The 72,089-nt window shown below is 35.9% G+C and overlaps 1 pseudogene; it reads left to right on the forward strand.

Annotated features, from left to right (window-relative positions):
• The first annotated feature begins 3,287 nt into the window (after positions 1 to 3,287).
• On the forward strand, positions 3,288 to 55,321 carry LOC101130678 (large ribosomal subunit protein uL30-like; annotated as a pseudogene).
• Positions 55,322 to 72,089: the final 16,768 nt, after the last annotated feature.

Consider the following 72,089-nt stretch of genomic DNA (forward strand, 5'->3'; position numbering starts at 1 on the left):
GGCGAGAGGTCAGGTCAATATGGCAGATGAGGAAAAACTTCATAGCCCAGTTTGTTCAACTTTTGAAGCGTTTGTTGTGTGACATGCAGCTGGGCTTTGTTGGAGAAGAATTGGGCCCTGTCTGTTGACCAAGGCTGGCTGAAGGTGTTGCAGTTTTAGGTGCATCGCATCGATTTGCTGAGCATACTTCTCAGATGTGATGGTTTTACTGGGAGTCAGAAAGCTTTAGTGGATCAGACTGGCAGCAGACCAGTGGCCTTTTATTTTGGTGCAAGTTTGGCTTTGGAAAGTGCTTTGAAGCTTCTTTTTGGTCCAGCCACTGAGCTGGTCGTTGCTGGTTGTCGTATAAGAATCCACTTTTTGTCCCATGTCACAATCCGATTGAGAAATGGTTCGTTGTTGTTGTGTCTTCTTAAGAGAAAACAACACTTCAAAACGATAATTATTTCGATTTATGGTTGGTCAGCTCATGAGGCACCCACTTATAGAGTTTTTTCACCTTTCCAATTTGCTTCAAATGCTGAACGATGGTACAATGGTCTTTGGCCACTTCATGTGTAGTTGTAAGAGGATCAGCTTCAATGAATGCTCTCTATTGGTCGTTGTCAGCATCCAATGGCCGGCTGTGATGTCCCTTATCTTCAAGGCTCTCTTCTTCTTTGCAAAACTTCTTGAACCAGCACTGCACTGTACATTCATTAGCAGCTCCTAACCCATATGTGCTATTGATGTTGCAAGTTGTCTCCACTGCTTTACGACCCATTTTGAACTTGAATAAGAAAATTGCTGGAGTTTGCTTTTTGTCTAACATCATTCCCGTGGTCTAAAATAAACATATTATAAACAGCAAGTAATAAGTCATTAGCAGAAAAACATAAAGTGAGAAATGTCCATTAAAATGATGCATAACGTAACCACATTTATTTAAAATTGTATTCCAATATCAAACATCAAATTCCAACAGTGCAAAAACTGCAATTACATTTGCACCAGCCTAATAGAATGCAGGTCAGAGAGCTCAAGCATAAATGTGAACATATAATGGTGGGAAGAATCTGAAGGGACTGGAATTTTGTTTAAAATTGGAACAAAATTTATTTTTTTTAATTCCATTTATTTTGACGCCAGTCCTCTACTATCACAAACATATAAGCTTGCAAATAACTGTTCATCTCAGGAGATGGGTCCTGGAAGCAAGGCCTTTCTCTTGGAATCTTGTTATATTTGCTTCAGCAAAAAGCTTTTTATAATCAAGCCACTGTCAAGACCATAACATCTTAATTCTTTTTGGGTTGTATAGACTAGTAAGTATTTCATCTTTATCTACTGGCAAGATTAATTTAAAATTAACCTTGGCTGGGTATGGTGGCTCACGCTTGTAATCCCAGCACTTTGGGAAGCCGAAGTGGGCAGATCCCTTGTGTCCAGGAGTTCAAGACCAGCCTGGGCAAAATGGCAAAACCCATCCCTACAAAATGTACAAAAATTAGCTGGGTGTAGTGGTGTGTGCCTATAGTCCCAGGTACTTGGGAGGTTGAAGCAGGAGAATCACTTGAGCCCAGGAGGCAGAGGTTGCAGTGAGCCGAGAGTGCACCACTGCACTCCAGCCTGGGCAACAGAGTGAGAGCCTATCCCAAAAATAAATAAAATAAAATAAAATAAAATAAAATAAAATAAAATAAAATAAAATAAAATAAAATAAAATAAAATAAAATAAAATAAAATAAAATAAACTACACTGAAGAGAACTTTGCACCAATAGCTTTTTAATATCCAGAAGTGAGGATACCACACAACTACAGAACTATACATTTTGAATGCCTCTTACACAACTCCTCTATACATTGACTACTGCTGTTTGGATTTCTAGAAGCTTTCTACTAGCATAAAATTATTACTGTAAGAAGATGACAATGGGTGCACAAGTGGTGCCACATTAAATGACAAACATTAAAAGAATCATTCAAGCTTGGAATGGAAGACAGGATAGCTTATCTGTGTGTTAATGCTGCCACTTAATTCAGTTGCTAGTGAGGAAGCTCATAACGTTCTTGCCAGTAGCTGACTCATATTTCAATACTTGATACTCTAGGGAAAAAAGAGGTGCTACCTTATCACTCTATGAAATGTGCAGGGAATAGGAATGCTTGATGTAAAGCCAGTTGAAGAGCCTCTGATTTATGTCACCACAAATACTTTATACACATGTATGGTTAAATTGCAGCTTACATATCATTCACAGCAAAGAGTAGAGTTCCAGTATGAAGAACCAGCAGGCCACCTGTCTTTATTGAAAATGACACATTGGAATGTATCTGCAGTTGTTTAAATTGGGAGAGTGGGCCAAATTGTTTTACCAGAAATCCTCTCCTGGGGATGGAATGTTTGCATGTGTACGTGGTAACATCACTCAGGGATTGATAGAACACTTCACTATTGTTGGAGACCTGTCTCATCATTCAAGGAATGTGTCTAGCTGGCCATACGGGACATCTCATCACTTTATGGAAGACTTATTCCAAAATGAAGAACCAGGTCCGAGTGAGGCCTTGCTTATTCATTTTACTTCTTGCTATCTGTCTTTTTTTGGAGTGGGGAGGGGGATACTTTTCATCTAAGAAGTCAGTAGACAAAATTCTTTGCTGATAAGCTTACAGGAGAGCAACGTTTTGACCTACAGGCTCTTGGTCGTCTACAGTGTGTTATCATAATAAGAATGCCAAGAGATAGACCACAATAGAATGCTATCAAGTGAATCGGAATCATTTGTCTATTAATGGGGAGAAAAATGAAAATGTAGTTATGGTGTTTTTGAGGTGTATCATATGCTTAAGTCCAGTACAATTGTTAAATATTATGTCACAGGTTGACAGCAACTGCATTCTTTTCCTGGTGTGATCCTATGAAAAATACTCTAGATGGTAAAAATTACAATAAAAATTAAAATAGAAACATAACATTTATACATAGGATTTTTGTTTTGTTTTGACTTCTTTTTGCCAAGTTCACTGCCTAATGTTTTATGAGCAGTGTTTCTCAACTGCAGCACTATTGCACTATTGACATTTTTTTATATAAAAGATGGGGCTTCACTGTATTGCCCAGGTTAGACTTAAACTCCTGGGCTCAAGCGAGTTTAAGCGAACCTCCCACTTCAGCCTCCAGAGTGGTGGGACTAGAGATGCATGCCACTGTACCCAGCTTAGCACTATTGACATTTCGAACTTCATATTTCTTTGTTGTGGAGACTACTCCCACAACATTGTACATTTTTGTGCAATTGTAGGATGTTTAGCAGCACACCTGGCCTCTACTCTCTAGATTCTAGTAACACCTGCTCCAGTCTTGAAAGACAAAATGTTCCAGACATTGCCAAGTATCCCCAAGAAGGTAAAGTTGCTCCAAATTGAGAACCATTGTTCTATCAGTATTATGTAGGGATGTATCATCATTAACACACTCAGTATATTTGGCAAGATGTAGTGATAACATTGTAGACGTTTTAATGTGTCACATCCTTTTGAACATTTTCAGAGGCAAGCTGTAGAATTTTGGTTCATTATCAAATGCATTTGATATTTGCCCTATTTAGAAACAGTTTCTACTACCAAGGGATATACTAGCCTAGATTTCCATGGCACATTCATTTAAAAGCAGTTATTCAACATAATCTTAGAAGGTCATATGTGCCATGATAGGTCAAACTGGTTAATCATCTAGCCAGTCTGTGATTTGGCCTCCGACGCTCACCTAGATATATTTTGAAGCTTTTAAAAATGCTTTGCATAACATCACATTCCAAAGGAATCCCAAGCATCTCTCATTTGATTAAAACATCCATTTTAAAATAGTTGCACCACAAATGTATTTAAAACTGTTTTTGAACCCACTTGTACATGAACTCTTTATATTTCTAAATTTTGGGAAGCTGGAAGGCATTTCTGCAACCCAGCCACAGGGCCCGTCTCATACTGGATTCTTCTTCACTTCTTTCTCACTGTAGGCTGGCAAGACTCAGTCAGTTCAGTTTTCCTCTCTTTTTGATAGCCACTGCCGCCCATTCTATCTTTTGGGGTTTCGTTATCCACCAGAAAGGAAGGCAGAAGCTTGTGAAGTCTTGCCAGTTTGACCTTTTATTTACCTACCTCTGACAGAATCGCACAGACCTCTTTTGTTTTAAGGGTTTCACTGCTAATTCCTTTGGGGAAAATACTGAAGAGATAAAAATAACAAACGTGGGAAAGTGATGAAAGTTACAGACGCTTACAAAGTTCTTACAGTCTTATTCCTTTGTTGATGGTTCATGACTCTTTTCTGAAGATAGGAATTGGAAACTTGCCTTTGAATCTTGTCCTGTAATTTTATTTTTAAGACTGGGGCTAATCCAATGTCACTTCTCCTCTGAGGCATCTACGGAGTAGGTGGTATGCAATTTTTCTCCTTGAGGGCTCCTGGCTCACCATTGGAAAGGTTTAAGGCAGATGCAAATTTTCAGGCTCTCTCCCATTAAACTATTCTCTATTCACAAAGGAATTACACCTTTCAGACACTTCTTCACAATGTTAAACTCTGCTGTCTAAAGTCTTGATTTCTTATCCACACCAAATAATGCATGTTATTTTTTTCCAAACATCAAGGTGTATTTCCTTAGTGTTTTATCTTTTAATCATAACCCCTCACAGCCTTACATATTTTCATCTTTTCTCATTTGTAATTATATCTACCTTAATTGTTTCTCTTCTTAGAGACTTTCTTGAATGTGACATCTGGGAATACCAATATAATTTTATTTTGGTAAAAGGTCAGACTCCTCTGTTTAGCAAACATGTATTTATTAGCTAAAGAGTGTCAGGGACTCTTGTAGAAATTAGACAAAAACCTGCCCTCATGAAGGGTACATTCTAGTGATGGAGACAGTCAGGAAACAAAAAAATATAGCACCTAGGATGTTAAATGGTGGTAAGTGCTACAGAGAATACAAGGCAGGAAAGGGGTAGAAATTGCTGGTTTGTAGGGAAGTATTTATAATTTTAAGTGGAGTGGGCAGGGAAAACTTCATAGAAAACAGATATTTGAATAAAGACTTTAGGAAGGTAAAGAAGAAAATTATGTTGATTTTCAGAGAAACAAACTGAGAGAATATCAACCTAATTTTTACTAGATAGAAGCAAAAGCCAACACAAAAGCTCAGAGGTGGGAATGTGCCTGGCATATTTGGAGACGAGCGGTATGTTTAGTTGGGTGGGGTAGAGCAAATGAGAAAATTTAAAGAAGATGGAAAAAATAATAAATAATACCTGTTTGCACCTCTATGTTTACCATTCTTCCTAATTTATGCAGTGTTTTATAGGTCATTTTGACAATATTAGATTTAGTGCAATGTCTTTAAAGATATTTTCAAAGACATTAGTCCAGGTATTTCTTATTATTCAGTCGTTGGTTATCAAAAGTGCTAAATCTGGTTGAACCGTTGCAACAAGTTATAAAGATGCTCTGATATTTGTCAGATTGTTGGATTTCTTTTAGACAATCACACCAAACCAAACCAAACAAAACAAAACAAGCTGAAAACTTTGGCAAATCAACAAATGATTTAATCCTTTGTGGCTCAGTAGCTGAGTACCGGTAAGATCCAGGGAGCTCAAAATGTATGCCAGATACACTTGGTACTAAGGGCAACTCATTTTGCTAGTGCATCTCATGGCTATGTTTCAACCATTGCAACAAGTTATAAAGATGCTCTGATATTTGTCCAATCGTTGGATTTCTTTTAGGCAATCCCACCAAACAAAACAAAACAAGCTAAAAACTTTGGCAAATCAACAAACTATTTGATCCTTTGTGGGTCTGTAGCTGAGTACCAGTAAGATCCAGGGAGCTCAAAATATATGCCAGGTACACTTGGTATGAGAGGCAATTCATTTTGCTAGTGCATCTCAGGGCTATGATTGTCAGGGTTATGAAAAATAGAACTTTAGATTGTATTGACTCTAGGAATTTATAATAATCACAAGTCTGTTTCTTCTAAGAACATAAAATCCACATTCAATTGGCTTAACTAATAAAGGGAATTTATTGGTTCACATATAAATGAAACAACTGGAGGAGTCAAATTTCAGGGGTGGCTTAATACAGCAATTTAATGATAGCATCAAGAACCTGTTTTTATTGTAACTTTTTCCCATCTGAACACTCTGGCATCTGTGGGGTTCACTTCACCTTAAGACTAGCTGTCCTCAAGATGGAAATATGTCTGCTGGAAGCTCCAAGGACTTCATAGTCACATGATGCTGCTGAGTGTGAAGAACCAATGTCTTTGTCTCAAAATTCTCAGCAAACTCTCAAGGTTCCATCAGATTGGATAAGAGTAGTTGAACAAACTATTTTGGCCAGGACTCCATGTAATTGAACCCAGGAGGTGATACCAGATTCTGCCAAAGATCATACACTAAGTTGGGAGTAGGACTTGGTTTCCCCACACTGAACTGGGGTAATGTTGCACTAAGAAGGAAGAGGATACAAAGTAGTAAGAACTGTGAATCTACCAGTGGTGATGCAATACAAACAGATTGCCTTTGTAATCTCAGGGTCTTGTACTGTGTCTGATATACAGTAGATTCTTATGTTGATTGCCTTAATGAAAATGCATTTATTGAATGAGTAAACATTTCTGATGAATATAAACTTAAAAAGGGCATAATAACTTTTGTCATTGTATATTTTGTAGAAAACTCTGTATTCTGAAATCTGTGTTGAAATCTAGGTATGACAGCTATACTATTTCTAAGGAATGACCTTACCTCTGATTTTACCTTTGAAACTCTCAGCAGAAAATTTGGAGGCTAACATGAACCTATTTGGGGAAAAAATTAAGGTTTTCTGAGAGGGAAGAATTTCACACTCAGAGAAGTGCAGTAAAGTTCAAGTAAATGTTCTTTGCATCTCAAAAAAAATAGAGCAACTTTTCATTACCTTTTCCTCTGTTAAGTCACAAGTCAAGTTGTACTTTCAAGTAAACCTTTCTCTTTGAGAAACTTCTCAGGTCATCTGGGAATCAGAGGCTATTACAAGTTATGGCTTTGCACATTGCTAATAGCGGATATCTATTATTTTATTTAATTCTTACAAAAGTCTCATTAGGCAGTGTAGAATAGTGGTTAAGAATTCAGATATTAGATTCGGACTGCCCAGTATCAAATCCTGGCTCCTTCATCTCCTAGCAAGGTGGCCTTGGGCAAGCTATTTAATCCTCTATGCCTCAATTTTATCATTTGTAAATGGGGAGATAATGCTTGCCTCTCAGGTTTGTTATAAGGAATAACTGAGTTAAAATATGCAAAGTACTACAGAGCATGCCTGGAACATGATAATCATTCAATAAGTATTATCCATCATGATAATGATGCTGCTGCTTCTGCTTTTCATACATGGGAACCCAAGCCTCTGAAAATCTCAGTAGCCCTCCTATAGTCCCAGAGTAGCAATGTCATAAAGCTGAATTCAAATGCAAGTATGTTTGACTTTGATTCTGCAGCTTTTCATACTACAGCCTGCCCCTTCCAACCTTTGTCTTTTTACTGACTTCTACACACAATATTTTAGTACTAAATTGCCATCTGGGAAAAATCTGGGACTATGAATATTTCTCGTAAGTGCAGATCCTAGCACAGGGTTTTACACCCTGTGGGAGTTCAATAAACACTGCTAATGTGATCAGAGATATTCTGCAGGGAATCCTAGCTCCAGGTGGCATTAGAAAAGACACTAACACTGGAAGACCTCCTTTAAAATACACATCTTTACCTGGGAGGATGAGACACATAAGCCTTCATTGTTAGTCTTCTCTCATAACTATCATGCCGTAAAGTGTCTGCCAGTTGAATTGCTTGTTAATTTAGGCAAATTGGAAAGGCATAGGAAGATGACTTAACAGAGCAAGACTAGGAAATACATGTAACATGGTGTCATGTGCCATCTTACATATGGGCACCAAAACTCATGCTGAGAGGCCTGAGTTTCCTTATGAAAATGAGCGTTATTACTCTTCTATCCATTATGTGCCCAGAATAGTTGTAAATAAAGACATCCAGAAAAGCTACTTCCAAATGCAATGGTGGGAAAAAAGACATCAAAAAATGCCGACAGTGATGAGCAAAGGATTTTAGCTATTTTTATTTCTTATCTCTTCTCCATATTTTTCTTTTGTGATATAGGTATTAGTCCATAATAAAAGAAATTTGTGTTTTAAAAATATGGTAACACTGAACTTTCTACCCTACTTAAATTGGCCAGAATAAGTTTGAAACATTTCAGCTTAAGAAGTTATGTTTATCTTGGTCTATGTTGAGTTAGTGATGGTTTTGAGGAATTACACTGGCATAAACTGCATAAAAATGATGTTATACATCAAATAGACATAACTCTCAAGAATTCTAAGATGCATATTCACTGGGGAGACAGAACACACACACAGACACACACACACCACAAGCATCAAGCATACTACAAATAAAAAACAAAAATTCAACAAACTCAAATACCCAGGCATTTGACAAATAAACAACTTACATAAATATATCTTGTCAATTATATAGAATTGAAGAACAAATTTTCAAAGCAAATTGAGTCATCTAACAGATGAAAACACAGAACATTAAAAAATATTATATTGTTAGTCTTAAAAGATTTTAATAGAAGAGATTATTCTCTCTCTGTATATATGTGTGTGTATATATATGTATATGTATATCTTTAGGTGATTTATGAGTTATCCAAAGTATATTTAACATTGTGTCACAAGACTTGGAATTAATTATGACAGATAGCTATGAAATTATATTTCATAGAGAGCATTTGATCTCCCAGTCCATGTGTTTTCACTCTCAAATATTTAGAAGAGAGTTTAAAGACAAAGACATATGGAGGATGCTTTTATGTGTGCAGTTTACAGAGAAATCCTGCAATTTCGTAAGACCTAGAACATTTTGCAGTAAATGATCCAAAAGGAGAACAGAAGATTAGTCTGATCTCTCACTGTGCTAAGCATGATCAAATTAAGCTGCATAACTAACTCAAAAATAGCAGCAACAGAGAGGGACAACAGGATAAAATGTCAGAAAGGAGTAAAGAATCTCCATAAGAAAAATAAGTGTGACCCTTTTTGTCTTTGGAAGTAAGTAGGGCTCCTGCCAAAAGAAAAGACTGCTTTTGAATAGAATCTAATTCAGAGGATTGAGCCCCATCCAATCCCTTTGTCAGCGCTTTAGCACTTTACGCATTTTGTCTATAAACAAAAAGAGAATGGAACATCTTAATGCTTTTCCAACACTATTCCAATATGTAAAAATTATTTTTACTTTTGGAAACAATTAATATACTGGAGAAAAATGGTAAAAACGAAAGGCTAATGCAGGTCATGATTTGGTTTAAACCTGTTTTCTTTGGTCTTCCACATACATAGATTTACAATAATTCTATTTTTAATTCTCAGGAACTTTGCTACATAGTGCTCTATTCTTGTAATTCTCATGCTCTAGTTTCTCTTCAGTTTGTATAAATCTTTCTCTAATTCAATTGAAAATGATGAAATATGTTGATATTTATAAATGCTAAATATTCAGCCAGAAGACATGAATGACAGAGGTTATAAGAGGAAAAATCCCACAGGAGTAACTATGAGTACAGGGCTTTCTTATGGCCTTTAGCGCAAACTGTCAGGACACACTCTGTTTTTTTTGTTTCTGGAGCTCTCAGTGAAATGGGTAGCTCGGAGGCACAGAGAGGAAATGGGTCCCATTCTGGGTCAAACCTAATAAATTCTTACTTTGAAGAAATTTTGGAAAACATGATTATTTTGAGCAAAGATTTCATTTCTTGTTTTACTTATTTGAGTTAAATCAGAGCGATGATTTGCCTTGACATGGAATTCCTAGGATGTGGGATTCCTAGAGTGGTCTGCAACTGCCCTGAACTATGAATGTTTTCTGCCATTGAGTAATATGGAAGAACTCTGGTGTACACTGGGGTCATACAAGCTATAAAATTAACCTAGCATTTAGTTATATGGACCCCATTTTGCTTGGTGTGTACTGAATTGGTGAATAAACTCTGTGTCTCTATTGCTCCGAGCTTGGGTTGTCATTATCATGCAACAGGGTTGGCTAGAATGACACAGAAGCAAGTATACAGTAAAATGATAAAGCTTTCATGTAGTCTTGTTTTTTCCCCAGCCTAGTTAAAAATATGAAACAAACAAGTAAGATGGGCAGATAAACTTACTGTGAACTACAGTCTCAATCCATATTCAATGCTTGCAACTCTCTCATCTATTCCGCTTTGTGTCTCTTCTCTGCATTGTTATAGCATTATTTAGTTAGTTGTTTACAGCTACTTTATCTTCACATTTTTCTTATTTAAGACAAATTGTATTTAAATGTACTCAGCTAATCACTAAATGTACTTTATGGAAAAGAAAGACCAAGTAGGTACATCTGAGGCAGTGACAGGAGAACAATCCAATCATTTATTTAAATGAATTAATCTAAATGTTTTATGCACAAAAAGTTCAATAAGTTATAAATCTCAGAAGTTAGCCTGTGTTTATCAGAATTTTAAAAACCTTTTATCCTCTGCAAAATATTTCTATCTAAATCATGGTCATGACATTTCCTTTACAATAAAAAGAAGGTTCTGAAAAATCCCCACAATTTTCCTATTTGTAATCAGGAATATTGATTAACTCAAGTTCAGTTTTCCATTATGGGGCAATAGAGTGATAAGATATAGCTTCAATTTCAAGGTTGAAATAATACTGCTTAATTCTACTGTGTTTTCACCTTGAATATTTTGTTTTTAACTGGAGTAGTTATATTCCATGTAATTAAGATGCCGCAACTCTCTTTGAAGCTCAGAGAATCTAATCACTTATACAGAAAAGGTTTTATTCCCATAAGTTAACTGTTGGCAAGTGCAGATGTTTTTGAGCAATCTTACATTCCAGAGTTCTGCCTCACCTCCTGACTAAAGAATGGGATAAACTTTCCTTCTTAGTGTCCTCTACAATTAAAAAAACCAAACCAAAACAAAAAAGGTTCACTTTTAACTTCACCTAGATTTTAGCCCCTAAAGCATGCTGCATATAATACAATGATTTTTATTAATTATTTTTTTTCATGGAAGGGCAATGCTTTCTGAACATCAAGTTCCACTTTGTGTGTGTGTGTGTGTGTCAGAGAAAAATAAGGATTTGTAGCCATCCCCACTCAGGCCTGTTAGCCTGTGCAATTCTCTGTTCACATTTTTCTTTCAAATAGATTCAACAGACCAATTGCTAAGCTGAAGTTCATGAGCAATCTTTCCTCTAACATTCTGCAATGCCTTCTTGACATTTTTTTTTTATTAAACTAGATTACATTTCTTTAATTTATTTTTTTTTTGAGGGCAGAAAGCTAACATTTTAACCTCCTTGAGTTTGTACAATGGAAATATTTTCATCTGTGACAAATGGATAGTAACAATTAACGACCAAAGAGAACAGAATATGATTAAAAAGCAGCTTTACAAGTGACACCTGAGGGACTTGAGAGTGCGATGGGCAACTTTACAATGTATATGACCATTTCTCACAGATTCCAGAAATAACAGAGGGACACTTTGAGGTAGACCTTGAGGATTGCCTGATATTATACACAAGAGAATTGCCCAGGTCAACAGACTTGGAAATATAATCTCATATCAAAACAGGTATTACTCTCCTAGTCAATGTGTGAAGTATGTTTATATTGATGCTCTGACGTTTGATATTTGGCCGTCGCTTGACACAAGATAATTTGGAGAAGCATTCACTTCTACCATTCAAATAACAGTTAAAGCAGATTGGACAAGACCCTAAACCAAAGCATCTACCTCCTCCTTGGGTACAGTTAACTCATTTATGCCTGAAGTTGCAATTTTTTGAATTTTTGCCATCAGACCTTGGCAATAACCTTCAGCAGTAGGCTATAAACAACTCCCACATGCTTAGCGTTCCAATAATGGAACATTAGCCATAAAAGGGTTTAATATCCTATGCAGGAGTCTCCAACCTCTGGGCCACAGACCAGTAGCAGTGGTTGGCAGGTGAGCATTGCCGCCTGAGCTCTGCCTCCTGGCAGGACAGCAGTGGCATTAAATTCTCATTGGAGCCCAAGCCCTGTTTTGAACTGCACATGTGAGGGATCTGGGTTGCATGCTCCTTATGAGAATCTAATGCCTGATGATCTGAGGTGGAATGGTTCCCCAACTTCCATGGAAAAACTGTCTTCCATGAGACCAGTCCCTGGTGCCAAAAGGTTGGGGACCACTGTTATTGCAATGAATACATTACTAAATACTACTACAAATAATTTTTTGACCTGAAAAACACTGGTGAACTCAAAAGTGAAATAGTGTGTTTTTAGTGGTATCCACTTACAATAGTCTTCCAATATGTCATTATGATGACAAGTTAAAAGAAAGAAAAGAAAAGCACCAGTCAAATCAAATTGAAAGCAATCCTTTGATGGAAATAAGATTTGGGACTGCCAGATACTTACAAAATTATAAAAATTATTAAACTTATAATTTTTTATATGTCAGCTCTGATTGTCTAGATCTAAAGAATTGGACAAAAGAAGAAATTAAACTTTTCACAAAAACTCAATCTCCTGTTGGAACAAAAGTTTCCTTGTTACCAGAATAGATGAATATGCAATGTATTTGTTGAATGCAAATATGTGTTCATTGAGTGCACGAGTGATTCAATGAATGAATGAGATAACTTAACGTGTTCCTATGGACATCATCTGCAGTGTTCAATCAAGTATGTTCTTTTATTCTCAAATGGAACATTGGAACAATGTTGCCTTCAAAGTTCATGCGGCTAAACCCTTATGCAATGGCTATGTATATAATATTATGTTTATTTTACTTGATGAAACCTTGCAAAAGCCTGAGAAAGGTTTCCTGACTCAATTTGAGTGGTGTGAAAGGATTATATTTGAAGAATATTTTTTACTACTTCTGTAACAACGACCGGGTGATATTGAACACTGGAAGCTACCAACCCTTTCATAGGCTATACATTTGACCTGCCATTTAACCATCATCCTTGCATGCATAGCTCAATTATCTGCAGGTCCTTAAAGAAAAAAAGCTTTCAGTGAGTTCGCAGGGCAAAAAGCAAAAGAAACAACAACTGGCAGCTAGGACAATATCTTGGATACTTTTAATAAATATCATCTTACAAAAACCAAAGTGGAGAATGTATAACACAAGAGATAAAAATGGAGGAGGTAGTTGGGAGTTTCACTTTCGAATTCTGGTATTGCTGACACTATAACAAAACTAAATCCACATTTTATCAGAAGAGTTTTGAGAATAAGGAATACTACATTTTCAACACTGTTCTGTGCAAATGTTTGAAAACAGTGCTTCAAAATATATCAGAACTGTTAATTACTCACTGCACTATTGATCATGGACCTCTGATTTTCGACTTGGCAGAAAGGATGAGCAGGCTATTTTTCATGTGATTCTGCTTTAGATAAGGGTCTTCGTGAGAAGTCGAAGTAGAAGTAGAATCATGTAATTTGCTTCTTTTATTATCTTCATGAAGATCTTTGCTTTGACTCTGGAAGACTGCAGAACAGTCCTCAAGTTGCTGGTCTTCTGTATAATAGAAATATCTGCCCGGCCTTGAACATTATGGCAAATAAATTGTTGACAGCAACTGATAGGCCAAATATCACCCGAGCTGCCAAGGAAAGACTCCCTCCAATGTGTGGGTGAGATAAGCATAACAGTTTAAGCTTTCAAATTCTGTACTGACTCCTTTCCAAGGAGCTCAGGGTATGTTATAGACATTATATCACTAATCCTAATATATCCCAATATGGCTCCGGCCGAGTAAAGACAGGAGAAAATCTTCATCATGCATTATGTTGAAATTCTAATATCTCTGTCAGCTCAACTAAGTAACTTTGATCACAGGTGTCATAGAAATAATTAGTTGGATAGGTGGAAAGATAGATTAAGAGCCCACCAAGTTTTATGTCTGTTATTACTGAGGATCCATTAACCACCAGTTTTCCACGTGAAGTGTTTTCATTGTGTTAAAAGCCTCCTTATTTTTTAGTGAATGCCTGATCATTTTCCAGGCACAAGACATCACTATTTCCACTAGAAGACAGTAAAATATTTCTGAACAAAAGAAAGAGTGGAGATTCCCATGTAATGGATTCCTATTTATTTTTAAAGTAATCGATAGTTGTTTGCAAGTAATTGCACCGTGTAATCTGTAAGTAAGGTAAGACTGAAAACACACATCTGAGTAATCACATGGTCTAATCTGTTCAAATGGACTGATTATAGATGATCCTGAGACCTCTAATTTTGGTAAATTGTCACTGTGACCCTTACGTGGCTGACTTTGTACTGTATGTTCCTTGTGAATTTCAAAGGAAGAGTAAACTTCCTTGAACTACTCAACTACTATACTGATTGAAGTTAAGTACTGCATTTTCTATAGAAATCAATGAAGCTAATCACACAAGCACAGCTCAACATATCCCATTCAGCAGTCTTGAAAATACTTGAATATCATAATTGGTCTGCAGCTGAGCACATTTTAGTCTTCAGATCCAAGGAGGATGCAGTATCCATCTCAGTTCACCATACACAAGTGAATAATGAAAGATTTAAAACACAGAGTGTTGTTTTTATTAAAAAGATTACTCTTGAAATAGTTTCATAGGGCTAAAAAGTCTCTTGTTTCTACACCTTTTAAAATGAGCAACTGAACACTGCAAATATACTAATTATTTTCAAGCAAACAATGCATTTATAAGTGGAAATTTATCTCTCAGGAAAAAAGAAATGTCTTTTATCAGCAAAAGGAACTTGTTAAGAATAAAAAGTATTGGTTTCAGAGGACATAAGGGGTTGAAAGTCTGTACTAAACACCTAACCCAGCATGTACTCTGAAAACAGTAGTTATCATATGAAGAAAGTATTATTGCTGTCTCTGTTTTGCAGATGAGAAAACTAAGGCTTAGGTCAGCTATCCAAGTGTACAGCCAGAACTGTCTGAATCCTATAGACTTGAGTTTAGATATGTAATGTCTATATTAAGCTGGTGAAACAGAATTACAGTTGAGCAAGTGTTTTGTTTGTAGGAGGGCAGGAGGGGTATATCTTTTCTCCATTGCTGCTTATGGGAATGGCACGGTCACGAAGTATGCTGGGGAAAGCTGAAAGCATTGATTTTAGGCAGCATCCAGTTCTGGTTTATGCCTCTAATTACAGTAGTCTGCTAGTGTGAGCAAATCTTTTTCCTTCCCTCATTTGTTTTTAATCTACAGAGTCAAGATGATATCTATCTTCCATACATGCTACAAGAATATTGGAAATATTTATTGCACTTAAACAATATATGAATTCATTGCTTTGACTATTTTGAAACAGCTGTTTCTGAAATAGGGAGTCCAATTCTCCTCTCTGGATAATCTTTGCAGTGATATTATTAGGGTGGCCAGAGTCATGAAAAGTGGCCATTCATGCACCTTTTGAGAGAAGATAAAGGGAAGGATACTGTGATACTTTTTATAGAATGCAGTGTAAGCCCCCTGACTCCAAGTAGCTCTAAGTAAAGTTCCGATTACTGCAATTGCTGCAATTTTCCAATTGCTGCAGAAGATGGAGTATTTGGGAGTCCCATGATATCGCAAGCAAAGTCAGTTCCACCTGCTGTCTGTCTACTTAGGGAGAGACTCATGATACTACGCTTTCTGACCACAACTGAAGTTCGGGGGGGGGGCATTTTTCACAGCTTGTAAAGACTGCCACAAGGCAACTAAATGGTCTTCTTTCTTCTTCTTCTTCCTCTTCTTTTTTTTTTTTTGGTACAACCAATCCATGTAGTTACAAACACAAGAAGTGTCTGCTGTAATATATTTGCTGTCAATTCCCATTATCTCTACAAATCAACTCCTTCCTGACTTGCTCAACTCTCGTAGTGACATTTCCATCTTCCAGTCACCAAGGCTCAGTAAATTAACTCATTTTTCAACATATATTTATCGAATGCCATCTTTATCTCTTCTCCCTCACTGGCCCGCATATCCAATTAATTGCTAGGTCAGCCATCTCAAATCCTTTTTAAAACAAGGTTAAGGCCAGGCGTAGTGGCTCATGCCTGTAATCCCAGCACTGTGGGAGGCCGAGGCGGGCAGACCAGCTGAGGTCAGGAGTTCGAGACCAGCCTGACCAACATAGTGAAACTCTGTCTTTACTAAAAATACAAAATTAGCCTGATGTGGTGGTGCATGCCTGTAATCCCAGCTACTAGGGGGGCTGAGGCAGGAGAATTGCTTGAACTCGGGAGGTGGAGGTTGCAGTGAGCTGAGATTGCACCATTGTGCTCTAGCCTGGGCAACAAGAGTGAAACTCGGTCTCAAAAAAAAAAAAAAAGATTAAGTAAAAATAAATTACGAAACAGACAATATCCAATCACAAGTGCTGTAGAATCATCCTCTCCAACAATTGTGAAGACATCTCTTTCTGCCTATTCCTCTGGCATTATCATTATATGAACTTTGCAGAAAAAAAGAAAAAAGGTAATTATGAAAAGATTATTACAGTTCTTAGAAAATTCTTTCTTACACTGCTTTCAATAAACTTCTCAATAAATTGTTATGCTCTCCCCATTTATCATTTACCTGTACTGACCTCTTCTTATCTCTGTGAGTTCCATGAAGCTTTTCTCAATTTTCCCAACTGAAATAATTCATCCTTCTTCTGAGTGTCGATAGCATTTTATCTCTACTTGTCTTCTGGTAGCTTTGTTTTTTCTACTTGTAATGAATTATGCAATTGCCTTATTATTGCTTTGTAAGATTCATAACAGCGGAGATTAGAGACTACATCATAGTAGAAATTTGGTATTTTAAAATTAATGTTTGCTATTTAACAATTCTTTATCAAAATGGAAAGGTAAGTAATCTGATTGAATAAATTTTTACTAATATGTAAATGATAAAATTATAATCCTTCAGGAGGTGCTTATATTTTAAGGAAAATATGCAGTGGACATTTGTTGTCTGGCTTTGAATCGTGTGCTTCTTCTTGTGGTAATGGCACCTAAATTTCCTTGAAGAAGTCCCAGTTCTCCTAGATTATGTTTTGGATAGAGTTCATTCTTACTGCTTCAATTCTAAGAGTAACATACAGTGTGCAAATTTGGTAAATGGGACTTTTAAATTGCTTTGGCCTTAATGACTACATCAGAGATGGGCATGTTACCTAATCAGAGCCAACAGGATTCACTGAAGCTTTTGCTGGGATTGCCGAGGAGTGGCAGCTGGTCTTCACCACAGGACTGGAGCCTGGGAATGTGAGAAGCCGGGCTGCCACAGCCATCTTCCACCATACTTGAGGATTCAGCCAAGATAATAGATGACAAAGCAGAGAGTTGCATTGGGCTATGTTGTTGAAGTCTATGAGTTTCTGGACTCATTCTGTCTGAAGTCACATTTACACAAGGGTGTTTCAATTATGTTAGCCAGTAAATTCCCTTTATAACTCGGTATAGTTTATGTCAATATATTAGGGTTCATTGTATGAAAGAAAAATCACAAAGTATTTTAAGCAGAAGAAAATTTAAAAGAGTGAATTAAATATTTACCAAATGATTGGAAATCCTAGAGGACTGGGCTTCTAGAATTGACTTCCAGAACACTACAGAATTGTCCTGCCAGGGAAGCTATAACCTTGGGTACATCAGAAAGTGTGGCGTAAGGAAAGTGTGGCGTAGGGAGGAATTGTGTTCAGCAACACAATGCAAAAACTACAAATCCAGGAATAGGAATCTGGATCAGGAAGCTTCTTACTCCAGAATCTTCTTTTGACATCATCAAAGCTGGAGTCTGCACAGTGGAGTCAGGCTGTTCATTCTGCCACAATCCGACTGCCTCCTAACACCCACATGGCTAGCAGTGACACAGTGGAATGCTGAGGCAGAAAAGTTCTTCTTTGTGACCTTGCTGGCCAGCAAAAATGGCAAATGTTAATAGACACATGGATTTTTTTTTCTCCTTTCCATCTTCTCAGCAGCTTTTCAGTACCACTAATTGGAAGAATCTCTTTTTCTCATAGAGACGCTAAGGTGGAAGGAAGTCTGGGAAATGTAGTTTTTAGCATTTCAGTCATTATTGTAGAAGAAAATTCACTAAGAAAGAAGTGGGAATGGAAAGTGAGTGCCAATTTATCTCAGAGAGTTTGAGAAAGATTTCATTAACTTGAAGTCAAAAGATTCTTGATACAGACGTCTCTGGCTTAACTTAGGTGAATTTCTAAATGATGGAATCTCAAACATTGTAATTTAGTGCAAACACTTCTACAAAATAGAAAAAGAATCAGGAATTATCTGGGGTCAATTTCCTAAAATACAATATGAAGTACATCATAAGCCCTTGGCTAAATATTTGTTGAGACTTTTCAATGAATGAGGATTATCTTGTTTCTTTCAATGACATCTTCTTTTCATTCAGTTATAAACGTACAGATTTTTCAAAATTCCCAGGTTTCTTACCAAGTCTCCCAAGGCAGGAAAAGTGTAAGTTAAATATTAAATATCATTTTAATAAGTGTTGATTAGTTTATACCATTTATATCATATCTTTTCTAATATAACACCCTTAAACATTAAAACAATTTCAGACTCCCACATGTTTGTTGTTGTACTTCTAGTATCATTAAATTGAGCATGCAAAGGTAGGTGTAATAAGATTTGTACTGAAGTTTTTTTTTAGTACAACAAAATAGCTGCTACATATATTTTATAGATAAAAATATACACAGAAAAAAGAGTGTGAACAGGACAGAGATGTTCAAGACATTTGATTAGAAAGATTTTCTAATACATACATATCATGGACAGATATCATTAATCTATGCTGGGGCAAAATGCTGATTAATATAAAGGGGCCACTATAGTATCTTAGTTAACTGGATGAATTAATAAAGTTTTTGAAGGTATTGAGAAAATTTCATGAAAGCTAAGCATTTGGCCTATGGCTCATGTAATTTCACAGATGCAGGACAATGTCTTCTAAAGATAAGTTATCCAATATATGTTTGGATAATGTTATAAGCTCTACATTTACAAGTATTTCATCAATTATATTACCTCCTCTAGGTTTAAAGAAGAAAAATATAATTTTTATATAAAGTATTTATGAATGTCTGTCAAAATTTGAAACCATAGCCTACATTAGCAAAAAATATTTTAGTTAAATGTAAAGAAATGACTAAAGAAATGAGTAATAATGTGCCATTTATGACTGACTCATATTTTTCCAGATAAAATAAGCTGAAATGTGACTGAAATATAGAAAATCTATATAAAAATGAATATGAAAATGAAATCTGCCAAATAAAAGTTGAAACTCTGGGATAGTTCCTTAGTGAAATCTTAGAACTGTAATTTATATAGTGATAAGAAACTATTTTCCCCACTCTCCCTGAAAATACATTTGAATATAACTGTAATTTGTTTAGTTTCTTATTCTTATATTTTATAGTATTAAACTGTTATGAAATGCAAATGCAAACACTTCTGTCACCTATCATCATGTTTGATTAACAAATCAACACAACCTAATATGATACTTCAACTTAAAATTGTTTTTCATTATATTAAATGTTTTACCTAATAAAGTGGAAAAAACCATTTTATTCATTAGAGGCTTATTTTCAATGGAAAGTGAAATAAGTGAATCATAAAACATGCATAGATATGAAATTCACGCTAGATAAGTGGCATGTTAGGATCTGTGAAAATGAAGTTTGTAAGCAAGAGGTTGCCTGGAGTATCTGAAGATTCTAAGACGGTACCAGTCAGATGAATTAATTTCCTGCTTCCTTTCTCCTAGAAATTTTTTTGAGCTTCAGAGGAGTGATTTTTTATTGGTAGAAAAGATCATGTTACTTTTGGTGTCATAGTAGATTGAAAAGGTTTATTTCATTTTTTTTTTTCATAATCACAGTGAGAATCTTCCTTGTACATACCCTTATACCCACCAACATTGCTTGAGATACATGGATGCAATATTGTAGACACGATAAGAGTGTTGAGTAATACATTTTCCTTCATGTCATAGTGCAAACATAGTTAAATTATGAAAGATGTTTATAGTTTCAAGGGTTCAGTAAAGAACCTCATTGTTCCATGCCTGAATTCTAAATCACTTGAGAAACAAGACCAAAGGGAAAGGCAATTGGAAGAAAAAATATCTGCCTAATTGTGAATATTGCTCTCAGTTGCCAACGTGAATTATATCTAAAGATAAACCAGCTTCTTGATATCAAAATTCAAAATTGGGAATAATTTTCTGCACAAGATACAATTTATACCATGAGGACTGGGTTTTTATGGCCAAGCTGACTATCTGACCATAGCAACCAAGAACCCATACACTTTGTGGGTAGTCCATTCTTGAAAGAGAGAAGAAGGGGCTTGGCCTAGGAGGATCAGTTTTCATTCAAACTCTTCAGTCTAATTAAGAACTCACAGGTGAGGAGGAATAAATGAGGGGGGGAGGGGCCAAGAATTTGCATAAATAGAGCTTTCTTCACATAGAAGAAAAACATCATGATGAGGGAAAAATGTTTCTTCCCCAAAATGGATACTGCTCACATTTTATGCCCAAAATCTAAGTAATAATTTAATCTTAAACTAGGCAGAGTACAAATACATGTATTTCTAAATAAATATACATATAAAAATACAAACAACTCAAATCATTAATTTATGTAGTCAATTCATATTCATTGAGTGTTAACTACATGCTAGGCATTGGGAATTCAAAAATGGAATTATTGTTTTCTGCCTTCAAGGTATTTCTAGTCCAGTAGAGAGAATTTCAAGCACACCAATAAAGCATGATGTTAACTGTCAAAATCAAATTATGCACAATATGATGTTGAACTTTCGAGGGGTAATCCCTGAGTCTGAATGGCAAAGTCAGGAAAGACTTCTCATAGAAAGCAGCATTTGAGTTGAGACCTCAAAGGTAAGAAGAAATTTGCCGGCTGGATAAGTTAGGGATAAATATTTTCTTTAACCTGAAGAAAAGCCTGATGTTCAGGGGCATAGATGCTTGAGAAAGGCTGGGGAACTTCAAGTGGCTGGATTGTAAAATGACATTAATAAAAATAGCAATAACCCAAAACTTACTTTGTGTTAGAAAGTTTTCTAAGTGTTTTGTGTGGATCATTTCATTTCTCCCCATGACAGCCCTGTGAATTAGTGAATGTAACTATCTTAATTTTACTGGAGGAATATGAGGCTTGAAGAAGGTTGATGATAAGCCTGGGATGCAATCTCAGGTAGCTTGCCTCCAAAGCTTGTGGTATAGCTGCTGTGCTATTTTGCCTCTGAAATGGGACTGATAAGGGGTGAAAGTAGACATGCAGGTGGAGACTACATCCTAAAATGACTTACAGCTCATGATTAGGAATTTACATTTTATCCTGTGATCAACATGGATATATTTATATTATGATGGACAAAATCTTCATAGAATATAGAAGCTTATCCTATAGTGATGCTTTTCTCTTATAAAATACTCATTCATAAATTTATAAATTAAAAAAAACCAGAAACACATTTGCAGTTTTAGAAAAGCACAATTCCAACATGCCTATCTGAATCACAGTGCATTTACTGCACCTCTTTTCTTTTTTTTTTTTGAGACGGAGTCTCACTCTGTCGCCAGGCTGGAGTGCAGTGGTGTGATCTGGGCTCACTGCAACCTCCACCTCCCAGGTTCAAGCGATTCTCCTGCCTTAGCCTCCCAAGTAGCTGGGACTACAGGTGCCCACCACCACGCCCAGCTAATTTTTGTATTTTTTGTAGAGTCGAGGTTTCACCATGTTGGCCAGGATGGTCTCTATCTCTTGACCTTGTGATCCACCTGTCTGGAACTCCAAAAGTGCTGGGATTACAGGCATGAGCCACTGCGCCCGGCCTATTGCACCTCTTAATACAATTGGCATTGTCCAAGGATTCATCTAAAGAGAATGTCACAATTGTAGATACTGTGTGTATTCTTATTCTACACAACTGAGTACAAAGGTCAGCAGCCTTTAGTTGAGAAAACTCCCAAATCACTTCACTTGATCAATCACATACTAAGCTGAATTATTAATATATTATCAAGTATTTATTGAGTTTATAATATGTGAAAGGCACTGTTTTAGGCAGTGGGGTTACAGTAGTAAATGAAACAGACAAAAATTGATGACTTCATGGCGCTTACATTCTAGTAGAACAAGACAATAAAAACAAATAAATATGTAAAACATGGATGTTGTCAAATGATAAGTGGTATGGAGAAAATAAAGAGGATAAAGTAAACAGGAAAGGCTAAGGGTTATAATTTCATGTATTTTAAATTTTAAATATGGGTAGGTGTCGGAAAATCTCATGGAGAAGGTGTCATTTGAGCAAACACCTGAAGGAGATGAGGAAATGAACTGTGTGACAAGCATTCTGGACAGTGGAGGTCATATAAAATATACAAAGAAGATGAGTAGTGGTGATTGTCCTCTAGAAGTGTATAAGACTAAATACATTCTAATAATTAATTACAAGATAGCGTAAGAGGCAGTATTACGTAGTGTGATAAAAGCAGGCTCTGGTGTCCACTTATCTTGGTTTGAATCCCAGTTCCTCTTGCCCATTGTTTTAGCACAGACAATTAACTTAACCTTTCTGCTCTATTATCTATAAAATATGTATAAGAGTATGAGTTGTAACTACATGCTAGACAGTGAGAATTCAAAAATGGAATTCATGTTTTCTGCCTTCAAGGTATTTCTAGCCCAGTAGAGAGATAGATTTTAAGTAGAGGAGTGATGTATGGAAAAAATGTGGTTAACAACCATAATATTATTATGAATTAGACAGAATAGTCCTGGCATATTATAATTGCATGGGAAATGCTAGTTCAGAAGAAAATTATCATATGTTACATTCAGATAAACTTTATTATTTTCAAAGTACCTTTTTAGACATATTACTTTGAAATTATTATGGAAAGCAGTTATTAATCTCATTTTAATAACGAGGAAATGGAGGATCAGAGGGTCAAGTGACTCATTCAAGGTCATGTTATAGCTATGTAAGAGTGCTGGAACAAAAACGCAGTCTTTCTTTCTAGTTTCTAGACTTTACCTGTTTTCCTCTCCAGAACTACACTTCCCGGAGTGGGGGGCTCCATTAATTCCAGAAGCTATGCAGATGTGGAGAAATCCTTCCACAGCAAATTGAATCTGGAAGGTTGACAGAATAAAGGGTGACAGAAAGGGAAAGGTGGGTCGTGGTCATTTCAAGCACGGAGAATGATAATCAGCATTCAGAAAACTCATGGAATTTTTTACTGGGGGCCATGGAAATCGAGTGTGGGGGTAGCAGTAATTAGATCACTTTGAAACAGAGGATTTATGTTTAGATGTACAGGGAACTAGGCAACAACCACAGGCAAGTTGAGGCCAGACGGCAGAGAACTTTAAATGTCAAGCTAAGGCATTTGAGCTTTATTTTTGGCATAGAGAAACCATTGACAGTTTTTAAGTAGAAGAGTGATGTATGGGAAAAATGTGCGTTTTTAGGAAGAAAATCTGATAGAATGAATAGGAGATAGGGAGGAAACAGAGAATTGAAGAACCATTCAGAGAATATTGGAAGTAATCCAAGGGAAATATAAAATAATTAGAAGTACATCCAGGATAAATTAATCCCAGTTAAAATTAAATTGATTTAAATACAGAAGCTTTCTATTTTGTTAAAGAAAACTACAAACTACAGTATGTTCAGAAGTTTAGTTATTTCCAGGTGCCTCAGGTGGGGCGTATATGTGCAATAGTCTTATTGGAACGTTTGCCTGTGTGCTGCTCTGTGTTTCAGATAGTGACAGTTTGAGTGTGATATCTTGCACATGCTGCTTTGGAAACATATAAGGAAACATCAAATGCACGTGCCATGCAATGCATAACTTAGATTAAGACAGTTTTTTTTTTCTTGCTTAAGCAGCTGCAGTTAACACTTTTGTGAAGTTTGATATGTCCCCAGTATCTCTTCTACTGGGTGCAGTAACAGCAGCCCCAGAGAAACACCATAGCAGTTGGCCATGTAATTCCCAGTGTGCATTTAAGGAATGCAAAGCTACTTTATGGAAGGGAGAAAAGTGGTCCACTGGGAGGCAAAGCATAAGTGAGGAGAAAACTAATATCCAAATGCAGTATGATGTGTGTATGCGTTTGTTCTCGCACTGCTACAAAGAAATACCTGAGACTGGGTAATTTATAAAGAAAAGAGGTTTAATAGGCTCTGTACAGGAAGCATGGCTGGGAAGGCCTCAGAAAACTTTCAGTCGTGGTGGAAGGCGAAGGGGAAGCACGCACGTCTTACATGGCCCAAGCAGGAGGAAGAGCGAGAAAGGGAAGGTGCCACACAATTTTAAACAACCAGATCTCATGAAAACGCACTCACTATCACGAGAACAGCAAGGGGGAAATCTGCCCCCATGATTCAGTCCCCTCCCACCAGGTGCCTCCTCCAACTTTGGGGATTACAATTGCCCATGAGATTTGGGCAGGGACACAAATTCAAATCATATCAACCTGTAACATTCAAGATTTACCCAGATCATCTTCTCCATACCCCTCTCCACCGAACTCTGTTAGTTAAATGCTTTAAACAAAATGAAACAAAAAACAAACGTATACCATATTTATGGCCAAATAGTAGATTTATTAGCTATCTCTAATCATTTCTTGGCGTGTCTTAGTGCCAAATAAGGCATTATTTACAAAGGTGACTACAGAAATAAATTGTTTTACTGGACTTATAAAAAATACCTGTTAATTAGCTTGAAAAAGAAAGTCTTTTTCAGGCCTGCAGCCATTCCTTGTCAGGTTGGAATCTCCTTAACTCTGACCAGCTAAGTAAAGTCTGACCTTTCAGCACATCCTGGAGAAACTCAGAAGCTTCCTTAAGCAGCATTGGAGGATACTAAATCTCTCTGTAATAATGAAAGAATCTGAATTGCTGAAGGTACCAATGTGACCTCTTTCGCAGGTAAATTCATACTGAGGTAAATACAAATCACAGTTATCTGTGCTCAGTCTTCTAATTCTTAACACAAGAAAAGCACTTATTATGGGTAGACACATGTTTTCTGTCTTGTCTGTTAAAGACATGAAACTTGATTCAGGTTCACAAGTAAGCCAGTTTCACTACAACTTGGATAGAGATTGTTTTCTTCCATAAGCAACTGATGAAATTTCAAAATCTCAGAAGCCACTGTATTCTGAGAGTAAGCACAAATGGCAGGGTATGAGGAAATTACTCTGAACATAATTCTTGAATAATCCAGTGTACAGATGCAAATTTTCCTGATTGGCTTGCAATGTAGTGGATAGCTTATTTACCTTTGGAGTACATTTCCATTTAAAGTAAGGGAATTAAAAATAAAAAAGCATCCAGTAGGGAGGAAGAAGAGAGAGAGAAGAGACAGCAAAAGAAAAATAAGTAAAGAGCAAAACGGCCAGGAGACAAGAGGAGATGAGAAAATAATATGAATATAAGAGAGGAGAATAAGGGTTTATTACAGGGGATACTGAAATACTGAAATACTCTCAGTATCCCAACTAAGCTGGCACTTAAAATTTCTTTATTCTTAGAGTTTAAATAGCTGCATGGCTTTCCTCTTATCATAATTAGTGAGCAACAAATTGTCACCGACATTTAGTTATTCTGGATAGCAGAAGTCATTTGGCGCTTCCATTGGAGATTACTTAGAACCATTGAAAATGACAGGTTAGAGTGTTTTCATTACTTTGTGAGTTATTTATAAATCGAGTAGAACACACAAGTTGAATGAAACTCTGTTATTTGTACTTACATTCCTCTCATAAAAGTCTCCTCAACCATATGATTTTCTTGGTCTAATATGAGGCCCCATTGGAATTTCTGTCTCTGACTCTCCAAGTCATCACAACATTGCATCATGATGCCTGAAAGAGAGCTCTGGAGGTCAAATCATACTTTGGTCCCCTCCAGTCATTCATGGATTTGTTGCGGTCAATGGAATTGTCCTCAGGATGACAGCCAGAGAACGTGCCTAGGCCAAGATAAATGCATTAGAAAGCAAAAAAGGAATGCAGCTCAATGGGCAGTGAAAATCAATGAGAGCAAATTGGCCCATTTTTGCCTCACTGACTTGTACTGTCCATTAAGCCCTATTTGCTGGTTCGTGGTTGTTCACTTCATTTACTTTCTAATCCTTTTTTTGCCAGCTTGGCACATCTCCAGGTTAGTGCAATCCTGTTAATTGCCATCGCCTGCTACTGACTTACTGTGACACAGGCCTTATCACCTCATTACAGGGATTGGACATGAAATTCTACACACGAAACCCAGCATGAGGCCTGGTTTGTTTAGGATTGGGATTTAAATCAGACATGATCTCACAGCTTCTTGGGAATGGAGATTTTCCATGTCCTCATGCCTCCAAAGGAGCTATGATTTCCTTTAGCTCGTTTGACTTTTACATAGTCTCATTGCTACTGTGATCACTTCACTACTTTAGACAAGAAAGTGGAAGAGTGGAATAGTCAATGGTGGGAAGAGGTTTTGGGAATTTTTTTTCCATATGGAATCCAAGCCCCTTAAGCACCAGGGGCAAGGCTGCACTGGTGAATTTATCATATTGTGTTGTAATTGCCAGTCTGTTTGTTTTTTTCACTTAAGGACAGGAACATGATGCATTTTTATTTTTTGTTCCCATCACCAATAACAATTTGCCAACTGAATACACAATATAGCACTTATTGAGCACCTGCTGTAAGCTGATTTATTTTTAAAACAACCTATGGGGCTAAATATTATTATTCCAATATTCTTCATGATGAAACTGAAGGTCAAAGAGATTAGATTGCATGTCTATGGTGGGCAAAGCTGGAATGAAAACTCAGAATGCCTGCCTCCAAATTCCTCAGCATTTTTCCTTCCATCTTATATTAAAGAGGCTTAATAGACTTGATATTATAATGAGGCCATTAGAACATGAACCATATGCATCAAAGGATCTTCTGGAAACTGAGGATGAATTACAAAACTTTTGTGATCATAAAATTGCTAAATAAGCTGAAGTATTGCAAAACATATACAAATCTTATTTTTGGCATATCTCCTTTTTACTTAATAATTCAAAATAGAAAAAAAACGCTGCTTTTTTGAGAACATTTTATTTTAGTGCTCCTTTTTTTTTCCCTCCCCTGATATGGTATACTTGGTTACTCAAGAGGAGATCAGCTTGGGGCAGGACTTGATATTCAGTAAGAAAACTCAATCTCTCAAAAAATATCTAGTGGCTTTGTTTTATGAGTGGGAATCACTATCAGATGGCTCTTAGTTACTGAATAGTGATTGGGACTATAATAGTCTATCATTTAGTTTCTGAGTCAAAATATAATAGACTCCAGAATCTCCTCCTCCTTGTATGGAATTACACAAGTGTGTTAGCGTTCCATAGCACTTATACATGTGTATATGACTCTGTTATTCCATACAAAGCCTCTGTATACAATTTCTCCAAACTTTATATGATGAGTTCCACATGGCTCTTGTTCTAGTTTCGGTATCCTGGACAGACTCCAATTTGAATAATTATTTTTCTGTCATCTCAGTTCCTTCTTCAGTTTCAACGGATATATTCCTCTTCTCTTTGTGTCTCAAACTCTTGTGCAGTGTTGCTTCACAGTGTTTGATAACAATTTTTATGTGACTTATTTTTTTGGTCAAAATAATTAAAATACCTACTTTTTAAAATGTATAACAATTTGGAGTTAAAAAATAGACTCAACCAGTACTACTTGTCATTCTTGTACAAATTTCATGCACCAAACATATATTTACAAATATTTCCTAATCTTTTTATTTTCATCTTCTTGCAAACTCACTTTCTAAAATATTATCTTATTCATTATTCAACTCCACACCAAATTCCCAACTGTGAAAAAAGTTCCTGTTATTTTTTAAAAATGCAGTTATTCTTCATTTTAATTCTGTGTCAGCTATCTCTAAACTGGTTGTTCAAAGTTATGTACAATGCCTCCACCTTTTCTTTTCTTTTTTTTTGGTTTCAATGGCGAACGTCAAACTTTGAAGGGGCAAGACGATAGCTGGCAATGTTTATTCTGCATACTTCACAGTATTCTTTCACAATATTTTAATTTTTGCATCTCAAAATTCCGTTGACAATCATTGAACAACTTCCCTTTGCTTTTACAAAAGAAGAAAGTGCAAAGGTGTACATAAAAATCTCTGATCGTTTTTAGCACTTCTGCCTGTATGTAACTGGGAGCTTTGTGAGCCTGTGGTTTCTCTCCTCCTTGGTAAGCCTATCCATCAATAGGTGCTGTGTAGTTCCAACAGTGAGGATGTGAAAAGAAGGCAGTGACAAATATCCTGTGAAAATAAAACTTTGTCTCCTGTGACCTTGAGTATTTATTTACCCATTTATTCAACAAACTTTTTATTGAACATCTACTGAAGTCAGCCTCTCCCTTGGAATTTCTTGGTAAACACTGTTTATTTCAGACCATTGATGCCTGACATTTGAATTAGTAATTTATTATTTAGTTGAGCCTCAGTTACTTTCTTAATCCCACAAGCCAAACCTGAATATCAGAAGACTCTTTTCCTGAAAACCCCTTTAACTTTTGCTGAAGATTCCAGTTCTTATGCTCAGTAGGTAGAATGATTTTCGTCTGAACATAACACAAAGGAAACATTTTAATGATATCTTCACTATCTGATATGGCGGTCTCAGTTCAGACAGATTGCTTTTGCAAGCACTCTTGCAAATTGAAGGCATACACCTGTGATAAATTTTCTTTCAGCCAAAATACATGCACAATGTTCAAACTAGATCAAGTCTTCTAAAATGAAATGGAAGCTAGTGTTGTTGCTAAGCAAATGCTGTGCCATCAACTGAAAATAGCATTCCTATTAAAGCCAAGTGAAAAGTTTGATTTCTATTACTTAAATTGTACATTGGGTTATAGAACTCTAGGCTTAAATTCTGAATATATGATTTTATGTTGTTTTAAACAGAAATATTTTAGTTAAGTGAGCAACTAGCGAACTGTGATATTCATATTCAAGTACATGCACATTTGCATGGCATAAGAAGGGATACAGACAGGGCTTAAATCTTTTAAATATAATATTTATAAGTAAGATGCTCATAATTATAAACCTTATGAGCAAGGTGATCCCCAGAGGTAAATGCAAGAAAATAATTATGAAAAGTAGATGCAGAAAGATCCTCAAGGGAAATATTATTCATGACGTATTTTAGTTCTCTAACATATGTTAAAATGAAAATAATATTGCTGGGGTAGAATTCAAAATAATTTATAAGATCAGAATTTTAGTTTGATTTTATAGTTAGAGGAATATTTATTGGTTCTGTTAGTCTGTTTTCACACTGCCATAAGGAACTACCAGAGACTATGTAATTTATAAAGAAAAGAGGTTTAATTGACTCAGTTCTGCTTGGCTGGGGTGGCCTCAGGAAACTTACAATCATGGCAGAAGATGAAGGGGAAGCAAGGCATGGTGGAAGGACAGAGAGAGAGATCAGGGAAAATGCTGCACACTTTTAAACCATCAGATCTCATGAGAGCTTACCCACTATCACTAGAACAGCAAGGGAGAAATTCGCCCTTATTATGCAATCACTTCCCACCAGGCGCCCCTGACACATGGGGATTACAATTCCAGATGAGATTTGAGTGGGGACACAGAGTCAAACCATATTATTTGTTATTTGATTTCATTTCAGATGACTTAGAGATCCAGGATTTAGAAAGAGACATAGAAAGTAAGTGAATCTAACACGTTATTCTCCTTTTGTTTCTAAGCAAAAATAAGAAAATAGTGTTGGTGTGACCAAACGTCGATATTTCCACACACAATTTCCATTGTTTTATTTAATTTTAATGCCTATCACAGAATTATAATAGTTCAAAAAAGAATAAGACACTTAAGGAATAAAAAGGGTCTCATCTACCTGAAAGCTTGTGCAATAAGAAAAATCCTGCTACCACCGACCAAGAAAATCGTTACTTAAGTCCTACAAAGAAATAAAGAATAAAATGAAGTTATAAAGTTATGGTACTTTCAAGAGGTTTTTACTCTTCTTGCAACTTTAAGGTTAACAAAATCAAAGATTCTAAACACACACCCTTATAATTTTTATAAATGTGCTTATGAATACATTTACAGCTTTAATTACAATATACATAACTCATAAACAGGTTGCCAAATACTTTCTTGAGTTCAGTAAATCCAAGAATTAAAATTAAAGCTGCTTCATAATAATTAATTTGGTTGAATTTAGATATTTTGCACATTATAATCTTCAAGTAAGAAGCTTTAAGATATATTAAAATTGATTTTTCAATAATTATTAATTTTCATATTTAGTGAATTTGATGATTAAGATTTTTTGGTATTTTAAAATACATATGCATGAAAGAAATTATTTTAAATTCTATAGTTAGTTCAGCAGACATCAGGAAGTTAGGACTAATGAACTGTGATATTTTGTGACATTTCATTAATAAGGTTTTTTTCTCTGTTCTTAAGTAGTTTTTGTATACTTAGCAATTTTCTGCCAAGTTATGATCAATTAGCAACTTATTTCCTTTATTATCCCATTCCTTAAGAAATGTGAAATGCCTTTGTGTCATAATCAGCAATGGTCTTTTGTTAACTTCTTTAGCAACACTTTTGTCTTACGTTATTCAATAGAGGAGCAGGACAAAAATATCCTGGATAAATTGGTCTAAATATTTGTGTAACAATATTTGGTGGGACGACAATAAAACCTGAGGGGTCACACACATACAACCGTCAATCAAGAAGATTATATCCCACAATGTTTAAGACTGTTTTTGATCATTTTATGGCTAAATCATTTTTATTTAAATAATTTAATTGAATCATACTTCAGATTTTAGAGCTGTTGGCCAAAACTTAAATAATATATACTGATAAATTATTGAGAACCATTGACCGCTACCTAAAATTTCATGAAATTACATTTCTATCATAATTTATAGATACTGAAATTTCTTATTTTACTATAGTGGAATCAAGCTACAGATTCTAAGCATTCATTTTTGCCAGTTGTTCTCATTTCTACCAGCAGTCCGTTGTATACTGCTTTGTACAATATAGGCACTTGATCAGTATTTGTTGCTGGGCTGAATCTTCATGACTGCAATGAAGAGAAAATATTCTTTTTTTATTTTTCAATTTTCTAATGAAAATAAATGGGGTAAAAGTTGGTGTTGAGAAAAGTGTGAAGCTCAAGGATAATGCTGAATTTTAAAATTGGAGTTTCGGATGGAATATTAAAGCTTTGCTACCATACCATACCATTGCTCAGTCACAGCGAGGTAAGTGAATGAACACAGCTGTCCAGCCCCTGAAGACTGATTGGAGCTGAATGTCTGATAAGAAGGCAGGGTCCTGTTTTGATTGGTCAGTTTTGATGCTCTATTAGCTGTTAAATGTTTTGAACATCAGTCTGTATGTAATGGATTAGAGGGACAAAGATTATTTTTAGATGTCTTTAGATGGCACAAGAAAACAATTGGAGGCAGAAAGGAAAAGGAAAATTACATTTGCCTAGCATCTACTATGTGCTTATTTCTGGTTAAGATTTTTTATTTCTTCACAGAATCTCCATTATAAAGATGAGAAGATTGAAACTCAGGGTTTAAGATGAAATAAAATCACAAAAGTAAAATGCCTAGATCAACCTTTCTGCTATTTATAACCATTCAAAAATAACAGATTCATAAGCCTGTTTCCTGAAGTGGAATCTGTTGTAATTTGCAAATCCTTTAAACCAATTCTTGCTAAATGCCAGTGATTTACACATACAAACTGCATAGTGCTATCACGAACTGACTTGCTTTGAGGGCAGTGACAGATTGTAAGAGTGGGAAGTTAGCTTTTTATTACATAATCTAACCTTTTGGCTTTGGGAAGCCGTGAAGACACATACCAAAAAAATTATGACTTTCTCATTTCTGGTATTGGCAAAGGTGGAATTTCAAATTCGAATCTATTTCTATGTCTTTATACTATTCTATATTACTACTAAATTGGATGATTGTAAGCTACTTGAAATAGACACCATGTCTTCTATTTTTTAGGCATTTTTTTTAGCACAAATATATGTTCAGTACAAATTTGACATTTGATAATTATTTGGTTTTCTAATTTATTCAACAAATACTTTTAAGCCATTTTTATAAGATAGATGCCAATATGATTTGGCTCTGTCTCCCCACCCAAATCTTACCTTGAATTATCATAATCCCCAAGTGTCAAGGGAAGGACCAGGTGGAGGTAATTTGAGCATGGGAGCAGTTTCCCCCATGCTGTTCTCTGATTTTATAAATTGTTCAGATAATCGAATGAAGTATTGCAAAGTATTTATCATTGTGTCTCACACCATTTAGTGCTTAATAAATGGTAACTGCTATAATTATTATTTACTATTATCATCTGTGATTATGCACAGATTATGACTTGTCCCTCTGAGAAAATTTTCTTACTTATTATGTAATTACGTAATTCAGCCATAATATAGACCACTGTTGTAGCCCAGCGTAGATACCACTGTCATAGTCCAGCATAGACACCACACACACACACACACACAGACACACACACACAGTGTTGCATTAATGGGAAGAGGAAAGAGCATGGAATTTGGAATAAAATAAAGCCTTGGGTGAGGTTACATCACTTTCTAGCTGCTTTATTCTTGGAAAATGTCTTATCCTCTCTGATTTGTAATTTCCTCATGTGTAAAAATAATAATTTTCTTATAGGACCATTGTAAAAATTGGATGAAGCAACATCTATTTAAAGGGTTGCACCAGAACTTATTAAGTTTAGTAAAAACGTATATTTGCATTTATTTATCTTCAGGGTTAAACAGGAAAAATGCAATAATGTCATTTTTTAGTTTTAAATACCATTCTTTCTATTTTCTTTTCCTCCTGTGAAAAGTTTCCTGCTAGACTTAAGGGTTGGTGTCAGCAGAGAGCCAGCTTGTCTCACAAAAATATAAGCACAAACAACAAAATCATTTTCAAGGGGTTTTTATGTTGGGTGTGGGAAAAGAGAATAACTCTAAATAGATGAGCCATGTGCTCACCATCAGGGTTGGCACTGCCACTGGTATCTCACGGGATCTGGTGGAATTCAACGTGTCATTACATTTTGCTTTTATTCTCTTTAATCTAGAATCAAATGTCAGCTTTAGTCTTTCAATAGTCTCATTTACCGCAGGGAGCAACTGCTACGTCCCCAGTGCAACTAGTTTCCCTTGAAAACTCCCCCTTTTATCACTTGGTACTTGCTAGATTTTCACTTTTAAATAAAATGGTTAATAATTTCTCTGGTGTATTTGAGATTTTAAAGGCATTTTTTTCAATCTAGTTTAATCTGTGTTTAATTTAATATATTAAATCTTAATTTAATATTTTACAATTTGAGCTAATATATTTAAAATGCATTACATTTTAATTTTATATATTCAATCACAGTTTAATAAAATTTCCTTTTAACATCTTGATTAAAAGGACTGTTGCACAGTAGTTATGCCTTTCAATTAAACTCTAAGCACTGTTGTCTCAGTGGGCTTCAGCATTCCATCAAGGGCTTGAAGCCTGAAGTCCGAAAATGGAGAAAGAAGTACCAGTAGAAAAATGCAGAAACTTCATTACTGATGTATCTTTCTGACCCTAGTGAATTCTGCATTAGTAAGGATAACTCTAGTTGCTGTGCAAACAAGTTCCCAAATTTCAGTGGTTTAAGGCAATGGAAATTATTCACATAATCTACCAAATCGGTATTCCCGATCCACGTGTGGTTTGCCTCCAAATGATGATTCAGGTGCTCAGTCTTGTTCCATCTTGCTGACCTATAATTTTTAATGCTTTTAACAAGATCATCCTGGAAGGTAAAAGAATGCTGAGGATCACATGGGATGAATTTTTATGAGCAGATCTGGAAGAGGCACATGTTATGTCTATTTTTATTCAATTGGCCGAAACTTAATCACCTGACCATTCCCAACTACAAAGGGCAATTGGGATTCTAGTTCAGCTGTGTGCGAAAGAGAAAGAGGAAATAGGTTTGTTCATATTCTGAATGTTATTATTTGTATCCCAAAGTACCTAAAACATTGGTTAGATATTTTATTTCCAGAATCACCTCCTTGCACGTAGCATCATGAAATTCAATGTCTCTGAGGACATTAAGATAGCCTTGACTGGAAAAAAAAAAAAACTGCTATTTGAGAAAGAAAGCCAACAGAATATGTGGGAAATGTCTTTATTTTTGTATGTCTGATAACCATACTCTGCTTTTAATCATAAGCTTTGAATACTGAAGTAAATAAATAAATAGCAACAAATTATAGCATCCATAAAAAATGCTTTGAGGGAGATAACTAGGTCTTTTTGTATTTTAATAATTGTAATTTTGAAGAGCTCCAACAGAAAGGGGCACTAGGTTTTCAACTATTCAGTGCAGAGGCATGTACCACTGATGATAAGGAATTAAAAAAATAACACATTTTGAACTCCCCTGACCTCTAAAGAAAAAAAAAGCCCTAGGGAATTGTGATACAGAACCACAGATTTTCATTATGAATATAACATTAAAATTTTGCTAACAAGCATATTTTGAGTGATTTGTTAACAGCTCATGATATATGGATGACAAATAAACACAGAAAAATTCTCAACGCTGTTAGTCATTGTGGAAATGCAAACTGAACCATGAAGGGATCCACTGCTCACCTTTTAGAATGGCTAAAATTTAAAAGTCTGACCCTCCCAAGTGCTGGTGAAGAAGTGGAGAAACTGGATCTCTCACCCAGCTGGTGGATGTAAAATGGCACAACTACTTTGGAAGAATATTTGGCAATTTCTTAAAATGTAAAACATACACTTACCATATGATTCATCTATTTCATGCCAAGGTATTTTCCCAGGAAAAATAAAAGCATATGTCCACACAAAGTCTTATGCATGAATGTTCATAGCAGCTGTATTTTAAGAGTAAAAATGTGGAAACCACCTAAATGTCCATCAACAGGTGCCAACAACTGTGGTATACCATGCAATAGAATATTGTCTTATAAATAAAGAGGAATAAATGTTGACACACATTACAACATGAATGAATCTCAAAATAAGTATGTCAAGTGAAAGAATTCAGACAAGGAATAGTGCATACTGTATAATTTCATTTATATAGAAAATGCAAACAAATATACAGTGACAGATAGCAGATCATTTGTTGTCTGAGGTTGGGAGAGAAGGCCTGAAGCAGAGGTATAACAAAGGGCTCCAGGATCATTTTGGGAAAGTTAAGGGTGTGTTTATTATCTTGATTTTGGTAACAATGTATACATAGGTTAAAGCTTACTGAATACTTTAAGTATGAGCGGTTTATTGTTTGTCAATTATACCTCAATAAAGGTGTTTTGAAAAAAACAATAATGTACAAGCATGAAAGTTCAGCATTATTTTTGTGATATTCTTGTCAAAAACATGTAACCAGGATTGAAACCTAAACTGAAGGACATTCTACAAAATGAATGATCTGATTTCTTTAAAAGTTTTAAAGTCCTAAAAGGCTGAAAAAGAATGAAGAAATGTTGTAGATTTAAGGAAACTAAAAATATAGGGCTATTACATAATACCTGGCTATACGTGATTCTGAACTGAATTTTTATGCTTTATAAGACATTATTGGAATAATTGGCCAAACTTACTTGGGTAAGTTCTGAATAGTAGACGGTAATAATGCACAAATGTTAATTTCCTGGATTTGATGGATGTGCTGTGGTTATGTGTGATAATCTCTTCTGCAGGAAATACACATTAATGTATTAAGAGGTGATGCAGCATCAGGTTGACTACTCTTCAATGGGTGAGGACAACTGTTTCTTTGTATGCTTCTACAAAGTGTTGTATAAGTTTGTCATTGTCCCAAAATTTAAATATTTTAAACAAAAAATAGAGTCTCAATAAGAAAAGAAAAAAATTAAACGGAATGGGCAAAAGATTTGAACAGATACTTGACCAAAGGTGATATCTGAGTGGCAAATAAGCATATAAAAAGATGACCTCATTAGTCATTAGAGAAATGCGAATCACAACCAGATGGAAATATGACTACACATGTATTGTAATGTTATCAAATGGAAAAGATTGGCAATGTCAAGTGTTGGAAGATAAATTATAGAAACTGGAACTTTCACACAGTGCTTTTGAGAATATGGTATAATACGGCACTTTGGAAAACAGCTTGGCAGCTTTAAAAAATATACTTCCACCAAATGACCTAGTCATTTTACTTGTAGGTATTTATTCAGGAAAATGAAAGCATATGTCCATACAAAGACCAGTATACAAATGTCCATAGCAGAATCATTTGTAGTATTAAAAAACTGGAAACAACATGCATGTCTATTAACAAGTAAATGGATAAACACATTGTGATATATTTATTCAATGGAATACTATTCAGCAGTAAAAAGAAGTTGATCCCTGGTATGTGTAACAACATGGATAAACCTCAAAATAGTTATGCTGAGTGAAAGAAGCCATACAAGAAAGTACATACATGTGATTCTCTTTATATAAAATTCTAGAAAATGAACATTAATCTATAGTGACAGAAAGCACATCATGCATTACCTGGGGACAGGTGAAGATGAGGACCAGAGAAAGGAATGAAAAAAAAGGGCACCAGGAAACTTTTGAGAATGATGGATGTGTTCATTCTGTGATTGTATTGATGATTTCACTGGTGTTTATATAAGTCAAATCACATAAAATTGTACATTTTAAATATGTGTAGTTTATAGAATGTAAATTACACCTCAAAAGGCTTTTAAAACAAATGAAGGCAGAAAGAAAAAGGCTTAGCTGAGTTCTTAATCATTTTAGGTAGCAAATAATGCAAGCTTCTATCTCTGGTGAATGTCTGGACTGCAGCAATTTATACATATCTACCCACTAGACAGTGAAGTTGGGATTAAGGTTTACATTTTTTGAAGTGAAAACTGAGGAACCTAACAGAATACCTGGGAATGGATCAATAGAATCCCCTTGAGCAAAACTAGGGCACAACTCAGAAAATGTTTTCTAGCTGCTTCACCTTCCAAATGAGTGATTATTAATGGTGTTTTATTTCCTGGTGTGGAAGTATTTCACAGAGAAGCGGAAGTTCCAGGATGCCAGGAAAGTACCAGGAACACTCAGTTTCCCTGTGGGAAATCTCAGAGACATAGGACACCAAAGTGCCGTCTCTACCAGCATTAGGATATATGCTGGCAGGTCAGTTCTTGGAGTTGCTATTGTGCAAGTGTCAGGAAGGAGACTGATACCAATACCAGCCTATATGTCCTAACTAATCAGAATTTCAGGTAAAAAAGCCAACGTAATGTGCTACCTTCTCCTTCCTTGGATCAGCAACCTTTGTAGGCTAGTCTTCCAGGAAGGACTGATTCCTTAGGCTAAGTTGCTAGAAAGGAATCAGTTATTTGGAACTCAATGAAGCAGTCCACAGAAAGCCTTCAGGCAGGCCACTAGTGAAGTGCTGTGGTAATCAATAAGGTGTTCATCAAAATATTTCTGCTTCTCCCTCCTCTAGGACATATGTAAAATTGTACTTCCTGCAATTGGCATGCAATCTACATAGCCCCCTCCCCCTGCCCTTTGAGGCCATGTGACTACTTTTGGCCAATGAGCTCCGAGTATGTCATATCTAGGCTAGAACATTTTAATTGCTCCCTGAAGCTCTTTTTCCATGGACTCAGGAAGTGGCACTGCTGGAAATAGTGGCTCGTCATTCAGCCTGAATCCCATATTGTGTTTAATGAGCAAGACACCCCTTGCCTGCTTTCAATGACATGTAGCCTGAACAAGAAAGAAGCTCTTCTTGTTTGATGACATTAACATTTTAGGGTTGTTTGTTACTGCAGGACAGTCCTAGCCTATCCTGGTTCATTACAAAAAAACCCCTGCATTTGACATGATATAGGTACTGATATTCTTTTCTTAAGGTCATTTGAACATGGACTGAATTAGAGGTACTGATTGATAGAAGCAAATTGATCCAGAGTCCACAGTCAGCATCTAGAATTTTTCACTGCATTAATTAGCTTGGAACATGGGAAAAAATTTTATTAATACGGGGTGTAGTCAACAATTGTCCCATTACAATGTTTGCATTAAATTCTACATCTTCAGCCACAGAAGCCATAGATTGCATTGTTCTAGACCTAAGATTTGGTCAAGAAACTTGTAAGCACAAAGATGATATTGGCTGCTTAGGATTAAACATTCATAGTTTGCATCTAATACATAAACTGACATATATCAAATTACCTGTGGCTAAATTGAAAGCAAGGATAGTAGCTCCTAGAGAAGATAAGTGAGTGCTTGGCTATCTGGACTCAAGAATAAGGGAGCTGTCTTAAGAAAGGAAGAAGACTACTATGACAGAGATCCAAGCAAATCTTTACACACTTTAAAAATTTTCCTTGTAATGGTATTGTCCACCTAAAGATACTAAGGCAGGAGAATGGGGTCTGGAGGCAGGAAACATAAGGCCAATTCACGTTGACTTCCTAGAAGTAAATCAAATGGAAACACTTCAGCTATGATAGCAAATATCCTCTCCATTTACAGAGGGCGCAAACCGAGTAAATGACTTTGTAACTTTACTTCAGCCTCTTCATTTACATAGGGCGCATACCAAGTAACCAATGGAAATTTCTAGAGGATATTTAAACCCCAGAAAATTCTGTAATGAGGCTCTTGAGCCCATACTCTCAGGCCCGCTCCCACCTTGTGGAGTGTACTTTCATTTTCAATAAATCTCTGCTTTTGCTGCTTCATTCTTTCTTTCTTTATGTGTTTTTTCCAATTCTTTGTTCAAGCCGCCGGGAACTTGGACGCCCTCCAGTGGTAACATTGCCCTGAGTTTTTGTTTTTTGTTTTTTCTCTATTCTTTATTGAGGCTTGGTGTTGCAAATGCTCCTTTCAATAATTTGGTAGACTCAAGCTTTGATACGGAGAAAGTGTCTGTTAGAAAACATGGTAATATTCTTCCTACTTACGATTCTTTTCAGTCTGAACCACTATCTCATTTCTGTTGTTAAACCTATCCCTTGAAAGCACAGAAAACACAATGATGAGATTTTTGAAGAAAAGAAATGTAAATATCACCCAACACCTCCCAGCAATGGGAAACACCTTCCTCTATCTACTAAAACGAGAGTTTTTTTTTTTTTTCATAAACAGCATGGATTTGGTCCCTACCACATCTTTACCAAAGTGGAAGCTTGCAATACCCAGCCAGAAATAAAATTAAAAAACACACATGAGTCACTGCATTTTAGAGAGGATTTTACTACCAAAGAAGTTATTGACTGAACCAAAACCACAAACTGTTCCACCTCAGAAAGATTAATAACTGACAACAAAAGTAATGTTCCAGAAATTAGACTGGACATGTATGATAAGGACAGAAAACTAAATAGAAGACCAGGCATGTTTCTAATCCTCTTAATGCTACCCAGCTGCCAGTATCCAATAATTTCAATAAAAAAATCAGATTTTTTTCTGGCTTTTTTGCTCTTTCACAGCCTGAAGGAATTTCCATGTCCGTGAAGTTGGTTTTCTCATCAATTACAATTTAAGAACTTAAAATGACTAATCCAGAAAGAGGTAAAAATAAATGATATCTTCCTATTATCTAAAATTACTGACTTATAGATAATATTTAGCAAGTTCTGGAAAACAGTGCATAGCTTCTTTGAATACTGTCATCCCTCTGGACAAAGGAGTCTGGTAATTCCAGGTAACTGCTCTGTGCCTTTATCAGAGGAAAATTCTGCAAATTCTTCTGCACAAGGGTTGAGAGAATGAGCTCTGAGCAAATGCAGCAAATGTAAGGGACTTCATGACATAAGGGGAGCACAAACTATGAACCCAGATCAAAGGCCAAGAAGAAAAGTCAGTGAACATAGAGTATGGATGCTGTTTTATTTTTCTATATGTGAAGACTTGAAGTCAGAAATATCAGTGTTTTAACTGGTTCCCTGGTTTCACTCCCTCCTACCCTATCACCCATTCCTTCATAACCTAGCTCAAGATATATTCTACACTCAGCAACCAAAGCCATTTCCTAAAAGTATATATCGGATCACATTGCTTCTCAGCTGAAATTCCACCGGTGACTTCCTGCTAAAAATAACACGGAACTCTCCTTGTATTTGCCTAGTTAATTCAACCCCTGGGTAATCAATCCTCCTCATTTCCTACCACTCTTCCTTTGTTCATTATGCTCCCATCACAATGACTTTCTTCCAGTCTTGGAACACACCAAACTTGTTCTTTTCTTGAGCATTTGTGCTTGATGTTGACTTTGGGGGCTGAGACTCCCTCCAAATATCCACATGTGTTGCTTCATCTTTTTTGTAAGTTCTCAGCTCACATCTCACGTCTTCAGAGAGAGCTTCTGAAAAGTTATGTGCCCCTCAGTCATTCTATCTTTTTATTTGTCATAATTATAACTATATTTAATTCTTATTCTTTTGCCTATTTTAATCTGCCCACACCACCTCAGCTCTAAAATGACAAGTTCTGTGGCAGAGAAACGTGGATATTGCCTTTTACCATTACCCAGCTCATGAAAAATACCTCAAATGCCACAGATACATAATTTTTTTTTGAATTAATTCAAATGTCTTTTGCTCAAGTTGTGTTCCGGGAAATCTACTAAAATCTAGATCAGCATAAAATGAAATTGGGAAATTAATGAAACAGCAAAGTAAGGAAATAGAACATTTCATTAGGGAAAAGTAATCGTCTTTCTTGTTTCAGCTTGGTTACATGTGAGGTTTTCTGTTTCACGTTTTCCCTGTTTGAGAATCAAGAAATTAAGTACATATGAAATAAAGCAAATTGGCAGTTTTCTTAAAAACTGCCTGGCTAGTGAGGGACAAGAAACTTAAAATTGGATATTCTCATACCAGGCAAAATTCTAACTCACATGTCATAACTCAGATTTGTAAAGTAATTCCTTTGTTTTTCTAAAGAGGACTTGCCAGCCTCACCAGATATAGTACTTATTCATTTATGCACATGTTCTATGGAGGTGATGTTGGCGGAAGAGAAATTGAGGTTTGGGTACTAGTGAGACCACAGATGGAGTCTCATTTAATTTCACCCAGGGAAAAACATTTTTATATTAGCCATAGGCAGAGTCTTGCTAATAAGAAAGCAAGCTTGGACAGTTATGTACAAAAAAACAACTCCCTGATCACAGGGTGGTTATCATGCCAAAGAAGGAAGAAAAGTCACTAGTGACTCATGATGCTGACATGGACATCCTGATCTGTTAGGATATTCTTAGACAAAAGTCAGAATTTGTGTTGAGTTATTTGCAAAGACAAATAGACATTACTTTAAGTAGTAGATATAGAGGTCTTAAAAGAATGCACACTTTTGTTAATAAAGCTCTTTAAAAATATTAAAGATAATATTTATTTATATGAAAATTTCAAGGAATTCTTTCCCAAAGAAATAGATATTCTGTAAAATGGACAGGAGTTGCTTAAAACACCCCCTGAGTGGGTCAGTTTCGCTCAAAGGTAAGCAAAGGTGAGACCAATCATAATGGATGAAGTTAGTATCTGCCGTTGAACAGAAGTGAGAAGGAAGATAGCCTTAAAACATATTTTAGTATCTTTACAATGATTTTTATTTAAAAATGTTTTTAATTGACATATAACTGCACATATTTATGGGGTACAGTGCATGGGGTACAATGTATATTTTGATATAAGTATACATTGTGTAATATTTAAACCAGGGTATTTAGCATATCTGTCACCTCATATTTATCAATTCTTTATGTTGAGAACACTCAAAATCCTCCCTTCTAGCTATTCTGAAATATACAAAACAATATTGTTATCTATAGTCATACTACTGTGTGATAGAACACCAGAAATTACTCCTCTGATCTAACTATAAATGTGTACCTGTAGAATCTTTTTTTTGTTTTTTTTTTTCTTTGAGGCAGTCTTGCTCTGTCGCCCAGGCTGGAGTGCAGCAGTGTGATCTCGGCTCACTGCAACCTCCACTTCCCGGGTTCAAGATATTCTCCTGCCTCAGCCTCCCAACTATCTGGGATTACAGGCATGTGCCACCATGCCTGGCTAATTTTTTGTATTTTTAGTAGAGACAGGGTTTCACCATGCTGGCCAGGCTGGTTTCAAACTCCCGGCTTCAAGTGATCCGCCTGCCTCGGCCTCCCAAAGTGCTAGGATTATAGGCTTGAGCCACCACACCCGGCCTCCTGTAGAATCATTTTATGACTAGGTTCTATTACTGACATACACAAACATGTGAAATTATACTTTGATGTACATGTAACTTAGGTGTATATCCTCTAAAGTTTATTTTGACTTAGTACTCTTAGATCATAGTTGAGGGTCCCCCTCCCCCATTCCATTTTGGCATTTATTTGGGTTACCTTCCCCATTGGTGAGGGGTCCTGGGTCCAAAGAGATCTGCTCACCCAGCCTACGTGTACCCTTCTAAACCATGCTACAGGGTCCACAGCTCCTGAGTTTCCAACCCACGTGTTTTTGAACTTGTCCCCAAATACTGTGTGCGCCTTTTCCCACACTATGGGCTATTGCTGGTGAGTGCAGCCTTAGATGTGGGAGATGTGGATAAAACATGAGAAGGCTGTTCATATATTAGAATGTCCTAATATATGAGCATGAGGCATTTTTTGGTGTGTCAGAAAGATAGCAGTGGGAAGATAATACCCATCAAAGTTGGCCTGAGACCTGGGCCTGGGGAAGCTCTCTCTGCTCTGTCATGTTCTGATGAGGAACTAAACTTTCAAGTCTTAATGAAGACTTATTTGTTAGGGCATAAGTTAGAGCATATTTTATGTAATCATTTGGTAGCATGTCTTATAACTTTTAAATATTTAAATTTATAATATGTGAGCCTCCATCTTATTCTTGACTTAGCCTTGTAAATGTTACGGGGACGTCTCTTAGAACTGTAAGAATTGAGCTTGAAATGTGTTTGGAGATACGTCATTAGGAAGCTGTATGTCTTTCCACCAATCTGGAACTCTCTACTGTGTCTGCTCACCATACCTTGATGAGGTGGTGTATGTGAAATGTGCATGTTGCTGCCAGAGAGTGATCTGGGGGACCCAGAGAAGCCTGGTATGTTGCGGGGGTGTAGATTACATTATTAAAAATATTTGCTGTTCCTCTTTGGGAAAAGATTATACTATTTCACCCCATTGAAATTAGACTTGGAAGTTCATGTGACTTCTGTCAATGAGATGTAAATTAAAGGGACATAAGCACTTTCTAGCAGAAACTTTAAGATCCGTTATGTGGCTCCATCATCTCTCTTTTTCTTCTACTATGAGTTGGCCAATCCTTGATAGGAGCCTCTCCTTCAGATTCTAACCTTGAATAAAAATCAATGTTGAGGGGAAGGGGACAAGATGGCTGACTAGAGGCAGCCAGGAAGTGCTGCTCTCACTGAGGGAGACAAAAATATTGAGTAAACCAACATAATTTGAGCAGATATTCTGAGAGAAAACACTGAGAGTGGATGGAGAGGCAATGCAGACTCTGGAGCTGAAGAGGGAGGAAGCTGGAAACACTGAATGGAGTATTTGAATGCTAAGACTAGTTCCCAACCCCAAATGGCTCCTGGGGAAGGGGTGAATGAAGGGATTGAGTCACAGCTCACTCTTACCATGTACTTCTGGGATCCTCGCTACAGGGGACTCCACATTCCCCATGGACATTTGAGCTGGTAGGGGGCTCTACCCAGAGAGTAGGCAGAGACAGGTTTCCGCCAATGTGGACCACGCCCAGGGGCTTTTGTGTGTAGACAGCTCTGGTGGGATGCAGCCATAGGCACTCACCCTCCATGGCTCCACATTTCCTTCTGAGAAGCTCTAGCTCCCAGCTGACTGCTGGACTCGGAAACAGGGGCTGGCTGCTCTGCGGGGCGGGGTATATTTGTTCTATAGGCCCTCTGCCTGCCAGCCCTTCAGGGCCCCTGCCTAGCTGTCCTGTAGGAGTGGTGCACAGTGCAGCCTCCACTGTCCAGCCTGGGTGCTTTGCTCCACCTGAGTAGTTTCCCAAAAACCTGGGAGCACTTAGGATACCCCAGTGCAGCTGGAGCTCTACCCCAAGCTGCCGGCTGATCCCTGTTTCCCAGGGCTATGGCACACAACTTGGGAATGCCAAGTCAAGATCTGTACTCAGCACTTAAGCAGGGTAGAGTCCCGCACTCTCAGGGCACTGAGAGGGGTGAAACACAGGGGTTCATAGGCTGGCATGGAAGTGGAACGTACTTCTCTCTGAAGGGCTGGTCTGGAAAGGATGTGGCTTGTTTCCCTGAGGGGGCCTCTTCCCAAGGAAACCCCATATCCTGGAACACCTACCAAAGAAATGTGGGCACACCTGCCGGGCACGGTGGCTCACATCTGTAATCCCAGCACTTTGGGAGGCCGAGGCGGGTGGATCACGAGGTCAGGAGTTCCAAACCAGCCTGGCTAACATGGTGAAACCCCGTCTCAACTTAAAAAATACAAAAATTAGCCAGGTGTGGTGGCGGGCACCAGTAATCCCAGCTACTCGGGAGGCTGAGGCAGGAGAATTGTTTGAACCTGGGAGGCAGAGGTTGCAGTGAGCCAAGATCACACCACTGCACTCCAACCTGGGTGAGAGAGTGAGACTTCTTCTTGGAAAAAAAGAAAAAAGAAAAGTGGGCACACCAGCAGTGATTGGAGGGAGCTCACCTGAAGCCCAGGAATGAACTTGGTGAGGTGGTCATCTCGTTCTCTTACACTGCAGAGCACGCCTGTGAATGTGAGGAAATACAAAAGAGCTGCATGGCTAAGAACCTATCTGCTAGCCATTACTCTTAAGCATCATTTACTGGATTGCAGCCCAAACTACATCACCAAAAAATATTCTGCTAATATACACCACTGTGGAACCACAGACAAGAACTAGCCACAAATCCAGATTATGTACAGAACTTTAACCCTCTGAAAACATCCAGAAATGAAGCCAACTGATTATTGTTAACTTTTGTTACACTAAAGGAATACCATCCCTTTCAGATGAGAAAGGATTAATGCAAGTACACTGGCAATAAAGCCAGAATGTCCCCTAACCTCCAAACAAACCCACTAGCTCCCCAGCAATGGTTCTTAAGCATAATGAAATGACATGCTGAATCACAAACTTAAAAAAGTTGACATCATACCAAGTACACTCTTGGACCACAGTATATTAAAAACAGAAATCAGTATCAAGAAGATCTCTTAAAATTATAGATGAAAATTAAATAACTTGCTCCTGAATAACTCCTGGTGTGCAATAGAATTGAGACAGAAATAAAAAAATTTGAAATTAATGAAAATAGGGACACAACTTACCAACGTTTTGGGATACAGCCAAGGTAGTATTAAAAGGAAAGTTTATAGCTCCAAATACCTTCATCAAGAAGTTAGAAAAATCTGGGGAAGTGGGGGAAAAAAAAAAGAACAAACCAACCTCAAAGCTAGCAGAAGAAAATAACTAAAATTACAGACAAAGGAAATTAAAGTAAGATGCAAAAATTCATACAAAAAATCAACTAAAAGTGGCTTTTTTGAGGGAATAAATATGATTCAGAGACTGCTAGTTAGATTAATAAAGAAAAATAAGGATCCAAATACGTATAATCAGAAATGACAAAGATGACATTGTAACCAATCCCACAGAAATACAAAAAAATCCACAGAGACTATTGTGAATAACTCTATGTACACATATTAGAAAATCTAGGGGAAATGGATAAATTCTAGGAAACACACAATCTCCCATGATTGAACCATGAAGAAAGTAAAAACTTGAACAGGTGAAAAACAAGTCCTGCAATGGAATCAGTAATAAAATATCTACCAGTCAAAAAAGGCCTGGAACAGATAGATTCACAACCAAATTTTACCAGACACATAAAGAAGAACAGGTACAAGCCCTAATGAAACTATTCCAAAAAATTGAGGAGGATGGGCTCCTCTCTAACTTATTCTGTGAAGCCAGCACCAGCCTGATACCAAAATCTGGCAGAGACACAGTGAAAAAAGAAAACTTCAGGCCCATATTCCCAGCCGACATAGATGTAAAAATCCTCAACAAAATACTGGCAAACTGAATCCACAGCATGTTAAAAAGTTAATACAGGCTGGATGCAGTGACTCACACCTACAATCCCAGCACTTTGGGAGGTGAATGCTAGGAGGATCACTTGAACCCATGAGTTCAAGACTGGCTTGGGCAATGTAGTGAGACCTTGTCTCTACTAAAATTTAAAAAATTAGCTGACCATGGTGGGGTGTGCCTGTAGTACCAGCTACTCAGGAGGCCTAGATAAGAGGATCATTTGAGCCCAGGAGGTTGAGGCTGTAGTGAGCCATGTTCATGCCATGACACTCCAGCCTGGGTGACAGAGAGAGACCCCGTCTCAAAAAAAAAAAAAAAAATAATAATAATAATAAAAGCAAATACACCACAATCCTGGGGTGCAAGACTGATTCAGTATATTCAAATCAAACTCGATTTACCACATAAGCAACGGCAAATGGCAAAAAAACCCCATATGATTATCTCAATAGATGCAGAAAAAGTTTTCAATAAAATCCAACATCCCTTCATGATAAATACCTTAACAGACTAGACTAGACCTCAAAGGAACAGATCTCAAAATAATAAAAAACCATCTATGGCAAACCCAAAGCCAACGTAATACTGAATGGTCAAAAGCTGGAACCATTCCCATTGAGAACTGGAACAAAACAAGGAGGCCCCACACTCACCACTCCTGTTCAATATAGTACTGGAAGTCCTAGCCAGGCAATCAGGCAAGAGAAAGATATAAAAGATATCCTAATAGGAAAAGAAGAAGTGAAACTATCTCTCTTTCTTGATTATATGATTCTATATCTAAAAAATCCTAAAGACTCAGGCAAGATGTTTCTAGAAATGGTAAATAACTTTAGTAAAATTTCAGGGTTTAAAATAAATGTATTAATGCAAAAGATGGTAGCATTTCCATATATCAATAACATTCAAGCTGAGACTCAAATCAAGAACACAATTCCATTTACAATAGCCACAAAAATGAAATAACTAATAATACAGGTAATCAAGGAGGTGAAAGATCTCTACAAGAACAAATACAAAACTCTGCTGAAAGAAATCAGAGATTACACAAATAAGTGGAAAAACATTTCATTCTCATGAACTGGAAGAATCAATATCATTAAAATGGCCATACTGCCTAAAACAATTTACAGATTTAGTGTTATTTCCTTCAAACTACCAACATTATTTTTCACAGAATTAGAAAAAAACTATTGTAAAATTCACATTTAACCAAAAAAGAGTCTGAATAGCCAAAGATTTTAAACAAAAAGTACAAAGCCGGAGGCATCATACTGCCTGACTTCAAACTACACTACAGGGCTACATTAACCAAAACAGCATGGTACTCATACAAAAACAGGCACATAGACCAAAGAAACAGAATAGAGAGCTCAGAAATAAATCTGCACACCTACAACCATCTGATCTTCAACAAAGTTGACAAAAACAAGCAACAGGTAAAGGACTTTCTATTCAATAAATGGTACCTGGATAACAGCCTGGCCATATGCAGAAGATTGAAACTGGAACCCTTCCTTACACCATATACAAAAAACAACTAAAGAAGGATTAAACACTTAAATGTAAAACCTAAAACTATAAAAATCCTTGAAGAAAACCTAGGCAATACGATTCTGTACATAGGACCTGGCAAAGATTTTATGATGAAGACATCAAAAACAATTGCAACAAGACAAAAATTGACAAATTTGACCTAATTAAACTAAAGAGCTTCTGCACAGAAAAAGAAACCATCAACAGAGTAAACAGACATCCTACATAATGAGAGAAGATATTTGCAAAGTATGCAACTGACAAAGGTGTAATATCCAAAATTTATAAGGAACTTAAATTAACAAGCAAAAACAAGACAACTCCATTTAAAAGTGGGCAAAGTATATGAATAGACATTTTTCAAAAGAAGACATACATGCCACCAACAAGCATATAAGAAAATGCTTAACATCACTAATCATTAGAGAAATGCAAATCAGAACCACAATAAGATGCCATCTCACGTCAGTCAGAATGGCTATTAAAAAGTCAGAAACAGCCGATGCTGGCGGAGCTGTGGAGAAAAGGGAACACTTATACACTGCTGGTGGGAATGTAAATTAGTTCAACTGCTACAGAAAGCAGTTTGGAGATTTCTCAAAGAACTTAAAATAGAACTACCATTCACCCCAGCAATTACATTACTGAGTATATACCCAAAAGAAAACAAATTATCCTAGCAAAAAGACACATGCACTCACTTGTATGTTCATTTCAGCACTATTCACAATAGCAAAGACATGGAATCAACCTAGGTGCTCATCAGTGGTTGACTGGATAAAGCAAACAGTACAGACACACCATGGAATACGATACAGCCATAAAAGGAATTGAATCTTGTCCTGTGCAGCAACATGGATGCAACTGGACATAATGGTAAGTGAAATAATGCAGGAACAGAAAAATAAATACTGCATGTTCTGGCTTATAGTTGAGAGCTAAACATTGAGTACACATGAGCATAAAGATGGGAAAAATAGATACGGCAGACTACTAGATGGGGAAGAAAGGAAGAGAGTTGTAGGTGGAAAAACGACCTATTGCCTACTATGCTCACTAGCTCGCTGACAGAATCTGTACCCCATACCTGAGTTTCATGCAATATACCCATGTAACAAACCTGTACATACCCCTGTATCTAAAATAATATTGAAATTATTTTTTAAAAGGTTTTGAAAAGGTTGATGTTGAATAGAACTGCTTTTGACCTTCAATGAATATGCAGCAAGAACAAGAAGTAAATTTTTGTTGTTATAAACAAGTATGAGTTGGGTGTTGTTAGTGTAGCATAACTTAGCTGATTAATAGAGATGTGTGCAACAAAAGCACACTGTGAACTTCTTTGTCACAGGCCACAAAGATCATGGATGTCAGCAGCAATTGCCAGAGCGTGATGATGCATGCCAGGGTTAGCATGTTGACAACAGTGGAGAGCAGCAAGGTTAGAGGATATCGTCATGTGGACCAGACTCCTCTCACCTGATGCCAGGACTATAATAAAGCTCTAGAGATGAGGGTATGCAAAAGGAAGGGGAGTGAAAACCTTAACGAACTGAGTCAAAATCCTGAATTGAACTCAGTAAAACCAGAAATGACAATTGAATTGATGAGCCATTTGCCTATAGCTGAAATAGAAACTTCAGAGTTATGTGAACTTTAATTTTTAGGGCCAGGTGCAGGGTCTCATGCGTGTAATCACAGCTCCTTGGGAAGCCAGCGTGGGAGGATCACTAGAGGCCAGGAGTTGGAGACCAGCCGGGGCAAAATAGCAAGATCCTATCTGTATTTCTTTTTAATTAATACTTAAAAGCAAGGAAACATTACATTTTTGTAAATCCAAGCTTGAGACTGAGAATTTGTACCTATTACAATGATAGTTTATTGCTAATATGTCTAAGCACTTAGCACTAACAACAATCTAATCTAAGAGTTTCTCTTACCATGTCAATTTTACGGAAGGGTAAACTGAGGTGCATTGTGAGTGTTACCTTACACTAAGTCTCATAGCCCATGCCCACAGACACATCACCATACCTTATATCTAGACTTGATTTCTATTTCCTGATTTGCCAAACTCTGAGATAGCCTGTTTACGGCCTGGAAGCTGACATACAATGTCCTTACCATCCAGTTGGCTGAATTTTTCATATGGGAATGCAAGGAAGATGTGAAGGAAGAATGCAGTAATCACTCCTTACATTTGAATATTGCTTTAATCTTGTCTTATTTCATAATAATGCACATTTATGAGGTAGGCAAGGTAGAGATTATTACTCTACTACTCAATTTTATAAATTAAAAGAGAGCTTAAACAACCTACTCAGAATCATGCTACTTGTGCTAGTGGGGTGAGCACAGGGGCTGAAAACATGTTCCTGAGAATCATGTAATCTCCTGAGCTTCAAACAATTTGAGGAAAGGATTGTATTTTCCCTATTTTAAGACTGCAGACAAAGATACTGCAATATTCACCAAACTAACAGAGATTTTGGAATTTCTGTTTTAAATCATAGCTAAAACCTCACTAAGAAAATAAATGGGGCGCTCTGTAATAAATTTACTGACAGAGGGAGTCTCTTTTAGAATACTGAATCTAGGCTTGGCAGTAAGTACGTAGATGCTCAACAGGAGACCCTTGTGGAGATGACTCCTGAATCCAACCGCTTGCACTTATCTCTCCCCATAGCATTAGCGTCTGCATTTCTAAAAGTTTCCACTGCAGTTCTTCCTGGATACCTTGTCAGCCCTTAAAATCAACTGGGCCCATCTTGTTCCTACAGCCTGTTTCTGCACCTGACTTCCTAGGTTCTGTAATAGTAGCAGAATTCTCTCAGTTACATACGATTAAGTGCCTCGGGGTTATCTTTAAGTCTTCATTCTATCCTGCCTTAATAATATTTAGATACATGTCTGTAGATTCTATCTTTATTTATAAAACTCTATTCCTTTCTTTTCAATCCTACCGACATAAGGCTAGTTCAAGCCTTCATTATTTATCTTCTGGATCATTAAAATAATCCCTTGGCAGTTCTCCTCCATGACTATACTGCCTCACTCTAGAAGAGCATAGTTACTATTACAAGACTAATTTTGTTTCTAAACCCAACTCTAATTCTACTATTTCCCTTTTCAAACCTAATTAGGTGTCTATATTCTATGGAATTAAATACCAATTTTGTTTCCAAGTTTTAATTCAATAATAAAGCAATATTTATTTCACATAACTTTAAACTCTCTCTTTTTGTTTCATTGCTCTGTTTATGTACTATCATCTCCAGGAAAATAGAACTACTTATACGGTAAGATCCCATACTTTCCCACTTCTATTTCTTTTGTTCTTGCTATATTTTTTCCATAATGGGAAATCCTTTTTAAACATCTATCCTAAATGCCTTCACCTTCATGAAGGCAACCCTGCTTCTCTCAGGCAGATTATTATCTTCATAAAATCATGAAAGATTTGTATCTTCATATATCATCATTGATATAGTCAAAATTTATATTATCTTACATAATCATGATTGATGTATAAGAAGAAGTTTAATTTTAGATTAAGCATGTGAAATTTAGTTATAAATACAGACAGGATACATTCTAACTTTGTACTACTACCTAGGCCTACAGCCTACAGCATAGTGCTAGATCCTAGAGGGGAAAGTTTGTTTTTATCCAGCATTTTATTCTATGTAATCTAACATACCTAGATTGTATGTGAGAGATACTTGAAAACTGTTTATTGAGATGAATTAAAGTACATTAACCAACAATCGTAGTATAGTTTCTCATTATCGTGGAGATACTTGAAACTGCTATGTTACTCACTGCCAATGAAAACATAAGGTCAGAGACTTGGAGGAATAAAACATTCCTCAATAATTGCATTATTTCATTAGTTTAATGATATATATTCTGCATTAATAGTGAAAAGATAATATTGATTTTGGATATCATCATATAAGGAGGACCATTAAACATTATAGATATCTTTTGTTCTTGTTGTTTTCCTATGACTCTCATGAAAATTTGAAACTGTGTTTTATTATCCTCAAATCATTTATTCAGGCCTACATAAATTTTGGTACTGGAAACTTGCCTAGCATAGCACCAAGATCAAGGGCTTATTTTCTATTAAATTAGAATTCAGATCTTTGTATCACAAATTTATAAATGTATGGTAGTATTAGCCACAAAATAATCTGTCATCTGGTCTTTACATTTCAACACTGGGTAAAATGTAAACTGGATAAAATGGAAACTTAATTAGGATATTAAAAAATAGATCTATGAGGGACATTCAAAATAAATTTAGACTGGATATGTTTATAGGGTGAACTGTAATTGTCCACAAAACTAACTGTTTAAGGAAACATCATATTCCCTATGCTACCCCTTTTAAAGGCTGTAATATTTAATAAATATGCTGCCAAATTGATCAATGTTTAGAATGTACTTTTTCTACAGCTGCAGAAAAAATAAGAATATTATGGTATTGGGCCAAACAGGCCATAAGAATTGCTGAGAAGAAAGGTACAATCAATTGAGAATAAAAGATGAGAGGGTTATATAAATTGAGCCCCCATAGGAAGAAAGATAAAGCTTCGATGATTGCCTCCTAAGGGCCAGGCAAGTTAGTAACAATTCAAACAAGGTCTTTGAGCTGAAGTTCAACCTAGTGAATGGTGCGCTGGATGAGACAGTACAGAGTACAGTACTGTTCAGCCATTGTGATGAATGTACCGTATGCAACATTGCTAGCTTGGTTAGCATTCTTTGAAGTCCATGGAAAATTCTAGATTAAAAAATATGCCATGAGGACCAAATGTATTAGTCCATTCTCACACTGCTAATAAAGACATACCCAAGACTGGGAAATTTATAAAGGAAGGAGGTTTAATTGACTCACAGGTCAGCATGGCTGGGAAGGCCTCAGAAAATTTACAATCATGGGGAAAGGGGAAACAAACATGTTCTTCCTCACATGGTGGCAGCAAGAAGTGCCAAGCAAAAGAGGGAAAATCTCCTTATAAAACCATCAGATCTTCTGAGAACTTACTCACTATTATGAGAACAGCAGCATAAGGGTAACTGCCTCCATGATTCAATTACCTCCCACTGGGTCCCTCCCAGAACTCAAGGGGATTATGGGAACTACAATTCAAAATGAGATTTGGGTGGGGACACAGCCAAACCATATCATCAAACAACAGGGAAACATTGCCTTAAACACAAATGTAATTATCAGTGAAAGATTTCATAATCAGATTTTAGGTTGTTGCAGAAAAAGGAATCTGTGGACCATATCTAGTCGGTTTTCTAATTTGTCTTTGACCATACATTGCAAAATAAGAAAACCACAGTATAGATACGAAATCTGTAGATACGCTTCTCTACTTGCTATTTTCATCATTCAAAATATTTTCTTTCATTAGAAAAGATAATTTTTTTCCAGAAATTTGTAATTTGCAAATGCTTGTTTTGTAATGTAAATAAATGTCTTGGTTAAAAACCAGGATAGTTAGAATTGATAAAATGTTTTAACTGTTTACCTCTTTTTAAAATGAGCATTTCTTCATGAAAACTATCCTAAAATTGTTTTCTGGTGGCCAGTAATTGCTTGTCAATAGAGAGTGAGAGCCTTTGTAGATGCTGATAGATAAGATACGGGAAGTGGAATAGGGGACATATATTTTTCCATTATTTTGTAGCAAAAATAAAGACCAATGTATTGTTCAATTAGATATGAGACCTCATTAGAAGAACTAAATTTGATTCTAGGCATTCCAATTAAACCGTAAAACACAAATTTAATACAGTACAATTTTGGCTATGGAGCTACACAACCAGTTCAATGGATCCTGTCAGTGAAATTGAATGCAGTTTGTTTTGTTTTGTTGTTGCTTAAGAAAACAACAGATTTCAAGAAGAATAATTTAAGTAAAAGGTAAGCCGTAGTAACTTAAAGGTATCTCTTCAGTCAATAATACACATCCTTCAAGGTTCGTCTTCTCGATAAATCTTTCCATGACTACAAGCCCTCAAAAACTATATAAGATGCAAAATGTTAGTTTAAATTTAAATGTCAATAGTTGTAAATAATTTGTTACTAATGACAAAAATCAAGAAACCTTAACATGGTACACTTGAAGAATAAAAAAACTATGGGAGATCTGAATCTATTTCTGTACTGACAATGCTCCCATTTGCTCACATGATAACTTTATTATTTAAAAAAAAAAAGGTCGGGCCCGGTGGCTCATCCCTGTAATCCTAGCACTTTGGGAGGCCAAAGCGGGCGGATCACCTAAGGTCAGGAGTTCAAGACCAGCCTGGCCAACATGGTGAAACCCCGTCTCTACTAAAATACAAAAATTAGCCGGGCATGACCGGTGCCTGTAATCCCAGCTACCTGGGAGGTTGAGACGGGAGAATCACTTGAACCCGGGAGATGGTGGTTGCAGTGAGCCAAGATGGCGCCACTGCACTCCAGCCTGGGAGGCTGAGCCAGACTCCATGTCAAAAACAAACAAACAAAAAAAAACAAAAAAAGCCTCTTTTCTGGCTGGAACCATAGAAGGTGTTGAAGAGAAGAAAAAGAAGGTTCCTGCTGTGTCAGAAACCCTTAAGAAAAAGCGAAAGAATTTCGCAGAGCTGAAGATCAAGTACCTAAGAAAGAAGTTTGTCCAAAAGACGCTTTGAAAGGCAAGGAGGAAGCTTATCTGTGAAAAAGCGAAGCACTATCACAAGGAATATAGGCAGATGCACAGAACTGAAATTCGAATGGTGAGGAAGGCAAGAAAAGCTGGCAACTTCTATGTACCTGCAGAACACAGATCGGTATTTGTCATCAGGGTCAGGGGTATCAATGGTGTGGCCAAAAGGTCCGAAAGGTGTTGCGGCTTCTTCGCCTTCGTCAAATCTTCAGTGGAACTTTTGTAAAGCTTAACAAGGCTTCAATTAACATGCTGAGGATTGTAGAACCATATATTGTACGGGGGTACCCAAATCTGAAGTCAGTAAATGAACTAATCTACAAGTGTGGTTATGGCAAAATCAGTAAGAAAAGAATTGCTTTGACAGACAACGCTTTGATTGCTCCATCTCTTGGTAAATATGGCATCATCTGCATGGAGGATCTGATTAATGAGATCTATACTGTTGGAAAACTCTTCAAAGAAGCAAATAACTTCCTGTGGCCCTTTGAATTATCTTCTCCACGAGGCGGAATGAAGAAAAAGACCACCCATTTTGTAGAAGGTGGAGATGCTGGCAACAGACAGGACCAGATCAACAGGTTTTTTAGAAGAATGAACTAAGGTGTCTACCATGATTATTTTTCTAAGCTGGTCATTTAATAAACAGTACCTGCTCTCAAATTGAAAAAAAAAAAAGAGAGTGCAATGTTTTTTAGTGAATAAACAGGAGTTGTACATCACCCACAGTGTTTACTCGTTGGAGTGTATGGCCAGGCGAAATTCCTATGATTTTCATGGTGATAAAAAGCCAAGAAACGCTGATAGGGCAGTTTTGTTTGTGAAGGGTAGAGTGTCTACTTTTCAATTAGACTATAAATTCTTCCAGGGAAAGATCCTTATCATTGATTTATTTAAATACCAAGTACAGTGTAGGCTCATACTTAGTCCCCTAAGAAACAATAGAACCAGGGCAGCTAGTGTAGTGACTTGTTAATTGCTACCAGAGAAGCTGAATTACAAATAAACTATTTTTTCAAGCCTGGGGAGAAAAATCATATATATATAAATACTTGAAAATAACAGGAGGTGCTGAATCTAAGAAAAGTTGCTGTGATCTTAGGAAAAAAGTTAGAAATGTAAATTGGTTGAATAATTGTAAAATGCAATTGGTAAATATAAATTGCCTGAGAAAAAGTTCACAGAGAACATTCAGGCTAAACATCTAAATTTTTAAGTTAAAAGTAATAGTGATTATTCATAATTGTATATATTGATCCAAAATAATTTTTAAAATAGCTATACATCTAAAAAAGCAGAAGCTGACTGGATGATTGTTCATAAAGCTGCAGAGTATAGCTGTTAAGGGCACAAATTTTGAGCTCAATAGCCAGGGTGTGTAACCCAGTGCCACTTCACATCAGTGTTACTTAGAGTAAGCAAAGATAGGGTATTCTACCTCTCTCTTACTTGTTTCTCCTCATCAGTAAAGTGGTGGAACAATAGTACTTAGTACTTTTGTACTTAGCTCAGACCTGAATAATACTTAGCTCATTGAGGTGTTGTGAGGTTGATACTAGTTGATCAGTAAGGAAGCACTTAGAAGAGTGCCAGGCACATGTTAAGCTTTATATAATGTTCACTGTAATAAGTATTTTCTTATGTCACCCTTTGCTTACTATTAACCAGTGACTGAATAGTCAACACGTGAATATATGAATATATACCTAATATATAAACACACATATGCATATATACATATACAAAATCATGACAATTTAATTAGATGAAAATGGCTGTTATCAATGTAAAGGATACATCTTAAGATCTTGCCATGTAAAAAGTCAATGCTGATAAGGCCTGTATAAAACACTGAATTTTATTTCACTTGATGTAGGTGTGCCCAAAATTTGTAGAAAAAAAATTACCAGAGTGAATCTTATTTTCACTGAATTATCAACTTTTGATTTTAGAGATATGCTTTCCACTAAAATGTGTTTTTGACAATAACATTCTTTTACTTTAGAATGTTTCTTTTTGCCTTAACTAACACTTGTTATTATATGCTGTAAACAGATAAATCTTTCTTTTCCTCCAAATCCTTTCTGAGGGAGATTGGTAAATGTTAATGTAAATGTGTATGTTTACATTTATTTTAAAATATGCATTTTTCTAAATGTAGTCTTAGGGCAAATACCAAAATGTTAGCAGTTAACAGTATTTAACCCTGAAAAAGGGCATTTTTTTTTTTTTACTATTTTGCTATTCTTTGTGTTTTTCTTTATATTCTGAAATGTTTATAACATTCAATTTCTTCCATAATCAAAAGAAAATATTTTGTTTTGGAAGACAGTAGTTGTTGTCAAACCAATATTTCATTCAATCTAACATCCTCAGAAAACATGGATGTGGCTGCTGAGCTCAATCAACATTAAAAGAATGTAATATTTTCTCAAATTATTAATTTTACTTATTATGTTTCTTTTGCATGGTGCATTTATTTAAACATTTTGGGAAATGATCGTTTTAGCTTGCACTAATACTAAATATATAAAATAAAGATATAAAACACTTGGGAATATTTAATACATAGTTTCATGTTATACTTTCTTGTTATTTAATATTAGCAATGATTCTATTAGCTTCATCAGTATGCTACCAATTGGGTCAAGAGGTTTAGTTAGTTTGAGATTTAACTCTGTAGTTTACTCTCTACATTTTAGTATTCCAAGATTTGATGATGTTCTAGAAGTTAGGCATAAACCCCTCCTACACAATTCCTTTAGGGCTGGAGCATCCCCAGCCTGGTTTATTAATTGGCCCACCTAACGGTTAACTCCCTGGGGGACTGGAACTATACTTTGTTCACGCTTATGCACCTATCAATTGGAATTGTGCAAGGCATATAGTACCCACTTTATAGAGTGGAAATTTTCATGTGCTGGCCTTCCTAATGTATGTCCATCAAAACCTGCTCCATCCAGTCTTCCATATCTCAATTAATAGCAACTCCATCCTTCTATAGAAACTTAGGCAAAACCTGTGGCTTTATCCTTAACTACCATCTTTCCCTCACACCCCACAACCTTTCTATTATAAAATACTCAACTCTACACACAACTCCTTTACACTCAACTCCTCATTACATTCAGAATCCAACTTCTCATGACATTCACTTTAGTCTCGACCTCATAAAATCTCACTTGTATTACTACTATACAATGGTCCCCTGTCTTCCTACTTCTATCTCTGTCCCTCTACACTCTATTCTCAATAGTGCAGCCAGAATTATTCTCTTGAAATGGAAATTAGATCACATTGTGCCTTTTTCAAAACCATCAACAGCTTCTATTTCTCGCAGTGTAAAAAGCCAATGGCACACAAAGGTCTACCTTATCTTACCCATAACCTCTCTGACCTTTCCACCTAATATTCTCTTCATGGCTCCCTCTTCTTCAGCCATCCTGCCTCCATTCTCTGAGTGAATATTGCAGGTGCTTTAGAGTCTTTGCACTCTGTCTGAAGATCTGTATGACTAAATCCCTCACTCCATTGAAGATTTTACTCAAATGTCACCTTCTCAAAGGGCTTACCTTACCCATCCTATTCAAAATGTCAGTCTCCATATCCTTCCTTGTCCTCGTGGTTCCCCTTTTCCTGCTCCATTTTTTTTTCCTACAGAACTTATAAACTTCTAGTATATTTTATATTTTGCTTATTAATATAATTATTGTTTTTTTGGTCAGCTACAGCCTGTTAAAATATAACTCCTCCAAAGCAGGAATCTGTCCCCTTTCTTTCCTGCTGATTTGTCCCAATTGTCAAGTAAAGTGCCTGAAACATTTTTGCTAAATGATGCATTAATTATATTCTCTTCATTGTCTTAAAGTTGCTCTTTTCTGTATTATTTTTAGTTTGAGTATGTTTTTAATTAAGGTGTAATTCCTATCTTATTTTGTATATGCCTGTATTTTGTTTTATTTTATTTTATTAAGGTGTAATTCCTACCTTATTTTGTAGCTGTATTTTATTTTAATGCAAGCTGTCTTGTGGGACTTGAATATTTATGCAACCACACGGACTATATCTTTGCTTCCTAATAAAGAATATATACGTTAGGAGAGTCAGAGAGACATCATTGTTGAGGCAAAGATAATCTTTGAATATGCTCTAAAGATAGTTTTGACAGCAATGTGTTTCTTGATATAATGACTGTCTAACTGATAAAATGAGATACTAGTTTCTTAGCACTTCATTGAAAGAATCTGCTTTTAAGGTTAACTAATCAGGCAGGAATTACTGACATTGTTTTAAATTCACTTTTTTGAATGACAAGAAATCTTCAAAAACATGGTTGATTACAAAAATAAATTGTTTACTACTAAGATTATTTTGGTTGGTAAATCTGACCCTAAACAAAGTAAGTATTTATAACAGTTAACCTGTATAAACAACTGAACAAATGCATAAAATCACAAATACAGCAAATATTTTTATATAAAGGGCACAATCATGTTAGATGGTGACAACGTTTGCCTTTCGTGATTATAATGTAATGAGATGTTAAATATTCATGTTAGCTAATTTTAACAAAAGGTATAGGGTAGCTATTAATCCATTTTCAGGTAAGAAAAATGAAAGATTTCTGTCCATTTCCTAAGTAATGAACTAGTGAAATCTGTATGCCTTTTATTGCCCCTTCTTTCTTTCAAAGTTGCCAATATATTTCAAAAACTCTCTTCCATACTTTCCTTTAATGAAATAATCCCTCCCCTCCTCCCTTCTTTCCTTCCTTCCTCCCTTCCTTCCTTCCTTCCTTCCTTCCTTCCTTCGTCCCTCCCTCCCTCCCTCCTTCCATCCCTCCTTCCCTCCGTCTCTCTCTCTCTTTCTTTCTTTCTTTCTTTTTCTTATTTTTTATTTTTTTGAGATGGAGGCTCACTCTGTCTCCGAGGCTGGAGTGCAGTGGCGCGATCTCGGCTCACTGCAAGGTCCGCCTCCTGGGTTCATGCCATTCTCCTGCCTCAGCCTCTCGAGTAGCTGGGACTACAGGCGGCCACCACCACACCCGGCCAAATTTTTTGTATTTTTAGTAGAGACGGGATTTCACCATGTTAGCCAGGATGGTTTTGATCTCCAAGACCTTGTGATCCGCCTGCCTCGGCCTCCCAAATTGTTGGGATTACAGGCGTGAGCCACCACGCCCGACCTTTTATTTTTATTTTCAGTATTTTCTGATGATCTCTCAGATGTAATCCCACTTTAATGGATGACTTTAGTCTTCATAGGACACAAATGTATATTTTTTTTTCCAGTCCAGATCTTGTCATACTCTGTATAACTACAGCACTTAAGTTAGTGATTATCATCAAAATACAGTTTCCTTTTTATTATATCTTTATTGAAGTACAATTGATGCACATTAAAATGCACATATATAAAGTGTATTATTTGATGAATATTGACATGTACATATTTGTGAAACTATCACAATCAAGATAATGAATATATTGCATTCATCAAGCCCAAAAGTCTCCTTGTGTCTCTTTGGAATACTATTCTCCCCTTCATTCCTCCCATCACCCAAGGCAACCACTGATCTGTGACTATAGATCAATTTGCATTTTCTAGAACCTTACAAAATTAAGTCAGGCAGTATGCATTCTCTTTTTCTCTCTCTTTTTTTGCCTGCTTCTTTTCACTCAACATAATAACTTTGAGATTCATCTATATTGTGGCATGTAACAATAGTTTACTTCATTCTATTGCTTAGTATTATTTCATTGTATGGATAGATGACAATTTGTTTTCCATTTATCTGCTGATGGATATTTGGTTATTTCCAATTTTTGTCCACTACAAATGAAACTACTATGAATATTCACATATAAGTGTTTGTATAGACATATGCTTTCATTTTATTGGGTAAATACATAGCCTGAGTTATAGGATTGGGTATGTTTAATATTTTAAGAAATTGCTTAACTGTTTTCAAAATGTTTGTGGCATTTTACAGTTCTATGAGCCGTTCATGAGAGTTCCAGTTGCAACACTTTGTATGGTCATACTTTTAACTTCAGCTATGTTGGTGTATGCATAGTGACATCCAACAGCGGTTTAAATTTATACTTCCCTGATGACAATGGTATTGAACATATTTTCATGTGCTCACTAACATTTACACAGTTTTTGGTGAAGTTGCTGCTCAGTAATTTTGCTCATTTTTTCATTGTGTTGTCTTCTAACTGAAATATGTGTTCTTTTATATTCTAGCTGCATATCTTATGTTGGATATATGTGATGTTTTGCAAATATTTTTATCTTTGGCTTTATTCCTTTTCATAACAATATCTTAACAGTGTCTTTTGAGTGGCAAAAGTGTTTCATTTTGATACAGTCCTATTTATCAAGTTTTTTCTTTTATAGTAAGTATTTTGATATATTTAGGAAATCTTTGCGAAATCTGAGGTCAATAAGATTTGCTCCTACGTTTCCTTCTAGAAGTTTTATAGTTACAGCTCTTACATCCTGTCTATGACTGTTCCAAGTTAATATTTTGTATATGGTAGGAGGCCAGAGTCAATGTTTTTTGTGTTTTGTAACTCAAATTTTCCTGCATCATTTCTTGAAAAGATGATCTTTTTCCATTGAATTGCCTTGGCATTTTTGTCAAAAATCAATTGCATATATACGTGTGGGTCTATTTCTGGACTGTCTTTTCTGTTTATTGACTTATTTATCTAGTTTTATGCCAATACTAAAATGTCTTGATTACTGTAGAGTTTTAAAAGATCTCAAAATCAGATACTGCCTGTCCTCCAACTTTGGAAACTGATCCTTTTGAGGCTTTTTGTTTTGTTTTGTTTTGTTTAAAATGGTTAGAACACAGTGAACTTTAATGTATGGCTGGTTTTTTTTGGCAGATTTCTGAGGCAATCTCCTGACTATGCCACCCTACACCCTGTGAATTAGTATGTTTCCTACTGTGATTAGTGAGCACACAGACTGTTCACACCCCTATAGATCTATACATTTTTCCTCTCTTCTTTTGGGGTAGTTCTCCTGAGCATAGATAGTGTCCTCATATACATGTGTTGAGTCAGCTGAAGACTCAAGTTGGAGCATCCGCAGATTTCTAGAGTTTTTCTTTCTGTGTATTCAGTAACCTCCTCTCTGGTACCCTGCTTCACAACTCCAGTTTCTTTGGACTCTCAGCCTCCTTGTTCTTTCTCCTCATCACAGGATGATGGCCAGCTACACCTGGGTTCTTCCTCTCTTTGCTGCAACCTAGATGCTCTTTCTAATGACAATCACAGAACTCTTCTCAATGGTGTTCTTTCTCTTAGAAATTGTTGTTCTGCACTCTCTACTGTCTAATATCTGAAAACTGTCACTTCATATATTCTTTCCAGTTTTTTAAAAATTTAGGTCATAGGATAAATCTGGTTACAATCATCCCATCTTGACTGACAATGGAAGACTTCTATAGAATTTTTTAATGTCCTCAAATCCAAAGGTTTAAAATCCAAAGCGATCTAACTATGCTACTCTATTCAGAGCTGGAAGGAACTTAATTTCACTTGAAATCATACTAGCACTTTTATGTCATCTCATATTCTACCCCTTCTTTACCCCAATTTCTTTACTTATCAGTTTTTCTTCTCTTTCAATCTTATGCATTTATGACCTGTGATCTCTTGACTCCCTCTGATAACCCCAGTCGGTTAGTATCCTTTCATTTCTGTATTCTTCCTAATTCTCCCTGGATATCAGTTTAGCTAATCTCTAATAAGAGAAAAAATCTATTACCGTATTTTTGTTCTTCTGTTTCTGATTCCATAGACTATGGTTTACTAAAGCTTGCTAGAAAATTCTCAATATTATATAGTTGATCTGTCTAAAATAAAGCCACATACATTTTTTAAAGATTGAAATCATACAGAAAGAATATCTTCTCTAATCACAATGAAATGAAGCTGAAAATTTATAAAAGAAGGGAAACTGGAAAATTAATATGAAGAAATTAAACAAGACACTCGAACAATCAAAGTCTCAAAGAAAAAATACAAAGAAAATTAGGAAACAGAGATGAAAGAAAACAAAAGCACAACATATTAAAGCTTAAGGAATGTAGCAAAGGTAGTGCTTAGAGAAAATTTTATATCAATAAATGCCAACATTAAAAATAGGAAGAAAAATCTCAATTCAATAAGCTAAATTTGTACCTCAGGGAAATAGAAAAAGAGCTAACTAAACCCAAAGCTAGTAGAAAGAAAAGAACAATAAATTTAGAGTGGAGATAAACACAATAGGGACTAGAAAAGTAATAACAATAAATTAATGAAACCAAAAGTTGGTCTTTTCGAATCAGTGACATTTAGAAACCTTTAGCTAGACTGATGAAGAAAAATAGAGAAGAAACAAATAACTAAAATAAATGAATTTGGGAACATTACTATAGACACTGAAGAAATAAAAAGGATTCTAAGAAAATGCTATGAACAATTGTACCCCAACAAATTAGATAACCTAGATGAAATGGGCAAATTCCTAGAAATACACAAATTGAGGCTGAGTTGTTAGAATTTCTTTCTTCTGCCATAGAGCAGGGTCAGCAACCTATGGCCAGTGAGTCAATCTTTAGCCCACAGCTTGGTTTGGTTTGTATGTGTATTTTACAGCCATAAAACAGAATGGTTGTTCTGTGTTTAGAGGATATTAACAAACGAAAAAACAGACTAGATGGGAAAGAGGCTGTGTGTGGTCAGCAAAGCCTAAAATATTTACTCTCTGACCATTTACAGAAAATGGTTTCCTACCCTTGTTTTAGAAGGAAAAGCCTGAAAGCTTTGGGGGATATGAATTTTGGAGGGAAACATTTTATTTTCATCTACCCCAAATCACATTTCCCTAGGATGTCCCAGAGAACATTTCCTCTCCAAAGGTTTTACTAAAGGCCTTGGATTGCCATTCTAAAACTGGTATGAGATGGTATCTCATTGTGGTTTTGATTTGCATTTATCTAATGACCAGTGATGGCAATCATTAAAAAGTCAGGAAACAACAGATACTGGAGAGGATGTGGAGAAATAGGAATGCTTTTACACTGTTGGTAGGAGTGTAAATTAGTTTAACCATTGTGGAAGACAATGTGGCAATTCCTCAAGGATCAAGCAGGAATAATTTGACCCAGCAATCCCATTACTGGGTATATGCCCAAAGGATTATAAATCATTCTACTCTAAAGACACATGCACATGTATATTTATTGCAGCACTGTTCACAATAGCAAAGACTTGGAACCAACCCATATGTCCATCAATGATAGACTGGATAAAGAAAATGTGGCACATATACATATGCAGCCATAAACAAGGATGAGTTCATGTCCTTTGCAGGGACACGGATGAAGCTGGAAGCCATCATTCTCAGCAAACTAACACAGGAACAGAAAACGAAACACCGCATGTTCTTACTCATAAGTGGGAGTTGAACAATGAGAACACATGGACACAGGGAGGGGAGCATCACACACCAGAGCCTGCCGGGGGTTGAGGGGGTAGTGGGGGGATAGCATTAGGAGAAATACCTAATGTAGTTGAAGGATTGATAGGTGCAGGAAACCACCGTGGCACGTGTGTACCTATGTAACAAACCTGCATGTTCTGCACATGTACCCCAGAACTTAAAGTATACTTAAAGTATAATAATAACAATAATAATAATAAAGAAAGGCCCTGGAGAAGACAACATCACTATCCTCTGTAGGCTTTTGGAGGCTGTCTTAGGCTGGATATAATGGTGGGAGATGAATCATGAAGAGGAGGGACCATAGGGTGGCCCTTATCTGGTAGAGACAAGAAAGATAAAGGGACACAATGAAGATCTATGGTGGCGCATAATTGATCACAGAGTTTACAGGAGTTAAAATAAGTGAACCACACTTTATGTTGTTGCTTAATATACATAGTTTATGTTTGGTGGACTAAATACCTTTTGTTGGTTTAACAATACAAAAGGTTATCATTTTTTTACATCTTCATAAACCCTCCCTATCATCAGATTATAAAATATTTGCCAATTTGATAGATTGAAGATAATATTTATTATTATTTTACTTTACATATTGTTAATTAGTAGGATTAACACCCTGTTTATCGACCATTACTTTTCTGTTTCAGTGATTTGCCTGTTCACAGTGTGCAACTATTTTTTTCAAATGAGCCATTTGCCTTTTTCTTACAAGTATTTAGGAGTTAAAAAAATTATTTTGAGTAATAAGCTATTTATTTGACAGAATCCAAATATTTCTTTAGAAAACATAGTCAAAGCTACTATTTTTATTTGTTTTACTTTTCCAAAAACTAATTTTACTCATTTTATTAGTCCTATAATTTTGTGTGTTTGTGTGTTGAAGTAATTCTATGCATTCATGGCACAAAGATATTCTGTATTTCTCTTAATGAGTTTAATGTTTCTTCTTCTCATTTAATACTTTAACTTATCTGGAGTTGTTTTTGCTTCTGTTTTGAAAAGTATAATTTAATATTTTCTTATGCAAACAAATTGCTCAGCTATATTTTTCCTAAAGATTTTCAGTGGTCTGCCAAAGTCCCATACATATTTTGCTCTGTTTCTTGATTCTTGATTTTGTCCCATTTTTCATTTTTCCGTCTCCATGCAAATATAAAATTGCCTTAATTATTATAACTTTATACAAATCTTCACATCAAGTAGTGAAAATTATCTTTCTTGTATTGGTATTGCATATCTTTTATTGTTATTTTGACACTTTGCTTTTATATATGATTTTTAGAATCAATTTTTCAAGTATCATAAAAAATCTTTAGTGGATTTCTATTGGAACTGCAAGAAATTTATAGATTAATTTTGTAAAATTTGACATGTCTTTGATATTATGCCTTCCCTGTCATAAATGTGATAAACTTTTCTATTTATTCAAATCTTCCTTTGCATCCTTCAGAAATATTACATATGATTTTTTTAAAGTTTTATACATCTTTCATTAAATTTATACTGAAGTACTATAAAACTTTTGCTGTTATTTAAATAGCATGTTTTCCACTATATTTTCACATAGTTAATATGGATAAATAGGAATGCTCTAACATTTCTGCATTGATTTTCTTTCTGAAAACTAGGGTGGAACTCTCTTATTGGTCATAAAATATGCCTATAGATTCTGTTGGATTTGATATATAGAAAATTACTTTATTTTTATTTTTGTTCATAAAAATAATAATATCATCACTTCCAATTTTTATAACTTGTATTGATTTTTCTTGTCTCAATACACTGGCTAAAAATTCCAGAAATACATTAAACATTATAATTAATATCTGGAATCTTTCTCTTGTTCCAATGTAGAGTTTATTATTACATTTGGTATTGTCTGATTTTGTTGTTAAATTAATCTTTTATTCCTGGGCTTCTAAGAGTTATTCTCCCCCCATTAATTAGTTAATTTTTTAAAATGTTAGCAAAATGGCATGTTCTATTCTTTTTTTTTCTTTGAGAGGGAGTCTTGCTCTGTTGCCCAGGCTGGAGTGCAGTGGCATGATCTCAGCTCACTGCAACCTCTGCCTCCCCGGTTCAAGCAATTCTCCTGCCTCAGCCTCCTGACTAGCTGGGATTAGATGTGCATGCCACTATGCCTGGCTAATTTTTGTATTTTTAGTAGAGACGGGGTTTCGCCACGTTGGCTAGGCTTGCCTGGAACTCCTGACCTCGGGTGATCCGCCCGCCTCGGCCGCCCAAAGTCCTGGAATTAAAGGCGTGAGCCACCGCGCCCAGCCGGTATGTTCTATTCTTTAGGATGAATTGCAGTGATACATTTATGAGGTTTAAATATTCTTTCATTTCTGAGATAAAACTTACTGATTAAAATTCAGTGTTATTGTTATTATTCTTTTTCAATGTATTATTTTATGTGTTAAATTTTATTTGGGATTTTTGACCTATATAAGTAAAATTGATTACTAACTTTAACATAATTTTTCAGTTTAATTTCAAGTTAATTTCATTTCCTTAAAGAAATTGGTTGATGTTTTTAATATATTTTTTCTTTTGGAACACTACTATATGTTAAGAAAATTTGCTCCTTAGAATTTGACAAATCTTTTTTTCAAAGCAATTTAAGCTCTTTGTGTTCGTTGTTGGGAGTTAGATTAGTGATGTTGGATTACTAGTATAATATCTTTAATAGTTACTAATTTATACCAGTTTTCTATTTATTACCTGTCAATTTTCAAATTCATATTTTCTACAAAATTGTCCAATTAATTCTTATTTTCATTTTCTAGCAAATATTTATATGCAGTTTTCTTCTATGTTCCTAGTTACGTTTCTTTCTATGTTTTCGATAGCGATATTTATACCTTCTTTCTATTTTATAAAATTAGTTTTGCCTGAGGCTCATTTATTTTATAATCCTTCTGGGAATCAACATTTAAGTTAATGGAGCATTTTTTTTGTATTTTATTTAATTTCTGGCATTACTTTTATTACCTTCTTTTATCACCTTTTCATAAGTCTGCTTTATTGCACTTTTTTTCTGGATTTTGATGTTTAATATTTAGCTTATTTAGTTTTAGGATCTTTTTGGGGAGTGGGACATAACAAACTAAAGCTCCAGTTTTCTTATATCACCTTAGCTTCATCCTACAACTTTACCATATAGTGAATTTTGTGTTGTTTAAGTCTAAATATTTTATAATTTTTAGACATATGGTTTATTGATCTTCTAATTAATTGATTTCAAGTGAAATTTTATTGTGGTCAGAAAAGGTGGTGACTGTAATATCGATTCTAACAATTTTTGAGATTTCTTTTGTAAACAGCTAACTGGTCCATCTTTTTGCAAATATATATATGTGTGTGTATATATATATATACACATATATATATTTTAACCAGAGTCACACTCTGTCACCCAGTCTGGTATGCAGTGACACCATCTTAGCTCACTGCAACCTCTGCCTCCCGGGTTTCAGCGATTCTCCTGACTCAGCCTCCCACATAGCTGGGATTACAGGCAAGCACAACCACACCCAGCTAATTTTTGTTTTCAGTAGAGACAGGGTTTCACCGTGTTGCCCAGGCTGGTCTTGAACTCTTGACCTCAAATGATCCACCCGCCTCGGCCTCCCAAATTGCTGGGATTACAGGCCTGAGCCACGGCCCATCCATAAATTTTGCAAATATTTTGTTAGTGCTTAACATTCTGCTTGATGTATTAGTTTTTGATAGAGGTTTATTAAAATCTCCAAGTATAATCGTATATTTGTCAATATTCATTTTCAAATCACTAAGTTTTATATATCCTTTTGAATATCCTTTATGAATATTCAAATTCATGCTTATTATTTTTTCCTGATGTATTATTGCAGTTTTCAATATTAACATCCACTTTATTTCCATCATTGCATTCACTGTTAGAGTATGTTATGTCTAAAATTAACACTGTAGTGTAGGCTAGCTTTTTTTTGAATAATATACCCGTTGAAAATTTTTCCATCCCTCTATTTTTTGTGTTGCTATCATGTAGGATGTAGGATGTAACTTGAGTAAACACACACACACACAACACACACACAAGCACACACACCTCAAACGTCTAAATTTTAATGTATGCATTTAATCTATATAAATTAACTTTGGTCACTTTGTTCTATCACCCTACATAATGCTTTTATGCTTGGTTCTATGGGTTTTGCTTTCTTCTTTCTTTCCTCTGAAAATATCGAACTGCCAATGAACTTCTTTACAGAACTAGAAAAATACTATATTAAAATTCATATAGAAACAAAAAAGAGTCTGAATAAGGCAATCCTAAGCAAAAGAACACAGCTGGAGGCATCACACTGCCCTACTTCAAACTATACTACAGGGCTACAGTAACCAAAACAATATTGTACTGTTACAAAAACAGACACATAGACCAATGGAACATAGTAGAGAGTTCAGAAATAAGGCCACACAGCTACAACCATCTGAGCTTTGACAAAGCTGACAGAAACAAGCAATGAGGAAAGGACTCCCTATTCTGCAAATGGTGCTGAGATAACTGGCTAGCCATATGCCGAAGATTGAAACTCAGCACCTTCCTTATACCATATACGAAAATCAACTTAAGATGGATTAAATACTTAAATGTAAAAACCAAAACTATAAAAACCCTGGAAGACAACATAGGCAATACCATTCTGAACATAGGAACAGACAAAGATTTCATGATGAAGATGCTGAAAGCAATTGCAACAAAAGCAAAAATTGACAAATGGAATCTAGCTAAACTAAAAAGCTTCTGCACAACAAAAGAAACTATCAACCAAATAAATAGAGAACCTACAGAATGGGAGAATTTTTTTTTTTTGCAAACTATGTATCTGACAAAGGTCTAATATCCAGCATCTAAAAGGAACTTAAATTTACAAGAAAAAAACAATCCCATTAAAAAGTGGGCAAATGACATGAAGGACACTTTTTAAAAGAAGACATACATGTGGCCAACAAGCATATGGAAAGAAGCTCAACATTACTGATTATTACAGAATACAAATAAAAGCCACAGTGAGATACCGTCTCACACTAGTCAGAATGACTGTTATTAAAAAGTAAAAAAAAAAAAAAATGCTGACTATAACAGGTTGTGGAGAAAATGATATGCTTATATACTGCTGGTGGGAGTGTAAATTAGTTCAGCCATTATGGAAAGCAGTGTTGTGATTGCTCAAAAGCTAAAAACAAAATTACCTTTCTACTCAGCCATCCCATTACTGGGTATGTACCCAGTGGAATATAAATCATTCTACCATAAGACACATGCATGCATATGTTCCTTGCAGCACTGTTCACAATAGCAAAGACATGGAATCAACCAAAATGTCCATCAGTGGTAGACTGAATAAAGAAAATGTGGTAAATATATACCATGGAATACTATGCAGCTATAAAAAGAATGAGCTCACATTCTTTGCATTAGCCTTAACAAACTGACGTGGGAACAGAAAATCTAATACTGCATGTTCTCACTTAAAAGTGGGAGCTAAATGATGAGAACACACGGACACACACAAGGGAAAAACAGACACTGGGACCTATCTGAGGGTGAAGGGTGGCAGGAGGGAGAGTATCAGGAAAACAACTGAGTACTTGGCTTAATACCTGGGTGACAAAATAATCTGTACAGCAAACCCCTGTGACACAAGTTTACCTTTATAGCAAACCTGCTCATGTACCCATGATCATAAAAGTTAAACAAATTAAATGAATGTTAGATCATTTCATATTACCACAATTCTCATATATTGTTCTTTTTATTTTTTGTATTCTTTTTCTTTCTGGCTTCACTATGGGTAACTTTTGACCTGTCTTCAAGTATACTGATTCTTCCTTCTGTCTTATGACACGTATAATGCTACAATGAAAAGAAATTTCTATCTAGTCTTACCGCCCTTCTGTTTTCTGTATATCTTCTATCTTTATCTGAACTATAAAAATTAACTTCTAACTGATATTAATTCACCAACTGTGCAAATATTAATACCTTATTTTCTGATGCATTGTTCACATCACTCTTTTCCCTTGCCCAGAAACTGACAGTGATTTTCTATTGCCTACCTAATTATTTATCAGCTCTGTTGACTTGTATTGAACATCCTTCACAATTTGGTCCCAATTTATAGTTTTCTAGATCATCTCCTGTTGTTTATTTGTTTGTTCAGCATATATTTATTTATTTTAATTTGTGGTTACATAGTAGGTATATATATTTATGGGTTACATGGGACATTTTTATACAGGCATACTATGCATAATAATCACATCAGGGTAAATCTGTCACCTCAAGCATTTATCTTTTGTGTTACAAACAATCCAATTATACTCTTTTAGTTATTTTAAAATGTACAATGAACTTATTTTTTACTATAGTCATCCTGTTGTGCTAGCAAATAGTAGGCCTTATTCATTCTTTCTAAGTATTTTTTGTACCCCTTAGTGCTCCTCACTTCCTACCCACCCCCACCACTACCCATCCCAGCCTCTGGTAACCATTCTTCTACTCTCTATCTCCATGAGTTCAATTACTTTCATTTTTATCTCCCACCAATAAGTGAGAACATGAGAAGTTTGTCTTTCTGTGCCTGGCTTATTTCACTTAACATAATGACCTTCAGTTATATCCATATATGCAAATGACAGAATCTCATTTGTATGGCTGAATAGTACTCCAATGCCTATATGTACCACATTTTCTTTATCCATTCATTGCTTGGCAGACACTTGCATTGCCTCCAAATATTGGCTATGGTGAAAGAGTTCTGCAATAAACATGGAAGTGAAGATATCTCTTTGATATATTGCTTTCCTCTCTTTTGAGTATATACCTAGACATGGAATTTCCAGATCATATGGTAGCTCTATTTTTAGTCTTCTGGGGAACCTCCAAACTGTTCTTTATAGTGGTTGTACTGATTGACATTCCCAGCAACAGTCTACAAGGGTTCCCATTTCTCTATATCCTTGCCAGCATTTGTTATTATTGCCTGTCTTTTGGATAAAAGCCATTTTAACTGGGATGAGATCATATCTCATTGTAGTTTTTGACTTGCATTTTCTTTGATGATCAGTGATGCTGAGCACCTTTTCATAAGCCTGTTTGCCATTGGTATGTCTTCTTTTGAGAACTGTCTATTCAGGTCAGACCATCTTGCTCCCCTCCTTCAACATACATTTATCAAACACTGCTAGGCACTGAGGAGCAAATAATAAACAACAACAAATAGTCACCATGGTCTGAATAATTGTGTTCCACCAAAATTAATATATTAAGATCCTAACACGCAAGGCAATGGTATTAGGAGTTGGGGCTCTTGCGGGTGGGGTGACTAGGTCATGAAGAGAAAGCTTTCATAGATGGTGTCAGTGTCCTTATAAAAGGGGTTTCAGTGATCTGCCCTATCGCTTCCACCATGTGAGGACGCAGTGAGAAAGTGCCCTCTTTGAGGAATGGTCCCTCACCAGACATGAAATCTTCCAGACCCTTGATCTTGGCATTCTTAGCCTCAAGAACTATGAAAAATAAATGTTTGTTATTTTTAAGTCACCAAGTTTGTAATATTTTTGTTATAGCATCATGAATGGATTAAGAAGTAGACTGTCCTCAAAAATGACATAAACTCTGGTGGTTAAACCATGCATTAATATAATGATCATAGTAAAAAAAAATCATAAAATTACAACTGCAATTTTAGCAGCAGACTTTCATGGTGCAATAAAATAACATATCAGTAGATTCTGACCAGATTAGTAGGGTTGAAAATTCTGCTATGCAAAGTAATGATTCGTGTTGAGAAATAAAAATGAGCATGAA

This window comes from Gorilla gorilla, chromosome 1, assembly GCF_029281585.2.
Source record: "Gorilla gorilla gorilla isolate KB3781 chromosome 1, NHGRI_mGorGor1-v2.1_pri, whole genome shotgun sequence".
Lineage (NCBI taxonomy): Eukaryota > Metazoa > Chordata > Mammalia > Primates > Hominidae > Gorilla > Gorilla gorilla.